The following is a 72,089-nucleotide window of genomic DNA, read 5'->3' on the forward strand; positions in this document are numbered from 1 at the left end:
AGATTTGGTTCTTATTTAGGGGATGTCATTTTACTTTGACAGGCCATGCTACAGGAAACACTAGTGAGTACTTTTGAGTGTGAAGGAAACTATTTTTGGAGATATGATTTTATTTTGTCACAGCTAATGACACTTGCGCTAAGAACTAGTAGATTAGACTAATTGCGTTATGTATGACAGTCTGACTCTGGCTCGGTCGCGACTCCGCCACAGTTTCATTATCCTCCTGAAACATGTCACAAGCGGAGCATCTGTTCCTCAGCAGCCACATATTAGTGCGGTTTTGCCAACTTTTTTTAATCTTTTTTTCCGTAGTTCACAAGCATAAAATAAACATTTTCAGGTCACTTCAATGGCGGTGACATATTTAGTAACAGATGCTTCCGTTGCTTCTAACCTTGTCTGTCATCATCTCACGGCACAGCTGCTGTCATTTACCTGTGTTCATTTTGTCTGACAATGTTGTGATAATAACCAAATGGTTAAGTAGAAGCATGCGAAATAATTAGTGCAGAAGTAGTGGCACAAGGTAAGGCAAAAACAAGGACACAGGAGTAAAAAGAAACATAAACATGCTGCCTCGCGAGAAGAGCGAACAATGAGAACATGTTGATATTGTTGCAAACGCCTCCTGAGTGACTTTGTTCCGCGAAAACATTGCGAAACCAACAAGGCAGACAAGTTGTTTGGCAGCTAATTGAGGAGATCTGAGCTCGTGCCAGAGTTGCGTTGAGGAGCTCGTTCTGATTTTTAATTAATACCAGTGGACCTCCGAAGGCCTAGGAGGGAAAAACCACGGAAGCGAGGCGCTCGCTCAACCATAAAGGTACAGAGGTCTGCACACACCAGATAATTGTATTGATGTTTTGGTGGACTACACAGTACTGCGTTTGTTGCTTGTGGAGTTTTTTTTCCAAGCGCTGTCCTCTGTCAAACACTTGTTTGTTATCTTCTGATAAATTGCATAAAGGAACACTCTTATTTCAGTAATTACTGCTGAGTCCAAACCGTTTAGCGGTAGAACTCGGCCTTTGGTCCTTGTTGGATCCACGCGGTTTCTTAACTGAAAAAATGTGCTGTCCCCAGCACGTTGCAGTAGCCCACTGTTAGATTAATGTCGCTGTGATTGTTGTTACCTGCGTGGAGGGGCGGTCGGGACAGCAATGGTGGAATTTACTGCGGGGAGGCGTCGCGAGACCGGGACTATCCACTTGTTCAGTGACCGTTGACCCGGACCGTCCGTCTTTCGACAATCAAGCCAGGGTTTCTGCATTTCTACGTCTCTGGAAAACCCAGTGGCAGAAGAAATCATTAGTTTGATTGCTCCTTTGTGTCCAGCTGTGCAATATAGTCTTGGCTGACTTCAGCCGGATCAGTCGGCTTTGCTGCAGGGAAATGTTGGAGAGTCGGTGTAATGACTGATCGGTCTTTTTCTTTTTCTCTCCCTCTACAGTCGGACACCCATTTCGGACTTCTAATTAGAAATTTTTTTTCAGTGACTGATTAGAAACAAGATAATTTAATTGCCACTATGTTAGAAAGCTGCCTTCTGCTGCTCTATACAAGGAGAGCGATGTATTAGATTCTTGCAAGTTACTCATTAAATTTCCTGTTTTTCAAACTTTCTTGCTGAAACCACATATACCCGAGCCGAGCAGAGATCGCGGATAGATCGCTATTCTCAGTTTACAGAGAGCTGTGAGGCCCACGGGGGGGGGGGGGGGGGGGGGTGGTGAGCCTTAATAGATGGTTAGTGATATACATCATATTTCGGTTTTGACAGCAAATCTGTTCTTAAGTTGCCGTGACAGCCACTCAAATTCATGCCAGAGAGCTATCAAATGGAATGGATTATTCCCCCACGTTGCCTGTCTACAAACCAAACTGAGCGGGGCATGACACAGTTCCTCTGGCAAAGGTTTGTGTGGTGGCATGCTGCCAAGGAACAAAGGCCCCAGCTTGGCAGGGCCGCGCGACGGAACAACGAGGAACATCTTCATAGCCCCTGCTCAACTTTTCAGAATCGCGCAGGTGAAGAAAAAAAACAAAAAACAGAAAAAACCCAGCTGCGCACAGTCGCAGCCGGGCGAGGATGTTGGTCTCACTCCGATTTGGAAACACAGCTGCTTATTCTGCACGGCGCCGGGGTGAATCACACCAATTAATGCCCCTCATCTTCCTTCCTATTTGGATGAATGCTTCTCTATCTTTCTCTCTCTCTCTCAGAATCACTTGCAGTACATCTCCGATTATCATCGTATCAACATCCGCAGCAAAAGACCACGTGTGATCACTAAGAGGCTCTTAGCTTCATGCACTATTTAGATGTCCCCCTAAGAGCCCTCTGCTCTTCCTTATCACTCATTGAGATAAACATCCAATTCATACTGTTGTGCTTTTCCGTGCTCATCGCCTGTACAAGACGGTTTCATAAACATATGGCTAAGACTTCTATTCAATTCATTTTAAAAGGTAATTGCCTGCAGAGAAAAATCTAGTTTGCAGACATTTACAGCACACATGAGCAGAAATAACACAGCATAAAAACCCAACTTAAATAATATAAAGAACGAACCAAATGTGATTCGGCAACATTAACCAAAAATACTTGTTCATCACTCATTGATGTGAAATGCCACATACACAGGAAACCACATCCCTGCATGTTAAAATGAGGCGGTGTGCAAGATTCTTTTAGACCCTCGTTAACTCCTAAATTGGCATCCAGGGGCTGTCGAGGCAGGAGAGAATAGCATTAGCTTTCCTCACCACCGCTGCGCTCCAAGACTCACTCACACCAGTAAACAGAAATGTCTGTTTTCACCCAAGTTTCCTGATCTGTTTATTAGCGCCTCCAAGAGAAAAAGCAGCTAAGACAGAAGACTCCGCTCCTTGGCAAATACAGATGACACTTAGATACCACCGTTTCTCTCCTGCAAAAGGGTGTAGAAATGGCAACATTAGCCCCAAATGCGATAACATGTCTTATCTGAATATTAATATATGCAAGCATGGGGAAAGAGCATAACCCAGGGGAGAGGCAGTAGATAAAACGAGCCACTGCGAGAGGACTCCACTGACCCAGATATGGTGAAATGTGGCAGTACAGAACCCCAATATCCTGTCCGTAATGACCATATCTAACTTGACACGTAGCTAATCTGATTTATAAAGATGCACACCGTCTGGTTCCAGCCGATTGGCCGATCGCTCTCACATCTTTTGATTGTTTTGCACTCGCATTTACGCACATGTACCAAATGGTAGCTTTCACGTCGGCACACACTTCACAGCCACACACACTTCCGCAACATGTTGTCGGTGTGGAAGTTCTTCAGCGTGAGTGAAGAAGATATAGCGCTCGCAAAAAAGGCCTTTTTCACAGCAGACATTTTGAAGCGTCACTGCAGGGTAAACACAGATGTAATTGATAACATTAATATCGGAGGCCTGTTCCATTTAGGCCCCGATACTGTGCATGCTGGCTCACTGGAATGACTGTGACACTAAGTATGAAGGGACCATAATTAATGTGATTAATTTCACCTGCGTTTGCCCTGCAATGGACAGGGCCAACTTCTCAAGGGCCAAAGAAGATGTGGAGGAACAACCTTAAAACAACAGAAAGAACTTACTTAATCATTTATTACGTTGCCATTCATTCCCATGCTGCTCAGAGTAATGGCAGCGACCGGCAGCAAGCTCTTTCCCTGTAGCGCTGTCCTGCTTGTAGCGAAGCTAACAGCTATAACCTTAACGGAGGTTGCATTATGAAGGCGTTAAGCTCTGTTTAGGGTCAGGGAGTATTGGGCAAAGGTATGATAACTTTATCATGTGTTCAAATGTAATCTTGTAGAATTTTTAGTTTTTGGCAAGAACCTTAAATTAATAAAGTTGGTAAAGGAGATTTTTTCATAGCAAACAATTATGAAAGTTTAACTTCCTAACACTAGCTCCAAGCATCTTATGATACATAATTAAAACTACTGATGCCAAGATGTTGTTTTAAAAAGCATAACATTTAGAATTTCTAACTGATTATTACACTGACTTCTGGGTGGTTTTTTCGGGGCGATGGTGAAAAAAGTAAGTCTTGAGCCAAAGGCAATTGCAATCCGTGCAATTTTTTATTTGAAAGAGCGTGGCCAACATCTGATTTCATAGGCTACTGTAACTTTAAACTTTTTATTTTTGTCCCTTCTCTCAGCTCTGCATAAACTCTTGTAAATCCCCCAACACCAAGTAAAAAGCTCGTTTTCCAACTGTTTTCTCTCTGCATTCCATCTTCACAATCTCCCTTACTCTATTTCCAGTGTCTGCCTGCAGTGAATTAGTTTGTCGAGGGCTGCTTGGAGATGTATAATGGCTAATGTTTTCCAGACAGTCTAATTTGTTCGCATTTTATCTCTTTATGCCTCTCTAACCTCCCAGCTCCGTCCTTTTTACTTTTTGCTCTTTTTGCACTTAATAAGGATGCGGCGTTTGATCGGCATCACTCTGCAGCACTGCATTAGTTCAGTGGTCGTAAAATGTCACTGACGTTCATGTTCAGGTCAGTGAAAGCAGCAATATTACTGAATCAGAGTTGGACATATTTTAGCCTGGAGCTTTAGTTTCAGAAAACACCCAGCTTATTGCCTCTGCAGTAGCGGCTAAGCACGACTGTAGTTGGAGCAGCTTTTGACAGAAATGTGAATAACATGAGTGTGAGTCGCTTCTGCTTCCCTACGAAGGAAAAGTGCAGAAACATATTTGATCAGATTAAAATAACCCCAGAATCTTAACTTTTTGATTTCTGGTGACCAGATTTCTGAAATGAAAACCGGGGACACTGCCAGTTTGGCGGTCAATATATCATCATCATTATTATCTATGATCTAAAATAGGGGGACGTTTCTGGTTTCACTTATTTTGAACATGGTAACTGTAATAAACTATGGTGCACGTCGACTGATAAAATTGGGTACTAAGTAACTTTCTAAACCATATCAGAAAATCAAAGTTACCAAGAGGAGTGAAGCTATGGTAAACTATGGAACTCACAATAAAGAAAAAGGTCAAACGACATCGGTTCATCACATTTTATTTTACAAGACAGGCAGACAAGCAACACTACTGAAACACTAACAAAGAGACAAATCAGACAGACAACACGGCGCCCCATTCACTTCAATTCATCAAGACTTCATTTCAATGATCCGTCGTTCACCGTGGAGGCATGCAAGTGTACTTGTTCTCCTTTGAACACAAGTCTACAGTGATATGGCCAAAATGCTTGTAGTATATTTGGGCAACTGTGGCTTAGTGGTTGTTGTAAATAACGACATTCTGACAAGGCCTTCTATTTGTTATGCAATTTGCCAGCCAATCCGAAAACGTGAACTATTTTTTTTCAATGGTTCTGTAGTTATTGCTACCTTTTCAGTGCGGTGTGTTAAAGCATTATTTATATGAAGAGTAAGATTTGCCCAAGTCAAATTTGTGGTTGCTACATGTAAGCCTTATATACAGTAATTTAAAAAAATAATGAGACTGTGTTCCTGCCTAGGGGCATCAAAAACCTGTGAATTAACAAGCTTCAAAATGGCCAATGACCCACTGCAGCCATCAGCATATACATGTATACGTTCCCTCGTTAGAAATTGTGTGATTCTGCCACATAGATTTTTTTTTATGGAGATGCCCAGAATTTCTAAAGATAACTTCTTGTATTGTACATGCAACTACATTAAATGTGCATGAGTTGGACGTGTACCAGCATTTATTGTGGGCAATTGTTGGCTTGGTGTTGAATAATTAATCACAATTAAGCTGTTTGTACAGCATAGTGTTATCTTTCACTTTGGTACAGCCTGTTATTATTTTTTTCAAAATGATGAAGATGAGGTTTCTTGCCCAACGGTTCCTTATGCTGCTTTGACTTGGTCATATTTTTAACAGAGGTCATAATGAGTATATAAATATAAATATATATAAAAATACCTGGCAATAATCTCGTGATCAGCTCTAGGGACTGTGGTGTCCCAGATATCCCAGTTGTTTCTATTTTAAAAGGCTGGTAGGTCATTTGCCTCTATCAAGGAATTTTTTAAGTCATGCAACAAAGAAAATTAAAGTTGGTTTTACGGCAGGTATTTAAGTCTTTGCTGGTTTCCTGGCAACCGCAAGGTGTCAACAAGACACACACACACACAAGTCGCTCTGCCAAGAGAAAAATAGCTGATCTCGTAAGTCCGCGTAAAAACCTCAAAATTGTTTTCACACAATTGTTTTATTTTTTATTGTGCGGATCAGGCAAACAGTGTGTGGATTAGTGAGCTGTTGCTGTGGGACTTCCTCAGGCTAAGCTGTAGGCTAATTGTCTGCTGGTTGTCGCTTCATATTTAGCATATGGAAATAAGTGTAGTGTCGTTCCCCTTAAAAATCTCAGATAGAAAGTAAATAAATGCATTTCTCAAAATGTTGCCTCCCAAGCCTTAGTGAATGTGATCTTCTATACCGGCTTGCTTTTGAAATTATATATCTAATCAGGCCTCGACCAAAATAGTTCTCTGGTGCATCCGACCAACACTTTCCACTTACACACTTAATAAATAATGTAACAATTTGCAGGGAAGCGGACGCGACTCACAGCCAGAAATAAAAAAGGTGTATACTCGAAGAACAAATAAATATGCAATAGTTCACGGAGAGCTAACAATGTTTAACAGAAAGTGGCACCAAACGGTATCTCAAGCACTAACTGCCACTGATTGTGTCATACAAAACACATTCATACAGTCACAGCTCCACAGAATTGGTACGTGAATATATTGTGTTTCCACATTCAGGCTATTGCAACACTAAATACTGGATTTTTTTACTAAAGGCAAAACCCAATAAGAGGAACTCCACATCACAACAATATATACTACTTCAGTAGATTTAGTACATTTTTTGTTGCTTTACAGTATATTGCATACAACTAAGAGTACATGTAGAGCAGACATCCTTTGAGCTCTTAACAGGCACCTATTCTCACCAATATGACTGACGATCGGTAGATGGGTGTTAATTGTAAAAATGTTATCTTCTTTCATTTTACCGAGCGCACCTTTCAATACCATGGAAAGAGCCTCAGCAGACAAAGTATTATGTTTTGTCTCCCAAAATCCAACAAAACATTGCAAGCGGCATCGCAACAGTCTTGACGATGCATTGATTGATTGATGTTTTATATTGGGTTAGTTAATAATAAGCAGGACAGAACACCATAAACATCTAAGCTGAAAACGAGTATAAAGCCCAATTTCCCTTTTTTTAAATCAAGCAGTAGCTACTCGTGTTAGCCAATGCAACAGTGAGCTTGTTATTAGCAGCCCTGAAAGTCCCGTGAAGTGCTCCGTCACCCATATCGGGATCATGTCAGGCCGTTTCACGCCATCATAGCTGTGCGGGGGTCAGCCCGCATAGCTGAAGCGAGGACGGAAGCTGCCCAGAGCGTGCGCGGCAGGACACGCCAGCCCTGGCGCAGCCTTGGGCCCCGCTGTCAGCTGTCAGAGATGGACCCATGGCGGGACTACAGAGTGCTGTTCAATGAGTACAATGTGCTGCTGCCCTGTGCTCACCCGGGACTGGATCCCGGTATGGGCGAAGGGCTGCTGGACGAGCAGCAGTTTACTGACAGGCTTCTAGTGACACTTCACACACACACACACACACACACACACACACACTAGGTTAACTCCCAGCCAGAGCCTGTAGTGATTGTTCATTGAGACATTTTGTTGGCAATTGTTGTATTGCTTAATTGTATGTTGAACATAAGAGAGCAGATTCAAGTCGCCAACTAGTGTAATAATAGTTATTGTATTTCTATTGCATTTTTCAAGCTTTCCAGATTCAAAGATTTCCAGATTTCTTTTATTTTTTTAAATCTAATTTCCACATTACCCAGCCGTTGGACTGACTAACAATATTAAGTCTGGCTGCAGCCTAAGGCGATCGAGCTGTGCACTTCTGTCTCTGTATTCACATACAAAAACATACATTGGGAAATGAATTAGTGCTCTTTCCCTAAAATGGGCGTTGCAGAAGTCTGTATCTTATTCAGCTTGGCAGCATTCTACAGAAAGCCTAACAACAGGATGGAAAAGTGCTCTATAATAACAGATTCCAATGCAGGTTGTCAGCACATTGACAAATGTTTATGTTAAGATGCCAAGACGCCGTCTTCGGTCTGAACAATGCCTGTCCACACAAAGAAAGAACAGATCAGGCATGCACACACTCAATCATTTCAAACCCACAGATGTCAAATCAACACAAGTGAATAATCAAAACGGTGCCAAAATGTTACACATCTTTCATACATTTTAGATATAATTCAACGTTCAAATCCCATTCAACTTTTAAAAATAATCAACCTTTATTGAAGCTTAGTAAACATACCCTTCTCAGAGTTTACATTAGTGTGTTTTGGCCGGAATGTCACAGCTAGAGTGGAGAAAAGTACAAAAATCTTTACTCTTCTCAAATATTCTCAGGTAAAGACGTCGTAAGATGTGTGCTCATTCACACATGGTGGCTTTAGAAGCAAAGGAACTCAACTGAGTTTTGTTTTATTGAGGATATCAAACGGCACTAGTTTCCTAAACGAATGACTCTTTCTACTGACTCAGGTGTAAAACTCGTTCACTGATTTGTCCATTCTACCTGCTGCTAGCTTTGCTGCTTCGGTGACTCAAGTGAACGTAAAATCTGGCTGAAATTAGTCCGTGACTGATACAACTCCATTCAGTAAAAGAAGTTTCTGAATGCTCACATTTTTTACATTGCAGTTACATCAATGTTTCACACAGTGTGAAAGGCATTGTATACATTTAGGTTTTCTTCTGTAGCGTTCTTTATATAGCATGGGAATGCAACAATAAGTTGGTTTCTATTTCTCAGTGTTTTTCCTTTTTCCCTACTTGTTCCACCTTTTGACAAGTTCACGGTCAGGTGTTATCCACATCTGTTGGCTTTTCTTTGCAGCACAGACTCAAAGTTCACCAATGAAATATAAAGTGTTATTCTCGCCAGTGAATGTTGTTATATCTCCAACTTTAGAGAACTGGCAGTAACAACAATGAAAGCAGTATTGTAAGCTGCCAAGCCCGGAGCTCAAAAGAAAACTCACCAGCATCTCAGTCAAAGCGGTATATCTCACTGGGAAGCACTGTGTACCTTCAGGTGAATTTCATCTTTCTGATCGCTTTCCACTTGTTTTCCTTTTCTAACTCCTCTCCTCATGCAGTGTCCTTTCAGAAAAACCAGTTCAATCCCAAGTATGAAAAGAGTGAGGACTAATAATGATTAGACATGTAACGTTTATTCTTCCATGTACTCTCTTTGCTCAAGCAGGAGACCAGTCAGCTGCACGCTTGATATTGCCCGTTAACGGCAGTGTTGTGTTGAAGTGCAGCGAGCTTGCCAGCCTTGTGACCTCTTTTTAAGATGTTTTTTTTTTAATCTAATTTGCATATGTTTATGCCCACATATGGCTTCTTAAAGAATCCCTCAATTTGGTGCAACAGCTCCTATCAACCCAAGATTTTGTTTGGGTGATGAAAACACACATGGAGTAGGTCTTGGCAAGGCACAGCAGAGGAACCAAAGTGATGCAATTTCCCTCAAAAATCTCACCCCTCCTTGCTAGAATCATATGTCAGTCAAACCAGAACACACATCATGCACAAGGAATCAGAGATTTTAGTGATTCCTGTTCAGGAATATCCAATTAACCAGATGATTGTAATACCGCCATTGATGCTGCTATATGGTACAATATGATTCATCATTAGGGTAGAAAATGGGCCCCTGGTATTTCCCACATTACCAACCCGTTCTCACTCCCAACTCGTCGAATACCGAGTAAATACCGGTGAAACAAACGGAGGACATTCACCAAGGAGACGGCTGTTCTACTCCCGTGTGAAACCATGTCAACCGTGACTTATTTCACCTCAGTTTTGATCATATGAATCTGAATTTATGCTGTGGGTGTGGGTATTAGGACATTTAAGAAGATCTTTAATATTGTTTCTTGCCTGCAGTAGGCAGATAATTAGTTCATAGGTGTGTTGCCCACAATCAGATACAAAAACATATACAGTGGGACTGTTGTGACAGTGGATTGTGCTGCAGGAGTCTGTTTAATCCTTGTTTGTGGAGTTTCAGTCAGCACCATCAGACCTGTAGAAAACACTGTCACTGCTGCTAGCTACAGTAAATGAGAAACTCGTTGTCTCATAATGGGCAAGTGTCAATTTGATCGCCCATAATTGTCATTACCGTGAATATTTGCTCTAGAGGCCCAAACCGTTTTTGTACCGGGCTGTAAACATGTTTATTTCTGCTGTAAATTTGGGCATTTTTACATGCGGCTCTATAGAGATTGACTCACTTTTGGAGCCAGCCTCAAGGGGTCATTCGAGGAACTGCAGTTTTTGGCACTCCCACGTTGGCTTCATGTCTCAGCATCAGAGATTTCCACTTGAGTGAATCCTGTTGAACCTCCTGTTTACATCTCCGAAAGCATAACGGAGAAAAACTAAAAACAAATTCATCCCAAATTGAAGTTTTCAGAAACACTGCACAGCAGTTAATCGTTTTTAGTTTTTTTTTACACTATCAAACATTTTGAACAGTATTTAGTCATGCAATGTCCTATCAACACAGTTCTCCCTGAAACACTGATATGTTCCTCTATCCACTCATATACAGAAACCTGCTGGGTTTAAAACCATGTGACGCCACAGGCAAAAAAGAGATTAATTTCACATTGTGTAATTGTGCTTCGTCTGAATATCTGAATATATTTTGTATCTACTATCGTAGAACATGTACAGTGTCAATGAGGTGCCAGATCATGGCATTTAGCCTCATCTATTCTGAAGATAAGAATACATGGCGTGCCTACGACTCATTCATTAATGCGTATGCCATAAGTCTGTAAATACAGGGAGTGAATACCAGGCAAAAACAATGTTCGGTTCAAAGGGTTAATAACAAGCCACACTCTTTTCTGCCTTCATCAAAAAGTGAAATCGGTTTCTGAAGATAGTTTTGGAGGCAAAACGTTGGCGTTCTGTAAAAATGTGGCAAGATTCTCTGACCAAATATTCATCTTTCAGACCTAATGAGTCTCAAAGTTGGTTTACTGAATATTCCTTTTGAAACGTACAGTGTCACCTCAACATTTAATTGTGAGAGAGACTTTTCTTTTGTCTGGAAAGAAGCTCTATATGACCTACAGCGTCTTTCTCCAGGAGACTTAAGCGGGACTTCTGCTCTCTGAAACGGATGCTTGTACGTGCAGAATTGCCTCATTACTCATTTCGCTGCCTTAGTTACCCGTGGGTGAAGGTAGATTATCTATGTGGCAGCCTCCCGTCTCTGCTGACCTTGAACTGTCATTTTTTTTCAAACACAACCCCCCCCTCCACACACACACACTCCTGCACACCTCTCCACAACCGATAAGATACCAAATGACCTTAATTAATGGCATTTCACCTCGTCTATATTTCCCATCAGTCTCTCTGAAAACCCCCTGGAGTTCTCCGGTGCACAGAAACATTAAATATTCATATCTTCATCATTTTAATATTTAAGTCAATCAAATGGATTGCAGCAGATAAAACTAACAGCAATTATCTATGCAGTGATAGGGAGATTTATTTAGTGTGATGAGTGACAGTCGGTGGAACATGAGGCTGCATGTCTGCCGCTCTCCCTCTTCTTTGCCTATTTTTCTTTCCCTCTTTTTGGGGGCGTCTTTCAAGGCTCCCCTTAAGTTGAAAGGGAATCGCTGGCACAGCTTATGAAGAGTTTTTGAAAAAAAGAGATATCCACTTTAAACGTAAAGTGACACGGACTCTTTCAGTGTGGCTGACAACTTAAGAATTACAAACTGTGGCGCCATCCAGAAGATTGTTGTGGATATGGCTACGAGAGCTAATGTGGTGGCTCTATTTGTATTGAGATTTAAAGGTGCAGTGTGTGAGATCTGGGCTAGACTTTTTGTTTTAAAAGATTCAAAAAATGAGGTAACATTATCAACAGAATGTGAATTGAAAAAAACAACATTTCCGTTTCTCTACCAGGAGACTACTTTTTGCATTTAGCAGATTCTTGCCGTGCTAGTTCTTCTTTGTAGTATGTGGGATTCCACCGTGACCCTAATTGATAACCAGCCTCACATGTTTGATTCCACTGCTGTTTTTGGCTACTTGGGGAAAAAAAGGCTGTGATGTCGCATTCCCCCTGAATTTCTCCACATGAATCAAAGTCGTAAATCAAAGCCATGCTTTTCAATCGTGTGTGCTTCTTCTCCTGTGAGGGGGTGTACGATATCTCCATTGGGACGAAATCTTGGTCAATTTTGTCCATTGACCCCGAAACGAATGGGCTCCATCAATTATTCAGTACAATGATGGATGATATTGGTTTTCAATATCGGATGTATTTCAGTATCTGTGTTGATGGCTAAAAAGTCTGCTTCACTTCTTTATGGTGATAAATCAGGGATACATACACACGACACATGGTGGATTAAATAAGGGACCTATTTTACATACCTACAACAATATATTTCCGGCCACTTGGGGCAGCAACACTGGCTGTATGTCAGTGTTGCTGCTGGAAACCAGACCGGTGAGCAGTGGTGTCGCAAAAATCTGGGCCCCGTACATGTACTGAATCATCAAGTAAACATTGATATTTAGCGGTGTGTCGGTCTTCATTACAAATAAGACAATGGTGGAAAGCCATCCTACTCTGCCACCTATACTGTACTCTGAGAAAGGGTTATGTTTCATAATAAAAGATAATCGAATAAGACTTCACTGGTATCATGTTTTATTCTATAGCCAATTGTGTCGCGACACAGAAGTAGCAGAATACAACTTGGAAACAGGCACAATCCCTGTATATCAACCCAGTCGCCAACATAAAATGTTGGCATTGTTTCTGCAAACCACATTGCGTCCAGATTTTCATTACATATCTTTTGATAAAATATAGTGTTTTGGATTAAAATAAGTCGGCTTCTTTTGGTTTCACACATGTGACACAAACACCACTCACCTTGGTAACTCAGGCCCTGTGTTTGTTTGACACATTCATCCACCCCGACCACCTCCCTGGAACGCACTTCCGTGGTCTTGGATTAACCATATTTCTGATACATCAAATACAAAGGTAATCCTGGAGAGAAAAAAAAAAGTTCCCTCGAAACATATAGTTGACAGTACAGTTTCTCTGCTTACTGAGTGGACCAAACAGTAAAAAAAATGAAAATATTGATAAGTGAAGCTTTAGAACAAACTCAAAAATTACCTTTTTTGTAGATGCATGATTAAGTCAGTTCGATTTAGATTAGTCTCCTGTGTCTGCGTGGTCCCACAATCAGACTTTTCAGTGCAGCAGTGCTTCTGAACACCCATCTCACATATATGGCTCTGGCTGCAGAATACGACACGTGGGCTAATTCTACTTCTAATAAAGACGAATCTTGACGTTTTTTATTCAATGCATGAAAAACCCTTTTGTGGGTCAGTTCTGAACCTTTCATCCTCTCCCACTTCCCTTCTTTTATCAGCAGAAGCTGAAATTCACAACATCTGCAGCACCATCCCTGCATCAGTTCACCACCCAAACACTATAAGACGTTGATTGAGATTAGACATGAGGACAGTTTGGTTATGATAAATGATCAATAGGCTACGTCCTCCCAGGGGGTTTCCTTTCTCCTTTTTCCACCTCATGATTCCCAGTAAATTATATCTCGATCTCAGCTCTTTATAACGACAAAAGATCCCCGAGATCAAACGTGCACCCACTCCAGCAGAGGAATGGCAGGTGCCCACAGGCTGGTGGCGCATTACTGTGCTGCGATGGGTGTTTTTTTTTTTTTTTTTCGTTTTTTTTCACGCGTCACCAGTGGGCGCTTCTTTCCTGCGTACAAAGAGAGCAGAGCCCGGGGATGCGCACAATGTGAAGTCTCTCTCCGCTCAGAGGCTGTCCGCTGTCCTCTCTGCTCGTTTCTTGGCAGCATCTCGCGGAGTGCAACACGAGGAAGGTCGGGGAGCATCCCTCGGTGCGGCGAAAGCGCGCATCGTCCTCACCCGGCAAAAAAAAAAACACCCCCAAAAAACTCACTGATTGTGGAATTTAAAGCTACCGAGAGTCGCCGTTAGTCGACCCCAACCCTTTTTTTTTTTTTTTTTTTTTTTTTTATTTAAGGACTGAGAGACGCACTTGAACGGAGCAGCGCAAAGTGCAGAGCGGCAAAACGCCGCGTGAGAACAGAGCGACCTTCTTCTTTTGGCTTCTGGAGAGGACAAGAGTTGCAGTGAGAAATGTCATCCGCTCACTAGAGCCACAAACAACGCGTCTATACTGGACACCGGAATTACAATCAATGCAGTTTAATGAAGAGGAAAAAAAGAAATCTGCATCCTAAAACAAGTAAGTATCCATCCAGGAAACCTCACTCCACTGCCTGCATTTCCCCCCCAATTTGTAATGTGCAAGGAAACTGTGTGTTGCTAAGTTCTTTTTTTTTTCTGCAGAAAAAAATGGTTGCACGAACAAGTTCATTTGAATTCAGAGCAAAATGAAATAACCCAGAAAAAAAGCCACATCCCTGTGGCGAGATGGCTTCATGTAGTGTTCTAAAAAAGAAGAAGAAAAAGGGGGCCGCTGCTGATCGTGGTCCCACTATGCATGGTGCTGATGATTGCGTTTCATAGACGAGTCTCAAATGATTCCAATGGTCCTTCTGGGATTTCCACCGCTGGGGCTCGTTTCCCTCATCTAGGACAAAGTCCATATGGTGCTGCTCTGCTCAGTCACACAGAGACACAGCATCAGGACGGGGAAAGCTCTCCCTCTAACTTGTTTAAACCAATTATCTCAGTCTCTGCAGAGGAAAACAGTCTGAGCTGTTTTTTCCCTTTTGTTTGTGATTTAGTTTGTCATCTAACAGCATAATATTCTGATATATTTCTGCAGAGAATTGATCTCAAAGATCTCACTGGATTATGATAGTTGCAGCCAACAGGGGAGTGTTATTAGAGACATTAATGCAAAAGCTCAGCTTGCATATTTTTTTTTTTCCTCTGGAAAAGCAAATATTTGGCCACCAGCAGTCTGCACACAAGTCTTCTTTTTTTTTCTTCTTCTCTCCACCCGCAAAAGGACAGACCCAACAGTGAGAGGAAAATGCTCAGCCTGCTCCATCTTCAAAGTATATATTTGTTTCATTATTATTAATATTAGGCAGGGATTGCAATCGTTCTCCCTTCATTTTATGTTTATTTATAGATCCTTTGCACATCATTTGAGCCGTAGCCAAACGAGAGGTGAAACATGTCTTTGAAGCCATGCAGCGAATTATTCCGTAACGCAGCATTTGCTTCGAAAACCCCCTTTTGATTGAACCAGAGTGGCAATTATTGGACAGCCAGCTTTTCTGAGAAAAGCAAAATAAAATGTAAAGAGCCTGTCTGAGTGTCTTCTGCGCCTCATCCTTGACCCCCCCCCCCCCCACAGTCATGTGTTTGTGGCTGTATTGGATGAGGATCTGGGGATGATGTGGCTGGCTGATGATGGGGTTGAGAAATGGATCGCTGCTCCCCTCTCTTTTAAGTGCACTTACTCTCCTGCCCCCTGCGTTAGGCAGCAGCTGAGGGATGCAGCCGTGTTTAACATGGGAGGGAGTCACTGGGGGCGTCCTGCTGTCCTTCCAGGGATTCAGTGATTTTTTTTTTTGATTTTTTCCGCATGAAAATACACAGCTGTCTAAGGTCTGCAGAGCCTCCTGCCCAGATGTTGCACTCGTGGTAAACAAATATGTTACATGAGCAACCACAAGTGAATTTGAAATGACGGTTTTTACGCACTTTGTGTGAAAACCTTCATATTGTCCCTGCTTTTAGGCTCGAGTGACATTTCACAAGCAGTCATACATATCAAGTGGCTACTATGTTGTTTTTCCCCCCAGCCTGCAGTCTTGAAATTAAACATCTCAAGAGTGAATATGCATTCAACCAACTCTTTCATGAATGCCAATTGTAACAGCTGTTGAGGCTGGGTCGCTTTTTTTTGTTTGCAACCTCAATAAAGAAACTCCCTCACCTGAGAGAAGGCAGAGTTGTGATGCAATCGGCGCCGAACAATTACCCAACTACTTGGCTGCGTCTTCTCACTTCACAAGTATTTCGCTGTGGACGTTAAGCTTCTGCCTTTTATTTGTGAGTCACTTCACTAATTCTTCATTTTTCCCTTGTAATCCTCCCCGGCTCATGCTAAAATAGACCTGTGCCAGGCCCCTTTGGACTAAATTAGGAGGCTTCAGTGCACGGTTGATCGTGGATTCTTCATTCATTGGCGAAAGCACAGAGCAGCTGTGTATTCAGATTGAGTCCGTTCCCCCCGGGGTGGCGGATCCTCGACTCCCAGGTTCTCCTGCAGAGTGATTTAATGGAGACAGTCATGAAGACGATAACTATGTGGAAATGAATGCATCGTGTACCGTAGTGAATTCATACCTATTGTGCCACTGGTGTTCAATTTTGACAGAGTTGAGTTTTTTTCTTTGCATGATCGGATATATCTTGATCTCCCAGCTCTGTGCACCGCTTGTGATCTGAATACAGACCTCGAGCGTGCACACCCCTGTGATAGAGAAACTCTCCCTTTTTTCCCTTCCTTTATTGGATTCTTTTCACAATGATGGGATGCATGCCTTTAACCACCTTTCCTATCAATTATTTGCCAAAACAACAGCCCCACTAACCAAGAAGCCATCTCATTTACTCTGGAATGTGTTCAGTCCAATGACTTCCATTAGGTTGAGCTTCTGCAGAGGTGAACGTGTGATGCCTCATTACATTTGGCAGAGCAATCTTTAGCTCATCATTTTCAGCTGAGAAAGAAAAAAACGCCCGCCTCACCTTCATCGCGTCGGAGACGAGTTCTTTTTTTTTTTTTTCAGTTTTCCCTGCGTCCAGAGTTCTCTTTCTTTTGGATTTGCTAAAGCTTTTCGCTTATATGCAGCTCAAGGTTTGACACTGGTGCAGCTTTTTGAAGGTCAAAAGTGATACAATTCTTTCTTCAATTTTTACAGCTTGGCTTTCGTCACGAGACACTTAAGCTCTCCACCGAGAGCCACTGCAAAGCTGTCGGCGGGTGACACACCCTTGTTACACAATATCTGGACAAACTGGCACATACGTTGCTGCAAGTGCAGAGGTTAATCAACCCATAATTCAGACAATCTTTTTCCCCAAAAATGAAAATTGTCCCTGTAGGTTTTAACAGACTGCAGAAATGAAGCTGTGCTCTGGGGCAAACATCCATCATATCAGCACAGAAGCTGTGCCATGAGCTGAGTAACACCCAACTTGCAAAGAAAGTCTTTTTCGAGGAGATTTTCTTCTCAGGATCTTGTAGGTTTTTGGACTGAGGGGTTGTGATGACGAGGTCGTATCCTCCGTATGCTGCACTCACACTGAAGAATGCAGTAGCCTCTTTTTTTTTTTTGCTCCAGTAGAATCTCCAACCATTTAATCCAATGTGATGTGTTTTTAAAGCAGCAAAACGCCCCCCAAATTTTTAAAGACACCAGGAAATCCACTCTGGAACTCGCTGTGCCTGCAATGACACCAGATGCGGAACTATTACTGGCACCAGGACAGTGCAGTTAAGCCAACGCTGGGCATTAAATTGTGATCAGGCAAATGCGATGAACCCTACCCCCCTCCATACAGTGATGTAGCCATGCTTTCCATGTCGGAGCCCAGCCACTATCCTGCAGTTACAAGTTGGTTTGAAACAAGTGATTGGTTAGTATGTTTCAAGAATTCCAAACATAGCCCTGGGTTAATCCGTGTAACAGGGTTGTGTTGTAAGGATGAGGGGCTGGGTTGAATTCTTAATCCTGGGAGGCGGATCAGTTTCCACTGAGTGTGATGTGGGTCAGGGCTTGAGCAAAGCACCTTCTGTGCCACCGATACTGCATTTACAGTCTCGGGGCTCTTGGTTCCACCTCCTCAAGAGAAAAGTTGAACGGCCATTGAGGCAATTGATCACTGGTCTAATGGGATATCTGATGCAGGTGTGTGTATAGGTGATGGGGGTGGGAGATACCTGTGAGGATAAAATCTTCCATCGCAATATATTGTATGTCAAGATATACTGTCTTTTAAAGACTGGACTATCTTTTTTTTGGCTAGTCCGTATTGAGGCGGATGTCCAATGCTACTTTAATGCAGTTCTACTGATTTATTCGTAACAAAGCACCTACTAAAACCAGAGATATTAAAGAGGCACTCCGGCAAATACGTATCATGTTCCGACAATGTTAGGGAACTCAGAAGAGTCAACTTTAAAAAAAGTGATCAAAATCAGAACCTCAGAGGCCGATGTATCCTGACTTTAATTGTACTCGTATGTGTCAAGCACCAAAAAACGCTGGATCCTCCGTTTCCCATAATGCAACAGTCTACCCCACACCAGCAGCATGTAAGACAGACTTTTTGTTTCAAGCAGCATTGGAGAAGTTATCAATCGATCATAAAAACTTAATTTCCTCAGCACCTTTACATACAGGTTAGTGCAGAATGAAGTGCTTCACAGATGACTCTCAAGCTGGACCTGTGGTTCTGTCTTATATCCTGTAAGTTTGGACCCTGAAAACAGAAAATACCAAAAACAATTCAGCAATTTGACAATTTAAGACCAATGCAATAAAATGATAAAAAACATAATAAAATGAATTAAAAGCTGTAATAGCAATAGTAGTAAAACAGCGTGAAATGAAAAATTAGAGGAATTAAATAACAATTAAATGCAATAAGACAACTAAAACGTAGAGTAAAACTGAAAAATAATCAAAGGCCTGGCTGATTGGTAGGTTTTAAGTTTATGATTAAATGTATTACTTAACTACATCACTTTACCTGTTACTCGACAAAAAAACAACAGAAAACAAAGCCTCCACATGCCCCGATACATTCTGCAGTTTGGTCCTACTGGGACAAGAAAGACCAGGTTGGAATAAATCCTAACCAACATATCATTGCTCGAATGAATTTGCTCCCAAAGTAGCTTAATAGCCCTGTTTTAGAATTGATGCCATTCCCTGTATTCACCGGGCCTCTGCTGCCTTACTGTGAGTGACAGTCTAACGTGGATGTATAAGGCAGCTGCACTCTACAGAATCAACAAACAGCCTTACCTTTACCCACTATTATTTATTGTCCCACCTGTAGTGTTGAATTCACAATGCTGCTGGTTAAACAGCAAAACAAGTCCACCCACAAACTTTCAAAGTAACAGCATTGCTGAGATTAGTAACTGCAGTGTGGCTACTGCATTTTAAAATGGTCACTGTATTCTTCTAATGACACCGTCAGCATCATTCTCTCAGACAGATGACATGCAACTGTTTTCACGCAGCTGAGCAGTAAACTCACCTTGATGTGTTAAACTGTCGGTGTGCCCCTTTAAATTGCTTGGTAGAAAAGGTATAGGCTGACAAATGACAGTATATATCGCTTACAGTGAGATGTACCATTCGTGTTGGTTTATATGCCGCTTTCTTTTATCCTCTGTCGATGCATTTATATACCAATAAAAGGAGTCGGTTTGCTTTGTTAATGCATGAAGGGTCATTTTGTGGATTGCTGGTACACAGTCTGCCAGCTCCTATTAATAGTCAAATGGGAAAAGAGAAGTATTCCTTTCGAGGTCAATCATTTCCTTCCCCACTCCTCTTTAAAGCTGCGTTGAGCTTGTTAGGCGGGATGACAACACAGCCATTTAGCAGCTGTTTCTTCTTCTGTGCCACCTGAAAAATCGCACCGCCGGCTTGTACCCTCAAGTTCTCTCTCTGCTGCTGCCCCCCCCCCCCCCCCCCCTTCTTTACTTTCTCTGCACTTACAGCATCTCCCGGATGAAACGAACCAATTATGTAACTTAGCAGAGCTATAATCATGTTTTGTGTTTTATTTTTGCTGATGAATGCTTGTCGTATCTGGCTCAAAATGTCATATTTTAATCACATGCATAATTACTTTCCCTTCAGATTAAAATTCCTGTATTCAAGGGAGAGCGTTCACAAGCAACTGGATGAGAGTCTTATTAGCCCTCGGCAACTAAAGATGATGTTACCGTGGAAACAAATTGTTCTGCTATCAATCGCTGGATGCCTTGCAGGTAAGACGTTCTTTTACACGTATTATGTTTGAGACTGCATTTGTTTATGTCATGGCAACATTTTTGCTAATAACCTTTGTGTTTTCCAATGCATATTCATTACGGGATGATGTTACAGACATGCTTTTCCGCTCACGGGCGGAAATGCATGTCTGTAAGGTTAGAAGTTATGAATAGCATTTCATTCTTAGGGAGCAGTGTTTGTATGGAATATGGAGTTTCATCCATTCGCGAGGAAGAGATAGAATCAGAACAGTTGTAAATAACCTCGGATAGAAAAAAAAAAAACCTTCTTCTCCACCAAAAAAAAGGTTACACTGATGAAGTTGCAGTCATTACATGCACACCGTACCCAGCACGATGCCCTTCACCGCACGCTTACAGCACACTGTCAGCCACAACCGGGAGTCTGATCCCCGTCCCTGTTTATGACCCGTCTAGATCATTATCGGGATCCACGCAATGAATCCAGCCCCCCCTCCACACACACATTTTTGCACAATCTACTTACCGCCGCGCCTCATTCTGCCCTTGTGTGGCCACCCGGGATTTGAGAAGCACAGACACTCCAGCAGAATGTCAACCCTTGTTCGAATGACATTGTAAATCCCAATGAATGTTATTCAAATTGGCTCATGGGTAATTCACGCCCCCAGTACTCAAGGGAGCCAGATCCAAGCATTCTCACCTTCCTAGCGGACAAGTGTTTTTTAACAGAGCCTCGGGATATAGGTGCTAGTTGTTATTCAGTGTTGTGATGGAAACCCCTTGACAAAATCACGACAGCTGATAACAATCATTATGACATCTGAAGTGACACGCTGTCTGGCTCTATATACTCACAAAACACTCCGACACCTCGGATGTTAGCCTGCACGGCATTTTACTCCAACTCGCATTAGGGAGAGCTTGTTAAACCAAGCTGTGAGGTGAATACATGGTGATGTGTGTGATGCTATAGGTGTTCAATCATTTATGAATGGGTCGTTCCACTCTGTTTTTGAAATGTGACAGTTTCAGATTCATCCCAAAGTTAAACTTTGCAGTAGTTTGGTTTGAATCTAATTCCAAGACGAGTTGCAGTGATTCGTTGTCACGTCTTGTTCCCTCCGTCTATCACGCGACGAACTATGTGTCGATTCCCTGACGTATTATTACCGGTTAAAACCACGTGTAGAGCAGCTATATGCTGCAATCTGTTAGCAGTAGGATATTAATCGGGCCTACTCCGGCCGTCTGTTGACTCTGCTTTCATTTAGTACCAGACTGTGTTCCACATCCTTTCCTTTTAAGCTGCTGGCAGATGAGTGCATCCTTATGGCCTCAATTAACCGGTGCAAGCGGAGTATGACATAGACGTTCTGAAAATAGACCACTCTGCTATATTTATCAACCCTGTCACTTGCAGGGAAACATTAATTATTGTGGAACTATATTAAAATATTAAAGCTTCCTACTCCGGTGGTCAAATATTGTCTCAACTGAAGTCCTCAGCTATTATTATTATGATGTTGTCACCTCAGGTTAGTTGTATCACTAACACTTGTCTATTTGAGCTCTGTGCAACTGCGTTAAACTCACCCAAACCCCCTAGCCAGCTAAATATTCACACAGTAATCATTTATATTTTATGACACGTTTGCTGTATTTGTATTTACTTGCATTTTTTTACACGGGAGTTTTGAAGCAGGGAGATTAATTATACTGGACAGTAGCAACAATGTGATGATTTAGCATGATAAAGGAATAGAAAACAGGTCCAGCATGCAAAATTGGAGTGAATACTCATAAGCGCCATGGTCAGTGTTTTTTTTTTTTTCGTCACTATTCCAAGTGTCAAATACTAAATGAGTCGGCAATAGCAGTTAATGCCCAACAAGGGTACGTGGGATTTGCTCTTCTTAACGCGAGATATAGAAAGGGCGCACACAACACTTCTCAAGGATTGTCCTAATGCATTTCTTTGCTTTTTATATATATGTGTACACAGTATATTGAAAAAGTCATGTACACTGAGTGTCAGAACATTGCTGTATTTCAGCAAGATTAACTATTTGTCCTCACAGGGTCTGAGCTTTGGCTGTGTTCTCCCAGTATTTTCTCTTAAGGTCAAAGAGACAATTTCTCTGGCTTGTACTATGATAGACTTTCTCCCCTTTCCCCTTCCCCAGCCTGTACAGAGGATGTCATATTTCAAGGGCCAAGATGGAGGACGGAGCCGAGTGACCTCATTTTACCGATCAACTCCCCGGACCAGCAGGCCACCATCACGTGCGAGGCAGAAGGGAGCCCTCCCCCGCAGTACAGGTAAACTACCACATCAAAGTTGCATTTCCCCACGAGCCTCCCTCGGCTCGGCCGTCCACGCGCGGCATCTCCGCATCGCACGCCGCAAACTCGTTGCTGCCTAATTGCTTGTGAATCTCCGTTTGCTCGCTTCCGCGGGAAATCAAAGAGGGTACCGATAGCGTTGATTGCTATTGATTCGTCAAAGAACAACGTTTTCTGGACATAAATGCTCGAGAGAGATTACGCACCATCCAACAAAAAGACAGGCTTCAAAGAGCTGCTGCTTAATTGAGCATCCATTTCTAATTGAAAAAAAGCTTATCTATCTGAGCCGAGGATATGATGTAGAGTCAGAGTCGAGGCCACTGTGGTTGATGAATATGCCAACACCCCAGATACGAGCGAGGTTAACTTTATTAATGATAAGATTTAAGCCACAGCACGGCTGATGATTTATGATATGGTGCACGGCTTAAGAAATCATCAGGAGAGAAAAGGAGATTCCAGCGACTCATTTGCACCTCGGATCCTTTGATATCTCCCCGGCTATTCCCTGGCAGTGAAGTGGAGCCTGCCCCGAAAAAACGGCAGCTGGTGGTGTTTTTTTTTGTTGTTGTTTTTTTTGTGGTGGATTGTGTTTCAGAGCTTGGTCAGCACCATGTAGATGCACAGCAAGCAGGGAAGAGAGGCAATAACCTTGTGAGTGACATTCTGTTAAATGCTTACATTTCCTATTATGTGTCTGCGCTGAAAACATGGTCCAGGCCCAGCAGCAGGGGCGGGGGGGGGGTGTGTATCATGGTTGTGCAACCGGATAGTCAGTCGAAATAGAAGTCGAGACCATCAAATGCATTATTTCACCCTTAAAGACTTCCGATGTTCACTTGTGTTGTGCGAGAGGTTTTCTGTGTTGGGTTCTTTGTGCAGGAGAGGGCAGAGTGTTTACGATACAGCTCTGATTAATGGACGTATTCCCTCCTCCTAAATCAGGTCTCTAAGGACAGAGGGTGTTGTATGCTGTACGGATGTTAAAGTCTCTTTTATACATTTCTGGTAGTGGCTCAAATTGCTTTGACTTAAATTAACCGTTGGGAGGATTTAGCAGTTAAGTGCCAAATATATTTAACAGGAGGAGGTGGAGACCAAAACAAAGCCAAAAGGATGGTTAATTACTAAACTTAGAATGGTCAGGTCCAAGGATGTCACAAGAACCGATACTTCGGTACCAAATCGATGCCAAAATTCAGTAAACTTGATTTTCTACAGTAGCCAATATATTAGCAAACTATTGCTTCCACATGCCACGAGCATATGCATTCATTTGGAGTGTTCCTGTAACCTGACTACTAAAAAACTAAAACAAGTGATCTGCCTCAAGTTTCTTGCCCAAAACTAAACCTTACAAGATGACATTTTTTTACTAAATAGAGCTTGATCATAATGTAACTCAATGCAACCTCCTTTCACGTTAGCTGTTAGCAAAGCAGGACTGTGCTACTGCTCATCGGCTGCTACCAGCTAACGTTAATTAGCTCTCCTCCTTATAAATTTCAACATAGATTTGACATTCACAATATAGTATTATCAGGAAAATGTTCCCTCGTCCCCGACGGCGGTACGCCGCTAGTCTCGAGCCCTGATCGCTGGGACCTATGGTACATCAACTTCACAAGGCGATGATTTGTCAAACGTGTGTTGTTTTTTCAGCTTGTCCCGGAGTTAACCCCAAGTGGTCAAAAACAGACAAACAAACAACGTGATGCAGCGTCAAGTTCTTTGATTTTAAATTTCAAATAATGTGAAGCAGTCCAGGCTGTTTATTACAACCTTTACATTTGTTTTTCGATTTAAGTTAAAACACACTACAAAATATACTCCATCCTTTCAAAGAGATCTGGTGCTGAGTATACATTTTATATTACTCTGATCTTATGTCAAGCTTTTGTTCCACTTCATCCTGCTTCTCTTGTGAACCTTGTGAGACTCTCCCCTCTTACTATGTCAATTTTTAATGTACCCTACCTGGAGTTCACTAACTTTCCACCATTTGGGAACACTCAGCTTCTGTTTGGTGCGCACATCTCGCTCTGGCGATATTCATCTAGGTCAGTAGATCCACTGTTTGGAGTCAGTTATGAATAAAAAAATAATAATATCTGAAACCAGGTTTAAAAGGAAGAATTGACGTCTCAGTGAGCCGAGTCACCACTGTGGATTGACAGTTCTGGTAATGCTTTTAAAGACACACGATTTCGCCCCTTAATCTTACTTTGAGGAGGGAGTCTTTTCTTTTTTTTGGAGCTTGATTTGGGTTGCATCATTTTTTCTGACGCTGATCGTCCTTGGCTTGTTTCCCTTCGGGCGGAGAGAGGACTTTCTTTTGTCCTGATGATAAAATAGAAAGCGTAAATTCTTGGCAATTTATTTCCCCAACACTGAAATTAGAACTTCTAAATGTTCCTGTGCAGACTGAAAACAAATGACTGCCTTCAGGAAGTGGTCACTCTCTGACTTTCACCAGAGACGGCAAACTATCGGCCTAAAACCCTGCAGATGAAAAGTATTTGTATAATTAGATATGCCAAGCGAGAGAGGATATTACATTCGGAGCTGCACACTTAATTTCCTCAGTTACTGCAGCTATTAAGAAAAATTCATCCATTTGGTTTAATAGCCATAGCAAAATAAATTAGGTCACACAATATTGAATTTGTCAGAGAAGAAGAAGATGTTAACCCTTTGTCAGGGAGCCACGGAGCATTGAAGGTATCAGTTCTCCCACAATAGGGTGTTTCAGCTTTCCTGCATATGCTCCAGTGATGAAATGTAGATGAAATATTGAAATTATCAGTCAGATATTATTTGAATCCAGTTGACAGTGGACAAATACACCAAATGTATTGGATTTCCAGCACAGCTGCAATGAACCATTGAATAGTGGTAATACCAGGAACAGTTGCAGAAGTTGTTTATTTATATTATGTATATAATATAGATCACCACACATTAACAGGCAGTATTTCTTTACACGTAAAGAGGAAAAAACAGAAATACATGTTTTTATTTTAATCCAAAATAAAGATATATATTAATAGAATAAATATAAAGAATAAGGCTGGGTTTATTCAGTCAATCATTTTAACAGAACATTAGTCTGCTGATTTCTCTTCCCTGTGTGGCTCTCACCTCCAAGCCCATTGGTTCCATCGAATTATTTTTTTTAAACCGCTCACAAATAGTTAGTTTAATTTGTTAATAAAAGAAAGGACTCAGAAATTTCCCCCAAAACAGCTTAGCATATCACAAACGGGAGTAAATAGTGCATTTGCTGGGGACTATTTTCAGCGGCGGATGGGTCGAGTCAAAATAAACTGCGGCACTCACGTTCAAAATAATGGAGGAACATGCCCTCCAGTGAAAGGGAGTGACTCACTGATGTGTGCTCTAACAACGAAGCTCGAGCGCAGAGCAATTTAGACACGCTCAAATGTGTCAACACAACAAATGACGTGTTAGTGGGATGAATTCATTGTTGAGCTTCTATTTTACAGATTGATCGACGGTAATAACAAAATGAAAACATTTAATACCACCAACCTTTAAATCATGACCAGTGACTGTGTCAGAGACAATCTAAAATGTAAACCAGAAAATGTCTCACATAACTGCTCCTGTGATATACTGACATTTAATATGCTGCTTGACAAGTTTGAAAATCCCGTCTCGTTGGTTTGAACGCCAGAGTAGAGAGAGCACGTACGATAGAAGTGAGAATACCAGGTTGTCGCTTGTGTTTAAGCTAATAGCTCTTGCTAGTGAGCTTTGTATGGTCCGATTGTGTTTCCATCACATCGACTCTCCCTTCCGCCTCGCCCTGCTCGCCAGCGCCATGAATATATGAACAGGGAGCCCTGACAGTTCTCCAGTTGACAAATAGTCCAGTGTAGCGCCAGAGCACACTCCAGGGCTGAGAGCGGTGCTTTATGAATACACCTGTCACTGTGTTTACTATGAATCTGCTGCAACACAGGATCAAGGGCACAGCAGTGATTGGAAAGGGGGAATAAAAAAGTGCTCTGGCTGGTGTCTGCCATCATGTAATGTGACTTCGGGCAGATGTATGACTCTACCTTTGTTTACGGGTCGGTTCAGGGTAACAGGAACATAAATAGAACTGGGAGGGTGATTAGAAGATGGTTTTGCAGCATAGAGCCAGATAACAGGGCCGGATCTAGAAATTGTTTCGGAGGGTATCGATTTTTATCTTTTGGAGGGTTGTCCTTTTAATCCTATGAACCCTCGGGCGTACGAGATTATTTAAAAACCAATGGCATCAATTGGATGAAGGCCGGCCTGTGGTCTTTAATAAGGACAGATATACGGACTTTGAGTTTGAGTTTGAGTCTCTGCTTGATGAATTTGCTTTTATTTGCTTATTTGACTTTTATCGAGGCTGTAAATTGTGATTGTAAATGGTATTGTATCTGCTGGTAAGGGTTTATGAATATGTGCATATGTGTGTGTGCACATGTACTATATTACTGTTAATATTTCAGTAACTCCATATGGCTTTTTTTAAGCTGATACACACAGACACACACACAAAAAACATTCACCTTGATACAGGGTGGTTCTCAAAGAATATTCATCTTGTTACATTTGGCTTGAAAGCCAAATGAACATCCATTTATTTTAAAAAGCAGCAGCAATAATCGACTCAACACAATGGCAGGGAGTACCCTGGTCTGCAGTTGACTTTCCATTATCAGCTCCAAGCTCTGCTCGTGCTCGTGCGCGTGTGCAAACAGTATGCGGTCTGTGTGGTCACTGCCGTCTCTGTGGGTGTCTGGCCTGGAGGAAAAGGCAGGTGAGCCAGTGCTGCAGCGCAATCCCCAGTCTATTTGATGAGTAGACCTCATGCAAAATTGATGTGAACCTCAAGGTCACAGGGAGTTCATTCAGAGCATGCTCAGATCAGCCAGCGCCCTGCAGCACACAGCACTGTTCTCCTGGAGTCCGTTGGACTTACTGTATAAGCTCCTCTGCACCTGACGTGGTGTTAGATTCAGCTCGGCGCTAACGCTAAGAGCTCTGCTCTGCCTGCCTCACCTCTCTGTGTAACCAATGCAGGTTTGAGAGGGAATTGTAAATGGAGGATACAAACAAAGGACAAATGTTGCTATGATGTCGTGCAACCCCTTTAAACAAAAAGTGTCGGTGATCATCACAGGTAATGGACTCAGTATGGACATTGTGAGAAGTTTGTTTCATTCACTTTTTGAGGACTGAAGAGCTGAAAATATACAGTATTTCAGAAGAAAATAGTATTTTCAAAAAACAGAAATGTCGTCTGGTCGTCGCGTTGCCGCCAGAGCTGGTTGCCGCACTCTTGACAATGCCTGTCATCCTACCAGACACGCCGCAGCACAGCCAAGAACGGTCTCTCACCAACCTGCTGGTTGCCAGTTTTTGAAAAATGCTCCTTAATTCATCAAAACTATTTTAAATGTTTTTATTAACAACTTAAATTAATTCACTACTGCACACTAGCGTAAGAAGCCTTCATGAATCACTTACTAACATCTATAGCTGTGGACTCGATGGTTTGTTGTTCCCCATTAATGGCTTATTATAATTAAAAATGACTCACCAACTTTAGCTGTTGGCTTATTACTAAAGTAGGTCTGCAGCAGAAATCCCAGTGCTGGGTTTTACAGCTGGTGGGGAAACATTGGAGGAGGCAGCTGCAAATATGCACCAAATTCAAACAGTCTGCCAACCAGAAGTGAAAGAGCGCTCCATTAAGAGAGGGTTGCGTTTCTCTTTAGTGTTTTCTGTTTCATCCCGTTGGTGTTAAAAGATAACAGCCCAGCTGGGTTTATAAAGATGCTGTGTTGTGCTGATGTTTCTTCACCTTTTTTCCGAGTGTGAACGCTCACATTTCTTTTTCACTTGCCTCTCACTGTCACCATGTGGAAAAAATGCAAGCGCCAGTTCATTATTTTGTTCACAACTGTCTCGTAGTGACAAAGCTGCGGTTGCAATGTCAGAATCGTATTTAAAATAGTCCAGTTACCCACGAAGGCCATCTGCTTTACCTCTCATTACTCCTCGATCTTTCTCTACACCTTTAAATCTGTCCGGTGTCTTCAAATAACAGAGCCTGTCTCAGGTGGTTTTTTTTCTGCAGCAAGAGTAGGTAGGTGGCGTACTGATTGTGTCTGCTACGCAGAGACACAACACCATCACACCCCACCAGCTGTCTGCTCCGGGGGTGTGTGTGATCTGTCCAGGCTACCCACCTTCCTCCCCCATTAGGTTCAATCATGCTGGGTGGCTGCAAGTCTAACTAGCTTCCCATCCTTTTCCATTTAACCTCCTCTTCCTCCTGCACACACAATAATCCTCCCATTGGCACGAACAAAGAAGGGAAAGGAGAATTCAAATGGAGAAACACCAGGACTTCATCAGGAAATCACTTAAAATGTAATCGTAAAGTGTTTTACAAACAGAACGTTCACAGTGCGTATCAGAGATTGTGTTTTCATATATACGGCATATTCTTAGAAACATGAGCTTTGCCATGACGAGTATTGTACATAAGTAATATCATTGTTGGAACAGTGATAAAATCAGTCAGATTAAGTGACTGGCTCAGACTGTTAGATGAATAATGCAGGCTACAAGATGAAAGACAGCTTCGTCTTTTGTAGTCTGTCAGGCGGGAGACTGGGGAGAGCCATGACTGGCTTTAAGACTGCATGCAGCATCATTCTAACAGCCCGTTAGTTTGCCTGGGAGGGGAAGAAAATGATATTGATTTATTTTTTTCTCTTCATTTGAATTGTCATTTCACAGTCTTGTCACAAAGGCGGACTTGTAATAATTCTTTGTTTCTCAAATTCTATAAGGATGTGGGAAAAGTCATTTTTCATCGGTGCTAATGTTCTGATATAAAGTCCTGTCACCCTCCGTGCTCCGATAGGTATCACTCAGTTTGCATCTCCGTCAAATATGAGGCTGTCACGCCCGGCAGACTGTAGATTTGGGTGAATAACGTCTGAGGCGTTTTCATTGTTCAGCAAGAACATTGTTCAGTGTTTTGTCTCTGTTGGTCGTGGTGATTAATAGCTGTCACTTCCTGAACTGAGTTTGCATGACAAAGTATCTCGTGACCTTTCTTTGGAGGGAATGGTCTGAAGACAATGCAATGTGAAGGTGTCAGAAAGCAATAAGTCAGAGACACAAAAGCACAAACATGAACTAATTAGAAAGCACTCAGAGAGCACATAACTCTGACAGGGCTGCACAGCCTTTCAGATTTCTAATGTCAAAAACACAAAAGTGTTAAGGCATTTTTAATCTGTATCAAAATGTGCAGAGAAATATACAATCATGCTCATGAATCATGGCATATTTTTTATTTCAGTAAGTGCAGGGATTCATGAATAAATAGTAACAAGTTTTCGAGTCTACAGCCATGCTAGCAGCGCTGTTAGGCTGTATTTTGGCACAGTGGCGCTTGAGCTAAATGCTAACGTCAGCATGCTAACATGCTCATAAGGAAAATGCTAATATGCTGATGTTTAGCAGGTGTAATGTTTGCCATGTTAACCATGTTAGTTTAGTGTGTTAGCTCCACCCCAGCCAGCTGAAACATTACTGCATCAATAATGATAATACTATAGTATAATATGTAATAATGGAACAGTGACAGAACACTTTCACCTACGTAATATTTTGAGTATTAATAAATTGTCATATTGTTCGTTTTTCCTGAATCTATTATCTGTGTGATCGCGGTAACTTTTGCTAATTGGCATTAAACACAAAATACAGCTGATGCTGACGGGAATGTCATTCGTTTTGCAGGTATTTCATGAACCAAAGTTGTTGGACAAAGTGAAATTTAGATTTGAAATGTCACGTGATCAACAAAGTTATCACAATTCATTCTCAGTTTGGTAGGAATGTGGTTATCAAATCCCATGTCAATCCATCCAATTATTGTCGAGAGATTACACTGAAAACCACAATTTTGAACCTCACGATGGCGTAAAAAGTCAGAGGATAAGCAAAGTCATTGGGATTCATCATCTGGACGGCATTAATATATGTGCCAACTTTAATGGCAATCCACCCAACAGTTGTTGTGATATTTCACTCTAAACCATCAACCTCATGGTAGCGCTCAGATAAAAGCCAGGGGATAACCGTAGGCATTAGGACACATCCTCTGAGGAACATGAATGTCAGCACAGAATATGTTTTGGTAATCCATTCAATATTTGTTGGGATATTTCACTCTAAACCATCAACCTCATGGCGCTCAAATACAATTCAAGGGATCACCATAGTTGTTCAGACGTTCTGTCAAAGTGTGAAGGACAAACAGATCTACAATGCGATTCCTCTAATGTGGCAAAAAACAGAAAAAAAAATGTAAAGTGCTCCCTCACATGCTATGATGCATCATTTTGGGTTTTCTTATACTTACATAAGCACATATGCCTTCAGCCATGATCTAAATTTCCACCAAATGTCAATAGAAATTTTAAACTTTTTTCAAATATTCTGCTAGCACATGTACAACCTGGACCTAGAACATAATCTCCTTGGAGGTAATTAAAACGGGAATGAAATAAAACCCACTTCACCGTGCAAGTGGGGGAAAAATCAATACTCGCCACAGAAGCTTTGCTCAGTTTTGGAATTTAGCCGACAAAATTAGAAAACAAAATGAATGTATGAAGTCAAACTGTTGAAAACTGGGACCCGTTGCTGTTCTCAAAATTAAGAATTGTTTTTCTTTCTTCCTAAATTGCAATAAGAGATATTTACAACATCCCAATTTATCTGCTAACAATACAGAATGCTACTCCTATTACTCACCTTTTATCTCCTCAGCATGATGCGACCGATCCAATCGATCTCTGTGATAAACACTGTGAGCGTGCATCTCCAGGGGGCTCAGCCACTGATTGTGTTTGCGTTTTTCCAGATGGTCACTAAACGGAACACTCATTGATCTGGGGAATGACTACCGGCGTCACATGTCTGGGGGCAGCCTGATCATTAGCAACCTGGACAAGGACCAAGACACCGGGGTATACCAGTGTACGGCCTTCAACACGTGGGGGTCCATCCTCGGCCGCAGAGCCAGCCTGCAATTTGCATGTAAGTGATCCTACGATTGCTAACACATTTTCTGGCGTGACTCTGACACAGTTATGACATCCTGGCATCGCTTTGTATCTGCTGTTTATCAGTCGGACGTGTGTAACATGGTTGTGGCCCAGGCCGCCTTCTTTTTTTTTTTCCTTCACTATGCCGATTTCTCATTTAGATTGCCTGAGAATAGATTTTTTCGAAAGGGGAGATGGTAATCGAATGAAACGTCAGATGCAACAAACACTCACAGTGGGTGAGGCAGCTTCTGACTTCCTCTGAACTCCATTGATTCTCATTAGCGTTTCCAACTCGTGACAGCATCTATGCTCAGTCCGAAATTGACGGGCCAGCCCCTGTGATCCAGACCTTAAAGGAGACGAACACAAATTATGCTTAAGAAGTGTTCGCATCTCTGTAATCACCAGCCACTTCCTTATGCATTATACATACAGCAGATTGCGAGTGGATCAGTGACAGGCTGTGTGCCGCTCTGTCAGGCTGCCGCTCAAAACACAAAAAAGGCCCGGGTTGGAAAGTGATGCTGTAGCGTGTGGTCCTACAGTACTTCCCAGACAGGCACCGTTGAGGCACCTCTCCTCTCTTGATCAAGCCTGCTGACTATTGATCATGTCCCAAGGATAGAGAGCATTTCACTTCCTCTCAGGAGATGGACTGCCATTATCCCTACAGCCAGCAATGAATCTTACTTGTGGGGACCGGGTGAAGAGCAGAGCTGCTTGACATTTATTGTCTTGCCTAATGTGCAGCAAGGGAGGTCTAGGAGATCAGCATGGCTGATACTGTGCTTTTCCGTGTAATGAAGCCACTGCCCTGAGATAGAAATGCCGTGCCTTCAAAATCAAGCGGCTTTAAGCTTGCATGTCCTCCCACAGCTCACAAGAAGAAACTACTGAAATAATGCATAGAATGAAACGCGTAATTGCAATCAACATCATCGGCATGCAAACTGTATAACTGATGGGTTTGTCTTTTTCACACTGCCTTGAAGACACATCTAGTTTCATTCAATCTGGGTTTTATTTTGGCGACATCGTACTCATCAAGTTGTTTGCTGAGATCTGGGAACGTTGGCCTAGCGCAAAAGAAGGTTATTGTTTCTTTACTCAGTCCAGACTAAACATATTGATTCTTTACATAAATGTCATGATTAAGAAAAAACAACCTTATAATTAAAAGAGGTAATAATTACCTTGTTAACGGTTGAGGGTTACTTCTCAACATCATATTTCATAGTGGCAGTTTCTTGCAAGCAGTACCATGATTAGCCACTGGGGCAAATTAACTTCAAGATTTTTGCCTTATTTCCAGTACATGGTTCGGCTCAACTCGACTCTACTTGATTAAGCTCATTTTTTAAGCTCACAGGTACTATTTCATTTTCCACTGCTAGTAGCCATTCAGTGTAGGCAGGATTCCAACATCATCTCCAAACAGTGGAACGTCTGCACTTTGTCAATTATGCGGCATCATTTTGTCGGCTGTCATTTTTTAAGGTCTGGGTCGATTGAATAATACAATTATGGTTGCCCATGATGGTAGCTTGACTATTTAAAAATGGGATTTGTGCAGGATGTCCCAGGTCCCACTTGTGAAATTCTGTCTGACCAATCATTGGTCTGCAGTGTTTTAACTACAACTTCTATTATTGGCGCAGGTCGCTTGGAACCGTGCAGGGTTATAGTCAGTGCAGGTCGTGCAGTTGCACTAACGCCTGTTGGGTGGGCAGGCCAGACAACAATGTGTTGGATGGATACCGGACCATTGCCATCTCAGAAATAGAAGAACTGACATTCATCTAAAAGTTGTGCCACTGGCTATAAATACCCTAAAAAAACAAGTTTTGTCATATCAGATATGCAGTGTTGATTGCTGAGTAATAAGTATGTTGATGTTGTCCAATGTCAAGTCTCTCTTTAATCATGAGACAAGGTGATACGGTAGCTAGTTTAGGCACCTCAGCTCTACGGAGCGCACACTGTCGGCTGTGTTCACTGCCTGCATCAGCGCTAGCGTTATCTACCAGCTGGTGAACATGGCGGAACATAGAAGCCCAAGAGCCAGATAACTCCTTGGAGAGTTGGTGGAGACCAAAAACAGAGATAAAAGAGAGTGAATATTGGACTTACATTTCATCACCGTAACACCATCGCAAACGCCTGATCAGCTTTTACAAGTTGACAATGTGTCGGTGTTGTGTTAACAGATGCTCATTAGTAGCCAAAAAAAGGAGTGAATACTGCTTTAAATAGCCGGTTGGTATGTGTACAACCTGTTGTTATCATCTCACTGCTCACTTGTGTTGTAATGATGTCGTCTCGTTCCCAATTCTCAGTAATTGCCTCACAGTGTTATCATAAGAGATGAAGACTGTAGGTAATGCTGCAAACAAATTAATAAACCAGATTTGTTTTGTTAAAAATAGCAAACACACATTATGACTGCTGCACCGTGTGGCCTCTGCAGCAGGTCAAAGCTTTGCTCAAGAACACTATTGTTCACAATATATATAACGTGGGATACGGGCGGCGCCATTGCCCAGACCAATCATCTTCGAGCTGTAGTGGTTGCTCTCTGTAATCTCCAAGCCAGCCAGCCATTCTTTTTTTTGTTTTGTTTCTGCTTACAAAAGGAATCACTGCAGCTACAGTGAGTTTGGCCTCCAGCTCTCAGAGTTACAGTGTGTGGTCAGTTCCCTCCAGTGAAGCCCATTATTCTTCTGCTCAGTGGCCGGGGAAAGACAGAAGTGTATCCCCTTCAGCAGCGAGCCCAGCTACATCTCCTCAACTCCTCTGTGCCATGTTGCACGATCTCGGTGAAGTAGTCATCCTCTCCTCGTCCGCTAAGTAGTTATTGTTAGCGCTCTGATTCACCATAAAAGCGCGGCTGTTAAAATGATCAACTGCTATTTTGCCGGAGCTTTTTTTAAATCAACGGGATATCGTGACTGTCTTTTAGAGATGGACAGCCTGATGAGATCAGAAGGAAGTTGCCCCCGTCTGTATTTTTGAAGTCAGCCGTCTCCTCCTGTGGCCTCCTCGGTGTCCTGCCGCGACTTGGCTCCGTTTGATTCCACTGCGGTCATCCGAGAGCTGCTCATTAATCTTACCAACACTCTGTCCCACTTCTCTCCATAATCTTCCTTCCCCTAATTTCCCTTATCGGTCACACTGACTTTCTTTTGTTTGTGTTTGGATGGCTTACTCTAGGCTGTTAGCCAGAGGGTGCAGACAGAGTACAGAGCGGACTGCGGCAGCTTCCCTCCATCAGTCATGAAGCCAGGGGTGGTTTATCATCCCAGGTTTGGGTTTTTTTTTTGTCTGCCACCGACTGCTCATTCATTTGCAAAGGGGACAGATTGTGCTGAGTATTGATGGGGAGGCTAATGTTTTTAAGTGCAAGATTACACCACATTTAATAATGATGTTACTTATTGCTGCTGGCACTGCAAACTGTCATTTGTCATGCACACATCCCCGTGTTTGCTCAGTCAGCGCTCAGCCCCCCCCTGCCCCCCTATTTTATCCCATTCAAGGCTATTCTTCTTCGCTGTGCTAAAGTGTGGTGTCGCAGGCTAGGCATCAACAAGTCAGGTCCATCTATTTCATCTGCACCCCAGATGACTTTGAAAGTGTCGGAGGCAGTCGGAAGGTGTCCCAGGGCAATCAATGGTGCCCTATTAAAGTGCCAATGCTCAAAATGTAACATCACAGACGTGCCTCAGAGAATCACTACAGTGAGTTTTGGAGTCTTCCACTATTCTTTTCAAAGAAAATTGAGAACATGGACTACATAAAAAACACACTTTCTGGCTGTCTGATACTGAGCTCAGTGCCGTTGATGATTTGACTTTTTCTTTCAGCTGCAGTCTAATTCGATTTCGATTTTATTTGACTCATTAGATCTTGATAACTTCAAAACTCAAACGGTGAGGAGCGCTGTCAACGTCCGTGAGGGCCAGGGAGTGGTTCTGTTATGTGGACCACCTGCACACTCTGGAGGTAAGCTTGCTCTATCTGGGAATGCCGCTTTTGTGCCTCTCATTTAAACATGACTCATAACAAGTCGTATAATTCCCTCTACCCGTTTTTACATGGCGACTTTTGATAAAGGATTACTCCCCTTACTTCCAACTTAATCTGTTTTTACACCCATTTATGTGTACAGTACACATGCTCTTAATAATAATCACCGTATGTGTTTCATACTGAATGCTTTTGCTACGCAAATCCCTACTTTGGTGTTCCTTTACTTATTCTGTCTGTTTTTTAAAATGTACTCCGCCAGGTGTAAGCCCGTGGGGAGATCATGCGTCTGGTTGTCTGCCCACAGCTAATCAGCCTTATATTTTTTTGTGCATATTCATGACTGTTTGCTCAAGGACCTGTCGTGGTTGCAGGGCTTCACAATTTCTGAAAAAAAAAAATATATATTTTCTGTTTTATCCCGTCATTGACTCATCTTAACCGTCAGGTAGGGCCACAAGGGATCAACAAGAGATGCTTCAGTAGCAAAAGGCATTTAGATCGAGAAGGTTAAAGACAAGCCCCGCCTAGTCCGTTGCAGGCCACATCGTGACATTTGTAGTGACTCAAAAACTGACATCCATAGAATAGTTTGGTCTCATTTTTAATTCCACACAATATATGTTATGATCCATGGGAGTTAATGGCAATACAACATGAATAAATCCCCGTTTTTGTTAACTGCGCCGCCATCTCGACTGTCAGGGAGCCGGGAGGGACAACTTATTGAGATTCAACTCTTCTTTATTTGGGAGGGGGACACACCTGGTCGAGATCTGCAATCTAATGAGTGCACTTTACTAGTTGCAGCAGTGCGTTTCCCAAAATTGGTCTCAAAGGAAAAGTTTGGCATTTTGGAATATACGCTTATTCGTTTTGTTAGATGAGAAGATTGATACCTCTCTCTAGCATAGCGTAGCACACCTCTAAAGTTCACTAATTGACACGTAATGTCTCTTTTGTTAAACCCGTACAAAAACAAAGTATTTGAACAATGTGGGTTGAGTGGGCCTTAAAAGTACAACTTGTTGCACTTTGTTATTTTTCATGGGTTAAACAAAAGATATGTCGACTAGTGAGTTTTAGAGGTACTGATAGAAGGATGTTGTTACCTTCGGACAGAGCCAGGCTGGTGATTCCAGTCTTCATGCTAAGCTGATCAGCTGCAGCCTCATAATAATGCACCACACATTCAAAACAAATGCTTTAATTGTTCAACTGAGAAATGTCGTCTTTAAATAAGAGGGGCCACAAGTAGGAGATAAAGAAGCAGACTGCTCAGCCCCACCTCTCTGAGGATATGGACAATGGCTGCTGCCTAGCTTGTCTCCCTCTTGATACAGTAGCTTGCACATTGGAACAACCAATTTCCTTCACAATGGAACAGTGAATTGTACAGCTGGTCTATGGGATAATGGGTCAGAGTACTCTGTGTGAAATATAGTTTGACAGCTTTCCTCTGACATAGGCCTGGGCTTATACGCGGTTGGCTGCTGTAACTGTGGCGCTATTGTGTTGTTTTTTTTTCTCACATTTTCAGAAGTGAATGAAAGTAAAGCAGTGAGAGTCTGCTGTCCCTTTCTTCCGTTCTCGCCCTACTGCTCCTTCTCTTCCTCTTTCCCTCACACCATTCTCTCCTTTCCTCCTCTTTTCTTTTTTTTTTTTTCTCTCTGAATTTTGAAAGCATCAATTTGCTTCATAACCTTGAACTTCATTGAACTTTATATAACACTTATAAACCCTCTCCGGCTCTCGTTTCACTTTGTCAACTTTAAATTCTGCAAAAGGCTTTTACCCCCGCCTCCACATTAATCATCACATCACCCAGATATGATAAATTAAAGATAAAATTGTCACATGTAATTGTTATTGTGCCACTATTGTGCTGCACCGTAGCCATTTGTTTACTCAATGGGCTTTTATAGTCACCTTCTCTGTTGCATTAAAGCCCTTATCTCTTGTATTTCTACTGTCCACTTGACTTAAAATTCTCACTGCTCATTACAGCCGCATAGTTCAGATGGAGGTTATGCTGACTCTGAACTTTGTGGCTCCTGCTTGCCTAATCAGAAGCAGCATCATATCTGCATCGCTGCTCCCAGCTTCGGACGCTCGACCCCATCCAAGGCCGTGAGGCCCGCTCCCCCGGGATCGGTTATGATTGACAATTGTCGCATGCACCTTTTGACTCCGAGCCCCTCAACTCCAAAGTGGTGGATTACACAGAGCATCTCCTCGCTCTCGCAAATCTGTGCAGCGCGCGCTTCTCGAAATGACACAGTAATTCACCATGGCAGGTTTCTCTTTTCGTATGGTCGAACTGCAGCTTGTGAATGGGGCTTCACAACATGTTCCCACTTCCAAACGTCAATCCATCCATCCCTACGTGCGTCCGTGCTCGCCCATGAACCCGCCAAGTCACTGAGGGACCCGGGGAATGGAGGCCATGTGTCAGGGGAGGGCCACTGACGCGCTGTAATCCATTTTGTTTCGCTCCCTTTCCCTGGGTCTCCCGTTGCTTCTGCACTGATAGCTATTACATTTGCCATGCCTTGGTATATCTTCCCAAGGAAACTGCGATAAGGGAAGGAAAATGAGGTTATATGCTAAAAGATTTAGGCCACAGTGAGGTATCTTCTCTTGGTTCAGCCGCCCCGGCTGTAGAGGTCGATGTTACTGACACAGTTCGTGTGGAATCAGTTTTGAGCGAGCGATGACGGCGGTTTAATTGTTTTTCCTTTCCATTCCAGAGCTGACATTTGCGTGGATCTTCAATGAGTACCCGTACTTTGTCCAACAGGACAATCGTCGATTCATCTCTCAGGAGACCGGCAGCCTGTACATCGCAAAAGTGGAGCGCTCAGATGTTGGAAACTACACCTGTGTGGTTAACAACACTGTGACGAGGGAGAAGGTGCTCAGCTCTCCCACACCACTGGTCCTCAGAAGTGACGGTAAATTCTTTAAACTATGGGGAACTGATGAGACTGATATTGGAAATAATCCATAGTTGTTACATCTTTATGTCAGCATGTTGCCATTTGTGGCTGTGAGAGGTCTTTGCCCAGTAGGCATCAATTTGATATTACATCTAGATTAAAACTGGGCTATTTTTGATTGAGCTTACTTGACAGTACTTAGTCATATTTAAATATACCACAATATAAGAAGTCACATCTGCCAATGCTTTGATATTGGACTGTTGACATCTAATCATACCGTCGACAGCTCTGCACTTAAGCTGCCTGATCTCACGTTAACGTTAGCTGAACATGCTGACAGGACAGGACTGCTTCCCAGCTATGAATGTTGGACTGGTCAATTTGAGCCACAGCATTTCATATCACCTTAAACAAGATGGTGTGGCCTGCTTCTCATATACAGTCACTTAAATTATGTGAAATATTTTTCGGCACTTTCTTACAAAACGTTACGTAACAAGCGTAACCACAAAGTGATAAGTCAACGTTTACTTTCGGTTTTACACGGGACACGAACAGTGGTCTCCTGGGTTAAAGTTTATTTTTAGTTTGACCCATCCTCCTCAACTCTCACCTGCCCTTAGTGGAGTATTTACACGCTGGGGGTGACATGCGAACACTTACTTTTCAGCGTCTTCAGTGACCTTTAGTCTGATAACATGCACAGGTCCCCAAATCAGCTCTTGCTTCCAGACTGTTTGTGCTTGGAAATCGCAAGGGGCATACTACCATCGCTGTGAAGACATCTTTGACTCGCTCCAGTGAATATAAATAAAGTCATAAATGAAGTCACATTGCCACAGGTGATGAATCTCTTCAAAGAGGGTCTTTTCCCTGATGTGTTCTCTGAATCTTTTATAAGCCACCTCCTCACCAATCCTTCAGCGGTCACTTTTGCTCTACATGCCGGCGTAGAGACTTTTTTAGTGAGCTTTGTCACTGCGTTACTGCTCTCTATTTGATCCAACACTTGTATAATAGGTGAACTGTTAATCATTGATGTAAAAAGCTTCTCATCCATTGTCTCACTTTCGCAGGAGTAATGGGCGAATATGAACCCAAAATAGAAGTTCATTTCACTGATTCAGTTCCAGCTCCGAAGGAATCGGTGGTGAAACTGGAATGTTTCGCTCTGGGAAAGTAAGTCCGCCTCATTGTGTGTGTGTGTGTGTGTGTGTGACATAATCCTTAGGCTCGTTCGTGCATGAATTAGTGCTACTCAAGATGATTTAGGGATGCACGAGCGTAACATTACTCACTCTTGGATTCATCAATCCATGGAGAGCAAGGGCCGCAACATGACAAGACAAGGGAATAGAATACAAAGTTCTTTTTAACAGCTTCTGAAATCAGGGCAATCACAGTTTGATTTGCAGGAAACAATAACTCACAAGGCTCTAGCTTCAACTGCTTCTCTTCTGTGCTTAATCAAACTTTGATCACTGGGAGTGACAGTCGCCACCACGGGAACTTTTCCGTGTCTGTCTTTCTGCAGCCCCGTCCCAGAAATAAGCTGGAGGAGAACCAGCGGCATCCCTTTCCCCAGCAAAGTGAAAATGAAGAATTCAAACGCCGTCCTTGAAATTCCCAACTTCCAGCAAGAAGACGCGGGGACGTACGAGTGTATGGCGGAGAATCGGCGCGGCAAAAATGCAGCGCGGGGTCGTCTTTCATTCCATGGTGAGTGAACCGTTTCAAATTGACGGGGGATGCAGGGAGACGACGCGGGAGCGAATGTGTCTCTGCATGTGCACAGGAAACATGCATGTGACCAGCTGCTTTAATCTCGTTCTTTTGACAGGAAGCCTATTTGTCTACAACGTGTGGGGAAACAATGTCACCATGAAATTAAAGTACAGGCTTTGGATCCATCCTTGAAAACGTAAAAAGTGAATGTTATTGTAAAGATGCCAAATTCCCAGTCGATATTCAAATCTCATTATGCTGATAATCCACTTTAAACTTTGATGATCTAATGCAACCCTGCTTCAACGGCCTCGGGATTTCTGATACCACCCTTTGCTAATCCTCCGCCTTTATAATTAAAACACATGTTTGAAGGTAATCCTCTCATTTATTCCAAGCTAAACCTCACTGGGTCCAGACAATGACGGACACGGCGCTGTCCATCGAGGATAACCTCTTCTGGGAGTGCAAGGCCAACGGAAAGACCAAACCGTCCTACAGCTGGCTGAAGAATGGGGAGCAGGTGACGGCTGAGGTATGGAGATGTGTTGGACTTTAGACAAACTAAAGGAAAACAGCGGAATAAATGCGTGCGGCAACGCAATAAAAGCAGATGTTTCCGGTCCGGTTGGTTACGCTGAATCAAAAATGTACAGAAACAGTTTAAAAGATGAATTGTGAACGTACCCTGCTCAGGACGAAAGCATTATCTGTATCAGAACTGGCTTTTGATGACGAGAATCAACCTCTCATCCATTTTCCACTTACTAGATAGAACTACCGTTCGTGAAATTCAAGGGGTGCTCCAGCGATTTAGTACTGTGCTTTCATAATGGGGCAGACAGGCACACCTGGTATCTGTGTCTAAATATATCATGTGGATAGCTACATCTGATCCAAGGGCCTTTGCATTTATACTTGATATTAACGAGCATTCACTAATTCATTTTTAAATCACTTTTTATGTTACCGAGGTGAAAATTCACTCTCTGTCTGAACAGAAAGTGTAATTAAGAAAATGGCCCTCATGGTTTTACCTAACTCCCAATCTCCCCTCGCACCCACCTATTTCACCCATCATGCCAAAGCCAAGCAAAATAATGTGGAATGTAATTATCAGTGGAAACATGCTACAAATAGATTCACAGTGACGGCTGGCATTGTTTATGTTATAAGGTGACTTTGTACCTCACTAATGTGTTCTATTTCACTGAGCTCCAGCTTTCCAAATGTGTCTGTAATTAAGATAGCACTGAGAGAAGCCCCTCCCCCTGCAGCCTTGAGGATGTCTGACTAGCTCATTGGGTTAAAAATCAATCCAAGTCATCATCCGAGCTGTCATCATAGTGTTTCCAGCTGAGCAACCGCGGCAAATAAATGACTTCTTGATATGCTCCTGGTGCTGTTGTCAACATTGCTTCTCTTCTGTGTATCTAAGACGCAGGTTAGCAGTTTCCACCGCTGCCTCCTCTTCGCTTCCCCCATTCCAATCTGAACATATGTAGAATGCCCCGGTGCTTTTTAAGCTTTGTCTCTCTCTCTCTCCCCCTCTCTCTCACTCTTCCTCCTCTCCTGCCGTCCTCCTCTCTTCATGGTGCACCAGTAATTGCTGCTGCGCTTGTGGACATAATAGGCTGGCCTTGCAATGGATATGCAGAACTGTTTCTCTCTCCTCCTCAGGGCCGGGTACAAATCGAAAACGGGGCCCTTTCCATAGCTGCGGTAAACCTGTCAGATTCCGGGGTGTATCAGTGTGTGGCTGAAAACAAACATGGCATTATTTATTCCAGTGCCCAACTAATGGTGTTAGGTAAGATTGCATCCCTCCCTCTGCTTTTATCCTGGTTATCTGTCTGTGCGTTTGATCATCTCCTGAGATAAAAACAAAACAGCAGCCTGCTACAGCTCTCCTCAGCAATCAGTCCGCAGACTCATTTGATGTCACTATGGGCACTGCCAGCAAAAAAAAAAAAAAGAATCGGATGGAGTGTCTCATTTTACTTTTGGTCCTTTCATCATATTGATTTGGCTACTACAAACGCGTTGCTCTGTGCCATTGTGCATGCTTTCGCATGTAGATGTGGTATTGATTTATTTGCAACACTTTGATGACTTCCATCCGACTTGCTCGATGAGAAATTCAATTCCGTCTTCATACATGTGATGACACTTTGAGCGACGGCTGACAAAATGCGAAAACCGCGCAGGCTGGAAGCTTTTCGAGGGGTGGATTATGTGTGGAGCATTGAAAGGGTGGGCTGGCAGCTGGGTCCGTACAGCCTTGAGCCCAATATGCATTTCTGCTGAGTTCATGCTGAGACTGCCCTCGCTGAAAGCTGAGGAGAGTTGATCTCGACGGCACGGCTGATCTGCAAAGGTACAGGTTGCCTGTATTTTCTTTTTACCTCATGCCTTCTTCTGCTCTTCAACGCTCAGCTTCACCTCCCAGTTTCTCCAGAAGTCCATTAAGGGCCTTGCTAAAAGCTCGCTCAGGCAGCGAAGTCACTCTTGAATGCAAGCCCCAGGCCTCGCCCCCAGCAATTAGCCTGTGGAAGAAAGGGAACGAGATCCTGCAGAGAACCGAAAGGTAGGATAAAAGTCCAAGTGCCTATTCCTAACAGCTTTTATTCGCATTCACCGCAAGCCCGACTTGTTTGAATAGTGTGTTTGGGATTTGTGTGGATGCATAGAAGGGAAGGCTAATGAGGAGAATGAGAGCAGGAAAACCCACCCACGAGGAAAATTGCACATGGCTATTACAGTATACTATACATGTGCAAATAGCTCGGTGTGAGCGATGAATTTGCCAGCTGGTCACATCAACACGGCACGCATGAAGTGTTTAAGACCATCAAAGATTAGCAAATGGAGTCGCTGCTGAAGATAAAGGCTTTTAGATGGAGGAAGTAAAACGGAAGCTGTTGCTCCTGTAATCATCCGAGGTAAATGTGCTCTTCTTCGTCATGACGTGCAAGCAGAGTTTGATTCACACAATCACCGGTGCCGCAAGGACAAAAAAGGCCTTGTCGTAGATTTGAGAGACATCTAACAAGACTAGAAACACACACAGACATTATGCAGACAATGAGCAAACTTAAGGTGCCACTTTAAGCTGCACAAAGTGGTAGTTTGTTGTCCTCCTCGGTCTCGCCGAGAGGATAATTATGGCAACTGCAAAGATTTCACACAATGCTAAAGGACCAATGAAAAGGTGGAGAAATTCAAAAGGGAAATCAGGGGCAAGAAATGACACATTGGTGACTAAAACCCCCTCCCGTCGCTGCAAGTCACCGTGCGCACATTTCGCAGCCCGCGCACAAACAAGCAGAGCAGACTGAATAAGAGCAACTGGAAAACAGCACGGTGAAGAAATGCTTCACTTTGTGTCGTTTGAATCTCGCCCATTGCTGCTTATTCAAAAGGAGTTCTGTAAGCGAACAATACGAGCAAAGAATCTTGTCAAACCAGCACTGAGGCTCCTTGGCTGGCTCCAGATGGGGAGCAGCATCCAAAGCTGCAGAAAATTGGTAAAATTCCCAAACTGAGTGACATTGAGCACACAGCATGTGAAGCCCACGTAGTCTTTCAAACACTAGATGTACTCCGACACTGGATGGGAGCAGTGTTTTCTCTTACATGCAGCCGTGCTGTAAATTGTAGCGCTGTTTAGAAAGATGTGTACACAACCCTATTAGCATTAAATTAACGGTACTTTCACCCAGATTATAATGCAATCCAGATGTTATTTGTGGCGTCTAGACATGCAGATCATTTTTGCTTAATTTACTCAGGTTTTACTCATCTTAAAAAATCTGTATTTTCCGTCATAAACTTCTTCACGATGAAAGAAATCAAATAATACAGAGATGTGGAATTTAAAGATAGATCGTGGCGAGTGAATGCTTGAAATTGGTCGCATAACAAATGATTTACAGAAGATGAGATGGTAATGGCTGTGCTCTCGGCAGCTAAACGATAGCTTCTTGCTAATGTCATTCATTCGTTAGCCCCGTTTGGGACTAGCGCTATCCATTGCACCCATTAAACTAATTCAGTTTTGTCCCAATTTGACCAATGAAGAGAATAATAAAAAGCATCGGACTCGGTGTAAAAGGTTTCTGTCCGATTTAAAAAAGCAATACAAAAAATGCGGACTTGGTGTGCAAATGCCTTTTTATCTTGACGATTTACCAAACGCACAGTCCGTTGTTTTTATCAGGACTATTTCTTTGGTCGAACGTAGCTCCAATAACACCAGTTTTCAGTGAGGTCTGTGATTTATCGCGTCATTGTGTTCAGGAAAGACATATTGCTGTTGAGCTTTTGTTGTTTTTTCCAATTCTTTGAGCACCTCAAACACAATTATTTTCACCTTCATTGCTTTTGGAAGTGTATAGCTACCATTTTTTTCCTTTAATCCAAAGCAAGACTATAAATCCTTTTGAAACACATCTTTCCTCTTACAAATAAAAAGTTTGCTTCATTGGCAATAAAACACACTCTTGCTAAATTCAATACACTCGGGGGTTTTACTGCTACAACCTTACTTGGTCGGGTATGACAAGTAGCTTATGGTGGCTAATGTTAGCAAAGTTGCTGTACTGTATAGCTGGCATTACTGAGTCAGTTCAATGACTGTGTGACTCGTCTCCATTTCAGCAGTTGTTACATTAGCATTTAGCATTTCCACACAGCCACTTGTGACAGCGGTAGCTGCTGCTTAGCAGATGTTACATCGTGTTGCTTTAGTTGAACCAACCAGAATCTGATGCCGTGTTCTGAAGGTGGCTATATCCAAGCTTACTATTACATTGTTAATGTATTTATCGAAATTACGAGTAGTGACGATACATTACATGGTATTTGTTAAAATTCTAATTCTATGTAGGAATTCTTAGAGGTTTTCTGGCACCTTGAAACACTACGACTTTTGTCCACAGGGACCGCCAAAATTAATTCAACTCTTTTTTCGTTTCTTTAATTGTAAGCGCTTTTTGCCGGTTATTATAAACCGTGCACTATTTTGTGTGGTAATACTTGTGCTCATATACAGTGTGCACTGTATTCCATCACATCATATCATACAGAGACTCGGGTTCCCAGTGTGATGCCGTCCTCGGTGACCTGAGCAACATAAAGCCTGTGAAGCACATTTTATTTATTCATTGAGTTATTCAGTGTTGCTGTTTGTAAAATATTTCCTCATTTAGTAATGTGTCCCAGAGTTTAGCCTACCACTGAGACAGGGTGATGGGTCACCCTTCCTGCTGCTTACCCGCCTCAAAGAATTTCATTTTCCTGGGATTTAGGGGAGAGCTTTAAAGCACCATGCGGGGAAAAGTGCTTCAGAGGCAGCTCCATTTTTACAAGAATACAGTAACTTCCAGTAGACTTACTACTTGAAGACTAAAATAAAATGGGTAAATGTTGAATATAAGCAAATAATAATGACTAAAGACAGATGCATAATGCTCATTACTTCAGTCTAACTGTGCAATGTCTACCTCGGTCAATACAGTAAAAAGCTGTTTTGCTTCCCACAGGATTACTTTGCTTCCCAATGGGACGTTAAAGATCGCCAATGTAACCAGACGGGATGCAGCCAGCTACACGTGCGTCGCTAAGAATCAGTTTGGGACGGCGAGCACAACTGGGAGGCTGCTGATCACCGGTGAGTCCTGCTCTCCTCCATCAACAGCTCACCCTTTATTGACCTACTGCTCTACAACCCGCCCTACTTTGTTCATGTTATTATGCTATGCTTATGTTGTGCTTTTCCAATCAAGCAATTGTACACAGTGACAGATGAGAGTGGCAGATTTGCCTCTCAAGAGTCCTGGTGACTTTAAAAACAACGGGTTCTAGATTTCAAACCAAAGAAGACAAAAGTAGCTTTTTGTTTCTAAATGGCAACCATTGAGCTTGACAGCTGAAATAACAGCTCTATTTAGTAGATTTTATTATCCGTAGCTAGCCTGACAAACATCAAATCTGAGAGTTGCTTCTCTGGCTGACTTCTCATTGTTTTCGAGGTGACTCATGTCGAATGAGCCTCTGAACACCCCCAATAGGTGTTTTCAGTTAATCCGGCTGATTACACCTCTGCCCAGGACTGTGTGGGCGTGTACAGACGCAATTGATTGACATCTCCCTGAGTCTCCTGTTAGCGTGGGAGAAATTACACCTTAATGATTGTTATTAGTAGACTAAGATTTGTGACCTAATAAATTCTGCCCAAAGCTACGCCATCTTCAACCTGAGCAGGGGTCTAAATCAGCCAGAGCAACTGGAAACACCTGAGTGGGTGTTCAGAGGGTTTAAAAAAAAGTTTGATGTCTTGCGAAATGTGCCTAAATACAGCTTCCAACACCCATGAGGCACACTCATTAAAACATCGTAGGAAAATGAAAGTGTAAAAATGACGAATGGCTGTTTAACAAGGGTTTATGTGTCAGACCATTGCTTTAACTGGTTAGTAACTTCCTGGAGTCTCTGCTGATTGCCAGGAAATGGGTCCCAACCAACAAATAGTCCAAGCGCAGATTTGTGGTTTGCCTTGTTGTTGGAGACAGGCTAGCTGTTTCCCCTGTTTCCAATCTTTGGGCTAAGCTAAGTTAGAGACAGTGGCATCAATCTTATAATCTTACTCTTGGCAAGAAAATGAATAAGCGTATTTCCAAAACGTTCCCAGACTTTTCCTTTTAGTATGCATTTGATGGCTACTAAAGCTTACAAGTTCAACATGTAGACGGCATGGAAGTAAAAGAGCAGCATTGTTTTTGTAACACAGGGAAAAGTCAGTCAGCTCTAATATTAGAGTAAAGTATAATGACAAAACAATCTAATCTAAAACATACACGACATAGTTCCAATGTTTACTGTTCTCTCTGGACTCTTTAGATGCCAGGTTTTGCTCTTTCTACAGCCCCAGCATACCGTCTTAGACATCCAAAGCTTTTAAAGTCTTGCTCTGCCCAGTTGTGGTCGCAATGCTGTGATTGGACATTTCCTATCAAGGGATGGATTCAGCTAATGGTCAATTTCCTTTCCTTTCAAAGTAAAGGTCAACCATTTCTTGTCAATTTATGGCTCGAGGGTACCTCTATTCATATTGAATGTTGTATTGCATGTTTAACGTTAACAACCAAAGTTATTGTCAAATTAATATGACTGGTATACGTTATGATAAAAACAGCAGTTAAATAAGTAACAAAAACATTATCCTTGATTTAGTCAAAGGTCATTATTTATGAAGGCAGTGACATAACACGTACATCAGTTTCATCTGTTGTGTGTGCATGGCCACCTGACCTATTTTTCTCATTAGCTTCTATTCTTCTCACACACTGGCAGCTGAACCATTTAATGTCAGAGAATTTAATTACTGTGACCTTTCCTCAACAAACTCCAATCCACCACAGCCACCAGTGGGAATGTGCTCCCATCTCTGTAATCCTGTTTCAAACATTTTCTCCCAAACTGATCCTAGAACATAAAGTGCGAACCTGATATGTCATTAAATGTTGCTAATGGACAGGCTTGGAATTTAAGTGCTTATTAAAATCAGGGATAGCAGACATCTAACTCAATGCCTTGATTCAGCCGTTGAACTGAAGTGAGATGGCAGGTGCCGGGGGTCACGACGGTGTCACAGGTTCCCGTGGCAGCAAAATTAACATGCGCACGCCGTCGTCTGTTGTCTGCCCAGAGCCCACCAGCATCACCGTGAGGCCCACTAACATGGAGATTATTGTTGGCGAGAGCATCGTGCTACCCTGCCAGATTGCCTGTGATCCAGCTCTGGATGTTTCTTTCTCGTGGGCATTCAACGGCCAGCTCATCGACTTCCAGCGAGACAGCGATCACTTCGAAAGAGTGGGCGGGGTGAGTCATCTCGATCATCGCGTTCAGCTACGTTCCGGGCTATTCCCGGATTAATTGGTACACGCTGTGTGATGTGTAAGGGTGGGCTCCACTGCCCTGCTGAGGTCTTCTTAGACACCAATAACACTTAAGCAGAGAAATGTATGCCAAGACCATTTGAGAGTTTCACAGTGGGTCCGTGGCGGATGGAATATCCAAAAGATAGCCTCAGTGAATGGCACTGTCATTGTCTGTAATTCGGGGTCCATACCTTTTTGAATTGTCGGTGTGATCTGCCCTGTGTTACACTTCTGAAGATATATTAGTGAAATGCCATTTCAGTCATAAAGAGGGTCTTCATTAATACGGTCTTTATACTTTTTCATCCCTTCAACTTCTGGCTCTCTTACCTCAAAGGAGAACATCTTATCGTCTCCCCCTGGCGTAATTTAATTCTGCATACCTATTTGTGAATCTTGAGCCCCGAAAAATAATTAAGTAATGAGTTAGCTGGCATGGCACCAGTAAATGTCCATTTGAAATCCTTATTCCCTCATATAATGATAAGTGAGGACTCTCTGTCGAGTATTTGTTCTTTTTGATGAAGGGCAAAGTCAATTGTTCAGCGCTTGTTAGTATGAAATTGCTTTACGTACGCCTTTTTTTTGCTTTTTATAGTGCCAGCCCGCGGTCAGCGGCCTGATCGCTGCCATTCACGTGTTAAAGGTTGACACGATATCTGAATGCCATCACAGTGTCACGGACACGCCAAATTCTTCATGAATGCAAATGGGAATTGCTAATGACATTGAACTGTGCAAAGGAATATAACGAGATATAGTTTTCACAGAATCTGTTTCCCCTGTCCAGAGAGATTACCGGCCCCCTTGCTCAACAGCTTCTGATGAATTAATTAACATAATTAAAGCAAATCTGCCTCATCACTGCCTCCATGCCAAGGAAGGACGTCTTGCTCTCTCGGGCACAAGATCCCAGGTTGGCCAGGTGGCGGCTGACATTAGAGAGAGAGAATCCGACATGGCAGAGCGGCGTGTGGAAAACTCTCACCCTGAGGGAGAGGGGGTAAAAGAGAAAATAGAGCGGGAGGGGTAGTCTCTTTAGCTCTGCGCTGCTTTGTCAGGTGCCTTAGAGAGGCGGAGATCCAAAGGCGTCGTTGCTGCGGAGGGGAGCTGTGATCACTTGCCGCTGGGGGGTGATGAAATCCGATACGAATGCACCGAGTCTTACCTGGCTCGCCCCCAGGTGACTCGCTTCTAAAAGCAACACACTTCCTCTCACCAGCTGACATGCTTTGTTACAGACTCTTCAAGAGGTGACTTTCAGAAGGAGGATTCCAGCGCACAGTCAAAACGAGAACAGAATAATGGTGTCTGGATACAACGTGTTATTACAATGTTGTAAATTACTTTTCGCCTTGGCATACATTTCGCCATTTTAAAAGGACAAAGCTTGTGATATTCTATAATTTTGTTGTTGTGTGCGACAATGAATTGATCGTACTGAACGCCCCTTTTTCACGACAGTGATATTGATATCACAGTGATATTAGAGGTTCAGTACATGTCACACTTTGCAAGATGGGTCTAGTATCTAATTTTGACACGCCAGTGCGTTAAGTTACTGATGAATTCTAACGCTAAAATGTCTCGTTCTTTGAAAATGCAGTCAAATTCAAGCTGTACTGCTGGCAATGCATACCCAAAACGTTACTCAAAAGTGACACCGTGTATGTGCCGACGTGTCCATGGCCACTTTCAATGTTGTTTTGATCGATGTTTCATTTAATGTCGCAATCTAATTAGCTGGTTTGTAGAAGTGAGTCGTAGAAACAGATATATTGTGAGAATTCAACACTTGATTTAAGATAAGATATTCCTTTATTAGTCCCACGGTGGGGGAATGTGCAGGATTACAGCAGCAACGTGGATAGTGCAAAAAGAGCAAGTAAAAAACAAAACAATAAAAAGTAAAGGTATAATAAATATGTAAATCGCAAAAGAAAAACAATAAAAGCTAAAAATACAATATAATACACATTATTGCACGTGTGAGTTAGGAAGTGTGAAGTGTTTGTATTGCATTTCAAGGAATTTTCTGCAAGCTGACAAAATTAGCTGTAAGTGGGCGTGTCTCACAGTGTGATCCAGGACCACCACTTTTGATTGACAGCCAAAGATTTTGCTACGTTTCTCTCACAACGTTTGTGTGGGACAACCCAAAATTGCACATGGGTCATAAGAAGTACTGTTCTGTAATCAAAGTTCGGTATAGCTTGTTCCTCTGTGCTGTTGAGCTCCACGGCTGTCTAAAAACCATTAAATGAGTCAAACTGGGTGACATGGGCACCGCAGTTGATTTTGAGTCGACCCCACCGAAACAGTCCTGCTGCTGTAGACATAAGAGAACCAAAAGTGTCTTCATCCACAGCGGAAAATTGCTTCCAACAAATTACCCATTTAGTATGAGTAGCGTTTGCTGAAAACTACAGTGCCCAGCTGTTATAAGACAGTATTCAGCCTTTTTTTAAAGGAAACTAAACACTGTTTTTTGTTTTTTTAAAATATGTATTTACATCTTTAACAGATGAGCTTGGTTCTGAGAAGCTCAAACGGTGTAAGGAAGACGTTAAGAATTGAGAGACGGACAAAGACATTGTTGGATTTTGCTCTTTAATGAGATTTGCTGACAAAAAGAAAAACATAGAAAACACCAGCCTTTTAAAAATGTCTTTCATGCATCCACTAATAATACAGATGTCAAACACAGATGAGAAAGATGACAATATTTGTGTTTTGCCGTGTTCCCTCACGGCCCCCCCCCCCCCCCCCCCCCATGCATCCAGCTTATATAAAATAATATTTGCTCTCCACACTGGGAGTTCTACTCATATCTTGCTTGAGCTTATGTAATTACAGAATAATTAGGATTGCCTTGCCAATTAACTCGACTGTTTGTTTGTGTGTCCTGTGTATAGCTGGTAGGGGGTTGGGGGGGTTGGCAGGGGGCTGGTTGGTCGGGTAGCGCCTGAAGGACGGCCAAAAGCATTATTTGTGCAGACTACATCTGCCATGTCTGTTGTTGGTGTTTGAAGAGATGCAAAAATCTGTGGCCGGGAGACAATGTGATTGTGCAAAGCATTATAAATGTTTCAAACATCCTCGAGCCAAAAGCTGAGTGATGAAATAACGCTACATCTCTTACTTACTCATGTTTTCCAACGATCATATCCCCCCCCCCCCCCCCCTTCCAGAGTATATCAGGGGATCTGATGGTTCGTAACATCCAGCTGAACCACGGGGGGAAATACGTCTGCGTTATTGACACTGATGTGGAGAGCCTGTCCACCTCTGCCATCTTGGTTGTCAAAGGTAAGAGAGCCAAAGGATTTGGAGAGCTTGTTTTCATATGCCAGTGCATGAACACCCTGGCACCTCTGCTGTGAAATAATGTGGCGTTGAAGCATCTGCACAAGTATTCAAAGAGAAAGATGTTTGACAGAGATGGATGTGAAAAATCCTTGAAGCTTCCTGTAAATATATACGGTGCTGCCCCAGTCAGAGTTATGTCAGCTTCTGTTTACATTATATATGTGTGTATACATTTTTTTAAAAGACAAACACACTCATACCAGCTCTGTTGATGTGTGCTCGGTGTATCTGGCTCGCTGAGCGGGCTTATCTCCAGTGATTTATATTGGTATTCATGCCTTAACAAACTGCAATAGTGGTCCCAGGTGCTTTGAGAAGGCAATGTTTATCACAGAAAATTACTATAATTGGCTCATTTACACATGGGCAAAATATCACGGAAAACATTTAAATAATTGAGCAGTTGAGCAAACAACAGCAACATGGTAACGCCTAACAGTCACGGGACGCTCACTCTCTTCTCCCTCTCTCAGTGTTGACTCTTCTTTCATCCTTCTTTCTAGTGTCTGCTCCCATCTAGCCCCTCTTTCCTTTTCTCATGAATGATCCCATCCCGTTCGGTAATCACTTCGTAGCCCTGCACACGAAACACGCAGTGACTGAAGAGTCCCTGCGTGCACAAGCCAAGGACGTAGCCCTTAATTGAAGGGAGCACGGTCGCCTTGATATGTAACGAGGTGCAAAAGTCGTAATGAGTTTGATGACGGGAGGCTTCTTGGGACCTCATTGTCTGATTGATTCAGGTCCGCCAGGTCCTCCGGACAGAGTAGCAGTGGAGGAGATCACAGACAGCACGGCCCAGCTTTCCTGGACTCCCGGAAGGGACAACGGCAGCCCCATCACCGGCTACATCATCCAGGGCCGCACGCCCTTTACTGTGGGCTGGCAGGCTGTTGAAACAGGTACCGTGGAACACTCCCACCGTCCCTTTGCAGTATTTATCTGGATTGTTCTCTTGAGTTTTTATTTATTCATCATTCAATTTGAGTCCAGTTGTGCGACAACCTGATTTTCTAAAGAACACGTTTCCAATTCACAGTGCCGGAGATGGTCAACGGTAACACGCTGACGGCGACAGTGGTGGGTCTGAACGCCTGGGTGGAGTACGAGTTCAGGGTGGTGGTCCGCAATATCGTAGGCCTGGGAGAGCCCAGTCCGGCCTCAGCCATGACCAGGACAGAGGATGCCAGTACGTCAAACTAAACACTTTTTTTACACAGATTTGCAGCGATTTAAAAGTAATTATTTACCAGGGAACTCTCTGGATTTCTCGTCATGAATTAAATATTTCAACCACAGTGCAGCTGTAAATAACCTGATTATTTTTTTAAATGTTCTGATGTTTTTACAACAATGCTTTTACGCTATCTTTGAGGTGGAAAAAAACACTGTCAAGTGTCCAATCGTCTGCTGAAAATAACAGCCGGGAATCTGAGTGTAATGGTTTACTAGTCTGGTGTAGATGAAGTTAGATACTGATCAATCCTTGCATTGCATTGTCTGGAGATTTCAATAATTAATGAAGTTGAAGAGGTTTCCAAAACCCTGGTTTATATCTAGTGACATGTGAAGAACAGTATCGGTAAGACCGCGTAATTGACACGTCAAGCTGTAATAAATTCCACTTACTTGGTGTCACATTTGAGAATGGACCGCACTTACGTTGAGTTTTTCCACCACAGTGAATTATTGTGATATTCAGAGAAAAGACTTTGAGACATTAATATCATGAATTTGATAGAAAACACTTGACGTTGTGCAAAACCATGGTACCACCAGCCACCGACTTAATTCTGTAAGTAGTAAAGTAGTGTTCTTAGTTTTCTTTCATGCTTTTTTTCGCTGTTCTTTTCTGAACATGAATAAATATTAATACAGTCATATTTTGCACTCGGCGGATTACATTATAGCAGTGTTTAACGGTGGCATCTGAGGTTGATCCAAAATTGTAAATTGGTTCCTTGACAAGAAGTCACACCATTTTTGCGAGTATTTTATCGAAAATGTACCAATGATCCCTTTAATCTAAGAGAATACCCGTGTTTGTTTTTGTCAACTTTTTCTCCGAATAATACCCCCCCTTCCAATTCCCCGGCTCCATAATTCTTTTATTTGGAAGCCCTAATATGCCGTTGTAGGAACGACTCTTAATAATAATAATATTCAGGCATTTTTCTCAGGATTCTGGAGCAGAATTCCGAGGAAGTATCGTGATCTCTGTCCCAACATTCAACCCTAACCCAACAAGGCATGAGCATCAGATATAAGTGCTGCGTCAACCATTTGCTGATATCACACATTAAATGCGATGCTCCACTTACTATACGATACTAAAAGGACGTTCATGAGTGCTCCTCCACCTACATTATCAGCTTTGCCATCACACTGCGGTGCACAAACAGCGTTTGAGTGGGAACAGGAGTGAAGTGGGTTGGAGCCGAGTGTCATTCGCAAAGCTACAGATCTTGGCTTGGTGTTTATGCACATTGACATTTGGGAAATATCGGTAATTCACTACTCTCTGTGTTTGCACAGTGAGGGATTTGCGGGCAGTAAAATAGAAGACGGCATCTGCAGCAGGCAGCCTTGTCATAAGGCTACAAGTATAGTTTGGGCTTGTCGTAGCTTTGTAAACTGTGTACTAATTGCTCCCCTCTGGGCTTTACCTCTCAGTTCCTGATACAGCTCCCACTGATGTCGGAGGTGGAGGCGGTACAAAGTCTGAATTAGTGATAACATGGGAGGTAAGTCATCTTTCAGATTTTAGTGTTCTATCCATCGCCGAGTAAGGCTTCTGCTTAATTGCGCAGAATTGAACGGAGCAATTTTATGGCCCACATTAGAGCAAGGCACCTCAGGCCCCAAGTGCCCTCTCTCCCTCCAAAAGCAGGGACGGAGAGCCCTCGTTCCGGATGGTTTTGCATTTTAGCCACAATCGCATAGCCACGCAGGAGGAAGAGATGAGGCAGAATGTGATTTAGGAGTGTTCTAGGGCGGCAACGGCAAAGAAAGGGGCCGCGTCTAATCGCAGGAGCCCTTATCGGAGGTACAGCGCAGAGACGGGCCTGTCCGTTTCTTCGTCTGTATGCGTTTTAATATCACTATAGTTTTGTGTTTCGCTCCCAGCCTGTCCCCGAGGAACTGCAGAACGGAGAGGGCTTCGGCTACATCATTGCCTTCCGGCCCGTGGGCACGGTCACGTGGACGCGTGCGGTCATCTCCACGCCCGGCGTGGCGCCCTACGTCTTCCGCAACGACACCATCCCGCCCTTCTCGCCCTTTGACGTGAAAGTGGGGGCGTACAACAACCGAGGGGAGGGGCCCTTCAGCTCCATCGCCACCGTGTACTCGGCGGAGGAGGGTAAGCACGGACTTCACAGCCCGGCAGCGGAGAGTGATGCTTAAATAAGCTCTAATGTCTCTGCTCACAACTATGACCTTGAATGGCAATGATGAAATTAGCTTTTTTTTTTTTTTTTCTTTTTTACCCCTGAGCTGTTATTTCACGCCCCTCTCAAGCTGGGAATGTCAACTTGATATTAGTTATCATGCTGGTAGATTACAGGAAATCCTAGCAGACACTTACCACACCGCGCTGTCAGGGAGGTATTCTCTTAATTGAATTTGCTGGGCAGATAGTCTTCCCTTATGTCAGTCACAGATCCCATTAAAAGAGAGTGGGGGAAATAGCTTTTCAGTGAAACTACAGGTCTATTCGGTGCCTTTCTTATTGCTATTAGCGTGTGTGTGTGATAGTATTGGATGAGTCGGTGGGATTCTCACCAGTAGCTCTATTTTCTGCAGTCCCCAGCGTGGCTCCTAAGAAGGTTTGGACTCGAAGTGTGTCTGCAGTACAAATTGAAGTGATCTGGGAAGCTCTCCCTGCCATCTCGGAACAAGATCCAAGAGTGCTTGGCTATGAGGTACGATGTGAATCACGACAAAATCATTCCTTCCTTTTTCTCCCCTCAAATGAGATGATAATTGAGCCCATGTGGCCTGTTTATCCGATCATAACCATCCTTTCATTGCTCTTAGAATTAGTTTTCCAACTTGTAATATTCTACAATATCTTCTCATGTAAGGATCTTGTTTTTAGTGTAATGGTATCATGAAATGATCCCAACACTGTGGTGCACCAACAGCAAACCCACACGAGGAAAATAAAAAACCCTTGTCCTTTCAAGAATGCAAAGAGGGCTTTGCTGGGGGTTTTTTTCCCCCCACCCTTCGGTGCTCTTTCAATATCTGTCACCTCTGCCCCTTAGCACAGAGCTCTCCAGTGGCCATGATGGTGGCCACATTGTCCTTTTAGAACAAAGCTCATTTCTCCAAACGCCGTCCTGAAGTGGATTTAAGCTGCCGAATCTCAATAGGCCACCAACAGCATGGATCCGGAGCCGCGTCACGGCGCATCCGTGACGCTCAGCCTTTAATTGGACGTTGTTAGGATTGCAAATCCAGTTTCAGTTCAATGCAATCACCGTTATCACTGCTCTAAAGATTACATTACTGTAAACCGAATCCTGCCGCTTACAACTTTACGTTGATAATACATTTGAAATACAATAATTCTACGCAATGGAATGGAGGCCGGACTTCACATTTCAATTGAATTATTTATTAACTTAACTCTTGTTGTCACCAGACGCATGAATATTGAAGATGACCCAAAGCAAGTCATCAATTAGTCCATTTAGCTTTATCAAATATTGCTTCACCTGCACCCTTAATTGGACACAAATAGCCTGGAGGAAAGCATCTTCAACAGGAGCATATACTGCTTTGCTGAAGAAAACTGTCTTTTGATACTGCAAAGCAATTTAAATATTTAGGCATTCATTTATCCATCACCTGTTTACTTTTAATATCCAGCTTTCTAAGACAAAAGTAAAAAGATGAGGCTGTTTTTATGGACAAAACAGGCAATTATCATGAATTTTCCTTCTTGGGTCAGTCATGTGATCAAACTCCCTCATTGTAATCCACATATTTCACAGATTTCATGACGGAATATAAATTTCAATAATGCGGTGAAATGCACCCCTAGAATCTGGCCGTTTGTGCCCATGATTGTGACTTTGTTTTGTTTGCACCCAATAGGTTGTGTACTGGGAAGACGACACCAAGCCTGACACTGTCGGCAAAGTGCGCATATCTGGGAAGTACACGCTGGTGAACATCACTGGGCTGAGAGCCAACACAGTCTACTACCTCTGTGTGGCCGCATTCAATACGGCTGGCCCCGGGCCACAGTCGGCGCCCATCAACGCCACCACAAAGAAACCACGTGAGTCCGTTCCCCGAGGGGCCATCGAAATCACTTCCAAATGGTGCTCGTCCGTATACCGTGAAAGGCCCCTCTCGGGTGACGTTTCACTGTCCTCTACATGACAGGCGTAGAGTTTCTTCGGCTTTGTTGGTTGTGCTCGTAAAATTCAATGTGACAAGGGAACTTTCCATTTACCTTGGGATGAAAACAAAATGTAATCAGTGGGTTGAGTGGTGCTACAGTGGCAGTTTAGCTATTCAAAATGTCTACACAAACATGTAGGGATTTAAGCCCTTACATATTCTGAGATGAGTGAAGAAATAACCATAGCATTCTTGTGTTTCATGACACCGGAATAGTAAATAGTAAGCCCTAAAAACTCATATGCAAAAAGTCCAAACACAAGCAAATGAAGACATGTTGAATAAAACATGTGCAGCACTGAGAAAAAAGTTGCCAAGTGAGAAATACAGAATACAGAAACACACTACAAATAGAGAAACGCAACCAAATAATGATTTTTTTTTCCTTCTGTTTTCTTTCTTGTTTTGAATGCTGTGTAGTCAGTTTGCTTTGCTTTGTGTATATGCATCTGTTTTCTAAGTTGCAGTGTGTTGGGCTTTCAGGGCCTTAATCAGTGGAGGTGCTCTGCTGCAGCCACGATTTATAATTGAGGGTTTTTGTAACACCTAAATGTTCCAAGTGGAGCCCACTGTGCTTTATGAAGCAGGACTATGTAAACTACATGCATGCATTGATATTGACACAGCATATATTACCATATCCTTTTCCAGCTCCAGATCGGGCTCCGCTCAACATACAATGGACCATGATTGGCTCCACACTCACGATGCACTGGGATGCGGTAGTAGCTACGGAGACGGAATCGAGGGTCACTGGATATTTGGTAGGTCCCGATTCACTGCATAGCTCTGATTTATCTTCAGAATCAGGGTCGACGGTTCTGGCCTCAGCTCATTTCTCCGCGTCACCTTCCCCTCCCTCAGGTGCTGCTGAAGAGACACCGCTACAACGACATCAACGCCATCCCGACCAACAAAACCACCGTTGAGCTCAGCCTCTCCGCCAACGACAACTATCTCATTCAGATCAAGGCCGTGAGTGAGGGCGGCGAAGGTGTGGGCAGCGAACCCATCCACATCCATAAATTAAGTGAGTTTACTCTCGTCTGTTCTCCTGCACGTCGTTCTCTTTCTGACCACTGATAAATTGGACGGTTCAATAATTCAGAGGGGACATTTAATTCGGCTTCATCGCATCCCTTTCCATCCGTGTGTAATAGACTTATTTCGAGTGCAAGAAAAGCGACCTTTTTAGAAATGCGTGCGCGGTGTCATCCATCTCTGCCATTGGGTTATTATTCCTTGTTGACTGGCTGCACAGCGCCGCAGCATATAAAGCAGTTCCCATCCCGCTGCTTTGCAAAAATTGTGAGGCGGCCCAGTTTGCCGTTCTCCACTTTGATATGATACGAACTTTATCTTCCCAGGATTCTTAAACAGCCTCTCCTGTTGGAAGCCAGTATTAATGTAGATATTAGAGAGAATAAAAAAAAAAAAAGAAAAAAAATCACAGTTGGCTTTTGATTTATGATGACTTGTCAGAAAATTAGGGGATAGCACTGCAGAGTGCAGGTTTTGTTCTTTTGATCTGAGGAGTATTTCTGAGTTCTTCACGAGCTGCTCTGCTGCTTTTTGGTTTTGCAGGCATGGGAGCGCGGGGCTCGGGAGCGATCCGCCTCAGTCCATTGTGCCTCTCTGCGGTCCTCATCGGCGCCCTGCTCGGCTCCGCCTGGTGATGTCTAATCGGAGCCTACAGAGCGCCCTCCCTACCCCTCCGTCCCTTCAGTCAGCCTGTCCACTGGACTGGCACGAGGCCCAGGCTTTCAGTGGCCAGGATTGGGAGAGACTGGAAAGGACCGGACTCCGCCGAACTCTTTAAAGGGACCACGCCACTTTTTTTTTTTTTTTCAAAGGGCCATCAGATAGAGACGTGACGATTTTTTTTGCATGCATGATATCTTTCAGTATTTCTTCCAGCGTCATAAGTGCCACCGTGCTCTAGGTTACTTTTTTTGTCTTAATGACTTATCTTCTTAGTATCTTTTGGAGATACTAATGCCTTAAAAAAAACATTCTACACATACAGTCCATACCAAAGTAGGTGACAGGCTGCTTGCTTTATGGTTTCTTTAATACTCACAAGAATTGATCTTCTCCAGATCGGCCTCTCAACAGGCGATTACCTACATTCATTGATTTAATGCATATTTTATCGTCTCAAAAATGAAGTTTAACTAAACCAGTTCCATTGACAGAATATCAACCAATGTCCTAATCACATTTTTCGCAGCTTTTGCCAAAAGAAACACCAATTGCATGCTTCAAAAAATCTTACCAGGCTTTGACAGATATACGAAAGATGCATAGCAAATTGATCAACTGTGCCTCAAACCCACTTATCTCCGCATACTGAAGTAATATTAGGTCTGTTGGAGAGCGACAGTCTCCTGAGCTTAAGGCCCTCTCTACAATACTCTGAAAGAGCTTGGCATTTTGCCATCTCTTGCTCCTCTAAATAATAAATGGCCATCACACTCTGCGTACTCAGTCTGGCTTAAAAAGCTGGGATTGCAGAAGAGATAGGCGTGTGGTGTCAGATCCCGTGTGTGCTGTTCCTCCCCCACATTTAGACAACCCCTGTTCTACATAGTATATTATCTCAAAGGAACATGTAACATGTACACACCCCATATGACCAGCTGGCCCAGTGCACAATACACTACAACATAACAGTGCCTTCACTAGAGCTCACTTAGTTCTCTTTCTTTCCTTTTCCAATAGCTTAGGGGAAAGATTCATGTTGCAGAAGAAGGCATTGTTTGCTTTTCTCTCTCCGAAGAAGTTTGTCAGGAAGGACAGGAAACTCAGAATGTAGAGGGAGCCCGTTATTGGAGAGGGTATGTTGATTAAATTTTCATCGGGACAAGCACCGGGTTTACCTTAGACTAAAAGGGTTGGAAGCTTTAGGAAAGCCGCAATGGATTGAGATATATGGCGGAAATTTCGGTCCCAGTATTTATGGCTTGTGGTTTTAATAAATGTATGACTCCATCCGAAGCATAATTTATGGGCTATTAAGGCATCAGAATAATTGATGCCAATACTGCGGTGAGAGTGCCCTGACTGGAAATGGAGCGAAAGGCACGGCTGTCATTTTACCCCCACCCCATCACCGCCCATTGGACACACACCAGACAGAACAGAAACAAAAGAGCGCTGCTACTCTGCTGAGGGGGGGCTACTTTTCACGCCCTTTTTTTATCATGTGGATGAGTCTGTCAAAAGCCAACCCAAGAAAGGCGTGATTACTGGGGTCCTGGCGATGTTCATTCGTGGACATGGAAGGATACAGTCAACTGAACTGCTACACATACTGTGCCTTTGCCGAACATGGGGCTGTGTACGATCATTAGCTCGCAGGCTGTCGTCGTCTGTATTTTGCACTCTCTATTACCCCACCACCACACCCCCGCTTCCCCAAAGTCGAATGAAAGCACAAGGAATTGATGCAAGGTGACTGGATGTCCTCACTTAGCCGTCTGAACAGGTGTGCAGTCCCCAGAGGCCTCGTAAAACGTCCAAGCGGCCGACATAATCAGGCTGTCCTATCTGCTTCTTCGCCAGTTTCATAAAGCTCTGTGCTCTTTGATTAGACCGCTGCAGAACCGTCAATGAGATATTGATTTTCTTGCCCCATTATTACAGCTGTCACAATTCAGCTGCTTGATTGACTCATGGCTGCGTTCTTATTGCACTCGTTCTGTTGTGTTACAGTACAGTCAATGATGTTTGAGAACTACTATACTCCCGAGTGGACAACTTCAAAAGGCATTCTTATTCTGTTGTGTTTCGGTTTGCTTTTTACTAGAAATCTCACTGTATTTGCGCAATTAGTTTCACAGATTTTTACAAGTATTTTGTTGTGTAGTGGTAGATTGTGATTTTTGCATTGGAGCAGTGACCTGAAAGTGATTGGCTGGTTGATTCGTTTGAGTCACACATCTAAGTAATTCTGTATCTTTCTTCCCAACAGCGTAAAAGCCCAGTCACACCAGCATTTCAAACAGTAGCCTAAACGGGGCGAAGTAAATCTGTGTAAATATCTTTGTGCCGTAACCATTAGCAAAGAGTCTTGACAAACCGGATAATCCAAAATGGAGGAAGCTAATATAGCGTATCAGTTTTTAGACAAGTTATGAGACAGTTTTTGATGGTACAAATATGTGGAATAAACTGTGAAAACCTTATGTCCTGTTATATAACAAGCTAATGAGCAATACTGAACAAGCTAGCTAGCTTGGGGAGTTTGTCTTTTTAATGATAGAGAACAAAAAGACTGACTAGCAGTAGCATGTTCCTGCTGTCTATGGTTTAGCCATTAGCTCGCTAGCTACGCTAGTAACGAGCCCTGCGATATTTCATGACGTTACCAAGCCTCTAACGATGCCTGTTTCACAAAGACGTGCGGTTGAAAATCGCTGTGCCAATTTCTGGTGTGACCGGGCCTCCAAAGCAGCTTGTGTGTGCAAATACCGAGTGGCGTTAATGTTTTCGTTTTTGTTTTTTTAATAAGGTAACCTCATCGCAAGGTGGCAGACTCATAGGTTATTAATTAATGTGTGGCAGTTTCTCAAAGCTTTCTTAATTTTTACATAGTTGTAATTTAGCCTAATGTTTCTTAGCTCTGCTCATAATTGCATAAGAAAACAAAACTATTGTTTCTGACCTTGTGCTTCAATAAATACAACAAAGTACAATCTAATAGAAGTGAAGGCAGTGATCAGAGCAATCAGCTGAAATGGTTGAAGTGTACTGATCACAGAACAGCAACATATCTATTTATATCCACAAGGTCTATTATGTTAGGTTGGTTTCCGTGGTTGTTGTTGCTAGACAAGGAGTGTACCTGGTGTGGTGTAAATAGCTTGCATATATTTTTTAAACATGGCCATCAAAGATAAACCTTACTGCTTTTTATATAGTGTTTTCTCCGACCTTAATACTGGTGTATTAATCAATGATCTCTGTGAGATACTGACATGTAGAGTGGCATTTTCATATTGAAAAGTAACTGTTTTGTCTTGTATACTAAAATTGTGCATGTTAATCATCGTTTGTGACTTTGTGTTGGATTTTTTTCTAAAACTATAACTTAATAAAAATGTTTATTCCAGCCATTGGACTGTTCGCTTGTGTCTGCCTAACTCATGGACCCACCGACTGCTTTCTACTCGATCCAAATCCCAGGGGATCTTCCAAGTCGCAAGATCAGTTGATTTATGTTTGAACTTATTAACTGCAGATGTGGTAGAGAATTTCCACCCAACATTTCAATATCAGTTAATGCAGTTACACATTATTAGCTGATCCTAAACTCTTGATTTGTACCTGAGCCCTGTGTCAAAATCTAGTTTTTGTTCTCACATAGGCTAGTGCATATTCGTAAATTAACTTGTAATAAGTCAAATTTACCACAAACATGGGGCCAGGAAGTACTATTCCAGCTAGGAGGGCTCAACAAGATCTTATTCCTGCTCGTCATAGTTTTTTGTGTAGTATCTTGACAGCGAAGGTTCGCACATGGTTAACGCAACACAATAATGTTGTGAAACGGTCGTGGTTAGGTTCAGGCAACAAAACTCCTTGGTTATGGTTAAAAGAGCTACATCTGTTATGTAACTTAAGCTACAGACGCCCTGAGACAGAGACGAGGCCGGAAGGCTGGTTAGTATCTGGATCTCCGGGCAAATGGTGAAGCTGCAGTTTGCGCTGTACTTGCAGGCAACAGGGCACATGCTGTTTGGAAAGAGAAGTTTGTCAAACGATGAAATCCTTACATTAAAGCAAAAACAATAACGCCATTTCATTGCTAATGGATTAATGGGGCGACTGTGGCTAAGTGGAGAGCAGGGCCGTCCTTCAATCAGAGGATCGGCGGTTCGATCCCCGGCTCCACTAGTCGCATGTCGATGTGTCCTTGAGCAAGACACTTAACCCCAAAATTGCTCCCGTAGCTGTGCCTATGATAGAATCTGAATTGTAAGTCGCTTTGGATAAAAGCGTCTGCTAAATGACTGTAATGTAATGGTAATTCTGAATTATCATCCAGACATAATCTGATGTCAAATCCCCAAGATTGAGCCAGAGAAGCTGGAAACCAGAGCAGGTCTGAAGGGTATTGAGGCTGAGACCAACTGGAGACTAAATTTGCTTACAAATCGTATTAAATGTAACAAGGATTAAGGGGTTTCTTAAGGATAAACGGTGACATAGGCTGTATTTAAAACGGCTTACTTCACACTACTGACGAAAGCAGTATGCAGTTTATACTGCTTACTCTTAAAAGAAGCCCTTAAAGCTCAGGGGGAAGAAACCATACTATATCATACCACTTAATGCAATATTATGGAAAAATGTATTGAACATTGTTTAGTTTTTTTTTGTTTATGACCAATGTTTGTTTTCTTTATAAGATGCTGCATTGTGTAGCTTCCCTCAACTTCTACAATTTACTCCAACAGCTCATGGTGAAATAAGACAATGACGGGAGTCAATATAAAACATAGCTCCACAAAATGTGCTTAAACTGCTTTTTCAGTTACAGCGACACAACAGTGGTGCGATATCCCTCCAGATAAAAATGTTATGTATTGCCTCCGAGGTAACACTAGCTAGCTAACGGTGGCAAAACACGTTTGTCGCTTCTTGATGATGCATCTTTATCGGCGTGGGGATATTCAAATGTAACTGGTCATTGAAATCATGGAATTATTATATTTTAATTGGACGTTTTTCTTTTATTCACGTGAATTATTGAGCACAATTCGATATATAAAATGAACAAACATTTAGATTTTTTATATAATTTAACCATTTTAGCAACACCTGGCGATCTGAAGTCCGCCACGGTATACGAGCTTACGCACGAGAACATACAGGTGTTACTACAAGTCAAAACTCTTACAGTGTTTATGGATCTGGGTAGAAATGACATCTAATATCAATAACTTCACCCATTTTAAAGCACTATACATGACATTTTAAAGTAGCATCTAGTGCATTAGAAGACCTATAGATCTATAGAGCCTGCCGTTGAATAACTCATAACAGTTAATTGCCAGGGCTTTAGAGATATCAAGTGAAATCCAATGGGCAAATTAGATGTTTTACATTTAAAGGTGCCACCTCCCATACTCCGAAGCAGGAACGTCAGAAAGCCGCTGCTTGTGTGATTCAAGAACCAGTGGCAAGCAAGATATGTTAGTCAGTGAGATCTAAACAGGCTTACTTTATGCCACAGCAGTCTGTAGAGCAAAGGAGTGTTTCAGAATATAATCACCCGATTCATCAAAGGACAGCTTTGCACTGCCTTTCCGCTGTGCATTTTACCCGTCATTAGCCCCACACAGACACGGTATCTGTGAAGAATGGATGTTTCTTTACTTCTGACCAGAGGTCGTCTCTAAGTAATACACAGGCCGTGTGATTCGAACTTGCTTTTATGTGTGAGAAAAGGTTGCTTATTTGCTTTCACCCCATGTTGGCCTCCTTGTACGCTTTTTTTTTTTGTTGTAGCTTTCTTTATAGGAGATGCATTCTATAATATATGCAAAATGATCCCCACTGAATGTCCTGTTGTAATGAGAGAGATATGAAAGCATTTCTTTAGAGTGCCACTGTCCATGCCCCTGTGGTCTGTTTTGAGAAGTGATATTTCCTTCAGTTTGGGGAAATTGTTTTCAAAATATGGTGGCGAGCCCAACAGGAGGGCTGTTTCATTAGTTCCACAAAACACTCACGTGAAAGGATTTAAAAACCAAAGTTCACTTTTGTTTTTCTCACAGAGTGTAAAGGCAGTAATTGCTCTGCAGTAGCATGATCTCCGTATGGTAAGTTGTTTACAGGGTACATTTATTACAGATGAGAAGATGTTTATGAATGTCTTCAGGTCACTTCATGCTCGCTTATGTATTGCAAATGTATGCATCAGGGTTTTTCGAATTGAATAATTATAATGTTGAAAGTTTTTTGGTCTTTTCACACAGAACCTCTAATGTGATTACAAAATATAAATGTGCATTTAGGTGAGAAAAAGACAGGTATTTCCACTTGCACGGTATCAGTTTATTTTCCACGGGAATGTTTAATCTTTCATAAAAATCAAAAGAGTTCGACCTTCCTCCGATGAAATTGCTGGTTCATTTAAACGGATTAGCAAGATTGATGAAAATGGAAAAATATCAAAGCAATCATGCCTTGACCCGAGCTGTCACCCTTCTTTTTAAAATTAGGGCTGGTAATGCTCTTCAAAAAACATTTTTGTCATATCTGCTGAAACATTCTCACAGCGATCAATAAATCAAATGCTCCGACAATAAAAAATGTGGTTTCTGTGGCTGTAATTAGAAGTCTTCCACAGGCTGCTAGGTATACGATTGTGAGTGATAGCCCAGTTCGTTGTTTACGTTCATATGATAATTTTGAAATAAGTGACTTTGGAGGGAGGTCTAAAGGGAAGTCAGTGTTGCCTACAGTGAAACTCTCACTAGATTTAACGACTTTTGAAACAATATACAAGCTACTTTCATTGGAAAAGAGTTGGCAACACCGGGATGGGGTTTTTGATTGGATAATTTAAAAATATCGACCGTAGTCTTGCTAGTTTCTCATACATTAATCACCCTATCTTTAAGTTGCTAGACGTTAAGTAGCAAAGTGACATTCATTCAAAAAACGTTATAATTTTAAAAAGTATTTATTCACCCTCTTGCCACGAGTTAGTTGATGCCCGATTATGAAATAAAAGACTACAGCCAGATGGGGTTAGCTTAGCATAAGCTTAGCATAAGCACTGGAAGCAAAAAGATATAATGTGTTAAAGCTCGGTGGCTTTACAGTTGCTCGTCTCCGGATTTTGTTACTTAAAGCCCTATATAAATTCAGTTCATTTACCATTCGCAGTCCATTTACTTTGGACAGAGCCAGGCTGCTTCCAGGCGTTATGCGAGACCAAGCTAACCATCTGCTGGCACTAGCTTCATGGCCTGTTTAATGGACAGACATGGGAGGGGTATTAATCTTATCTTCATATTCTCAACAAGAAACCGAATAAGGATATTAAATCTCTCACAATCTCGAACTATTCCTTTACGGTTGTTGCTCTTGTGTTCCTCCTCCCCTGTTTCCTGCTCTCCCCTGTCTGCCTCTCTTTCGTTGTGTGTGTGTGTGTGTGTTGGAATGGGTGTGGCTCCCCTCATCACACTCTCCCGCCTCCCTCCTGATTACGGCTCATTCCCCTCACCTGTCCAGTCTGCACGGCTGCCTTCCATCTACTCATCAACTTCACAGTCCATCCACTCCGGTTCTGCGTCGACTCATCGCCACATCATTTACTCAGCTGCAGTGGCGGCTCACATCCCAGGCCGCTTGAATTGTGCTTTCAAGTATATTTCTTGCGTGCTTTTTTTCTGACTCACTTCTAAACCTGCTTCTTTGTGCCACAGGTTCACTGCCTTCCTGCTTCCCCTATGCAACCCTCGTCCAGCATGTTCTGCCATTCACCCCTGTGCCTCATCCAGCCATCTTGTCCTCTCTAACCACCATTCCCTGTTGACCTGCAATTAAAACCCCTTAACCTTCACTAACCTCTAGTCTTTGGTTTGTGCCCATCTGCACCACACCACAGCAAAAAAACCCATACCTCACTGTGGTTTATTTCAAATACAATGAGAGTAGAGTAGCAAAACTATCTTTTCTGTCAGTGTAATGGAGTTTAAGTCATGAGTTTGCCAAAAATCCTAATAATGTAAAAAATTAAAATAAAGTACAAGCATTGTGATATGTTCCGTAAACTCAGCATAATGGTCATTGTGTATGAGGCTGACACAGTCCGTACCGAAGCCGCAACTCTCCACAGGAATTATACCTGCAGCTGTATTTAGCAGTGAGGATACCATCGAATGTGAACAGTGATTAAAATCAGGGTGTGTGTCGGTGATATTTTCACACACGGGGAATCTGCGTGTTTCTGAACCTCAGTCTTGGGATCGGGTCATTCTTGTCACATCAAATGTTGCATCATTAAGGAAGTGAATGCCACTGACTATTTCACTAATTAAAAAATGTCAACTTCATCACACATTGTTGGTGTCACCTTTCCAACAGCTAATTATGATATATAAGCAGTATGACTAGTGTATTTTTAATGTTTTGCAACCTGAAGGTGTCAAAAGGCCATTAAAATGTAAAACTCTGAGGAGTAAATCATATGTATACCTTCAGGCAACATCCACCAGACTGGAGGTACAGATGAAGGGCTCTGCCACAGTGAGTTGGCTATTCATAGATTTCTTTTCAACAGCATCACTGCTCCTTAGCTTTGTCCCTTGGGCTTTATAGATGCTCTATCAGTGTTCACTAATTAGGAGGGCGCCTTTTTATTTTTTCTCTCTCCTTACAGACGACAAGGGAGGGGACACAAAAGGCAGATTTGGAAATGAATCATTGAGGTTTATTAATGAGGGGTATCTGCCCTGTGTGGCCAGAGAACAATATGAGAAGGAGCGGCCTGACGCGAGCTCCATCCATCACTGTGGAGACTGCGTGGAGAGACCAGCGGAGCAAAGCTTTTAGAAGGGATCTTTAATACACGTGAAGAAAGGGAAAGTATCATCTCAAACAGCAAATGATAGATTTAGACCAGGTATGGACCTCAAAGACTTATTTGCTAACGTTGAAACTCTGCATATGTTGAATTTGAATGGACAAAAGGATGAATTTCTCTTCAAAGAGCTCCTGAGTGTCAACCGAGCCTCCTGGTGCTATTTCCTCCCCCACTGAGCATTCAGTATTTTAAAATCTTTCCTAAATAATTACGGCTGTAACGTGCAGACTTCATCAGCAGGGTCTAAACCTGCAGGAGCAACTACATCAAATAAAAATAAAAAAGAGTAATCGACGCTCAGTGTGTGAGGTAATACTCAGCACAACTGAGAGATGGTAAAAATAAAACTCACATATGGAATTTCTGCGATATTGTACAGTTCAGTTCAAAGTTTAAAAATGTCTCAATATTATAACAAGGCTAAGAGTCTACAGCCATGTTAGAAGCTCTGTGAGCCTGTGCTTTTCGCACATCTGTGCTTTGCGCTGAATGCTAACATCAGCATGCTTATCAGGACTTTGTGGACTGAGACGACCATGTCGCCTGCAGCGTTCACAGGCATTAGTTCACTTTCGCTGCTTGATGCTGAATATACTAAAGCTGCAACTAAACTCCTCTTCACTTCCCTGGAGTCAGCGGGCGATTAGCGGTTCTTGAGAGATTTCCGGTGGCCCGATTTGAACGAGCATGCGCTACAAACAACACAAGTGGTCACAATGACTATATTGACATGCTGATACTGACCTGCTGTTGGCATTAGATGGCGATCTGACGAGTGAACATCCCTACAAAATATCTGAAGAACCATCTAATACTTGTGAAGTCCGGACCAATGCGGTGGACCAACCAGACGAACACTTGTCAGAAAACGAAAGCATAAAGCAAAGTGTTGTGCAATACAAGGACATGCTTGTATACTATATGAAGAAAAACAGAAAATGAAATCAATCGGGATAAAAATAAGGGAAATTGTTAGTTGCGGTGATACATTGCACAAGGAGAGCAAGTATATTTGTTAGGTGTGGCGGCCATCTTTGTTTTATGCGATGGAATATGTGACATTTTGTATAACATCTACTTCAGTGCCATGGACTGATTATTCTTTGCACCAGAGAGCAGAGTAGTGTGGTATTATCTTTAATAAATACAGTAATAGCAGTCAAATTTGGAATTTTACTTACATTATCGAATACAAACAAGATATGAGAGGGACAGACTAGGACGAGGCCTTCCTTTCCACTCCGGTGAGGTCACCTCACATGGGAGCTTTGACTCACAGGGAGCAGCAGCCAAAACCACCGAACCCAGCTCCCCGGATCTCGCTGAGCTTTGGAGGATGAATTCAAGGCTCCCTTCCAGGAGGCGGCTGGTCAGGCGTGGAGAGCCAGGAGACGATGGCTGTGCGCCGGCGGTTTCTGCGGATGACTTCATAACTGCTGGCAAGTCCTGCAGAGGCACACAGGGCCACCTCGGCAAAGGACTTTGCTTTCTGTCTTTAAACCCAGTGACTTCAGACGACTGTTGGAAGTCGTACGGTATTGATGTGGGAAGGAGTTGACCGTAAAAGTGTAACAAATCTTTTAACATTTCCTTTTGCTCAGAGATCAAGATTGATTAAAGTGCACCAGAAAAAGACTGATACTCAATACTAGTCTTAGTCTTTGTTTCTATCTGTGAGGGTCAGGAAGGTTTCGAAGTAGCAGGTTTATACTTAAGATCCCAGGACTAGCAGGGGAAATCTAAGCAGGGGGATGTGAATGAGGAATGTTTTTTTCCCTCCCTCAACGACTACCATCGAACTGCCCTTGTTATAGGCACTTAACCCCCATTTGCCCTTGTGGCGCTGCTCTGTGGCCAGCAGCAGAGGACTGTGCTGGGCAGCTCCAAGCAGTAAATGTAACTGAGTGAGTGGGAAGCGTGGCATCTACCATCTCTGCACAGATAAGGGATAACAAATTAGAAAAACAAGGTTAGCGTCTGCCTCTGAATGCTAACAGCGTTTTATTTTCAAAGGGTGGCCTAGATCAGATAAATTGAGTTTTTCAAGCTCGGAATGTGACTACACAAGGACGGGATGGTAAAGGGATTAAAAAGATGTCTCTGCAACAGTCTTCTATGAATTTCTAAAAGGTACAGAAATTTTAAGAAAATTCCTTTCAAGCTGGATCTTCAGATTGAAAGGTCATCCTTGAATTGGATACAGCAGTTGGGAGAACTTTCTCACCACCTGGTCCACTCAGTTCCTGTTCTGAAGCCGTCTGTCCGATCAGAAATTCTAAAAACCCAACAGTTTAGTCAGATTGTGCCAATTTTACACATCACATGTTTACATACAGCTGTTGGGGATTTCTACTGCATGCGTGAAAGAAGCTGCATGAAGCTTTTTGCGACATATCAAAAGAAGTGGGCTTACCAGACGTCTGTAGGCAGATCATCATAGCTGCTTAAGGGGCTAGAGCAGGGGTCGGGAACCTATGGCTCGCGAGCCAGGTGTGGCTCTTTTGATGATTGCATCTGGCTCGCAGATTTCGGCTTTTCAGATAAAACATAAAATATTATCACTTGTTTTAATCCATCCATCGATTTTCCACTGCTCATGTCCTGTTCAGGGCTGCAGTTGGCTGCAGGAGCAATTGTCCATTATTTTTATTGGATGATAATAGCTGACGTTGGCCGTTGCTGGGTAAACAGGTAAACGCCCCCTTTTGACTCAGTGTTCTCGGTCGTTAGCTCAAAGCTAACCCTTCGACGAAGAAGATGGCGAAAAGAAAAAAGGATGAGGAGTATCGTACATTTCAGGACGAATGGACTGAAGAATTTGCCTTTGTGGAGAGAGCAGGTTCTGCGGTGTGCTTAATTTGCAATGACAAAATTGCATCGATGAAACGGTCGAATGTAAAGCGGCAGAAGTCGCATTAATTGTGAGTATTACAACAACATTATTTAAAACAATAAATTCAGAGGCTTATTATACTCACATTTAGTTGAATTCAGTCTTAAAATATATTATATGGCTCTCACTGAAATAAATTTCCAAATATTTTGCTTTCATGGCTCTCTGAGTCAAAAAGGTTCCCGACCCCTGGGCTAGAGGCTGGAGGCTACATACATCGCTTCTATCATAACACATCTAAGTAGAGTGGTGCAGGAATTAGTCCCAAAACTGAGGAATTAGCATTTTTGCACTTCCGGTTCTCTTGTTACAAAGCCAATGGATTTTTCGATTAGATGCCTAAATAAGGTCTATGGTTAACACAAGCTTTAGAGATTTTAATGTTTTTTTCTAGGAAATAAAATACGTCAGTAAATGCCCCACTCGTGAATTTTTAATCTTTTGCATGGTTGCTAACAAGTGGCCATTTGAGACTACTAAACGTAATCACTCTTATAAGATATAGGACTAAAAGTAAATGCACCTGAAATGTTTCAATGTCCGTAGTACAGAACGTCTGTCTGTCTGTGTGTGTGTTGTGAGTATGGAAGGCCAGTACAGTAGGGCGTCATCTGTAAACTGTGATGGATGTTTACAACAGACAGTGTTAGGTCGGCCTAATTTGTGTTTCTTAACAAATAGATTTAGTGTGATTGCCTTCTAAAGTGATCCATTTGAGTGATCTGACTTCCCTATTATATAGTCGGGGTATAAAATGTCATTCAATGTATTTGTGGTTTGCAGAAATGTACAATCCCAACACAGTTTTCCTGGCGACTGGGCTGTGTATTAGTCGTCTCAAATGGTATATGGTCAACACTTCAGCAAATATGTGCCTGAAGAAGTATTTACTTTAAAAGGATGAAACGAGAAAAAGCCGTTGATTTCATCAAACATCATCAGAGGAAAAAAAAAAGATATGCTCAGTATAACAGAGGAGTGAAGGTGTGGCCAACCACCTCCAAACCTCCTCCACTATAACGACATCGCACCACTTGTACGCCGACAAGAGATCCTTGTTTTGACAACGTAAATACCATTAGCTCCGTCTTTTCTAAAATGACCTACTTCAGCCGCTCTTGATATCGCTTGTCTCTCCCCGATCCATTTGAATGGCGTCCTTGTCCTTTTCTCCCTTTTGTGTGACAGGTGTTCTTGAGCATTGCCTCTTGTGTGTGTAAATGTCACCTGTCGTCTTTCCAGGTCTTCGTCATAGAGAGGACGCTGTGCGTCTCCACGACTTCTCTGAGCCATATTCTTGACTTATGTTTGCATTTGACCTGATATTGTCATCATGTTTGTCCCTATTCTGCTCTGTATTTACAGACATGTATTTCAAGTCTATCTTCTTGAGTTCTCTCCTTTTTTGCCGTTATTGGTGTTGTTTTTTTATCTGAACCAAGAGTCTAA

The 72,089-nt window shown here is 42.6% G+C and overlaps 1 protein-coding gene across 1 annotated transcript; it reads left to right on the forward strand.

Moving 5' to 3' along the window:
* Window positions 1-20,192: 20,192 nt before the first annotated feature.
* On the forward strand, window positions 20,193-58,820 carry cntn3b (contactin 3b). The gene is made up of 22 exons (XM_076096263.1): window positions 20,193-20,247; window positions 22,419-22,554; window positions 31,538-31,713; window positions 35,628-35,726; window positions 38,501-38,704; window positions 39,769-39,871; window positions 40,227-40,411; window positions 40,816-40,952; window positions 42,098-42,227; window positions 42,854-43,004; window positions 45,961-46,088; window positions 48,126-48,301; window positions 51,552-51,669; window positions 52,473-52,631; window positions 52,769-52,918; window positions 54,403-54,473; window positions 54,856-55,090; window positions 55,534-55,652; window positions 56,833-57,019; window positions 57,796-57,908; window positions 58,009-58,174; window positions 58,729-58,820. The coding sequence occupies exons 1-22, from the start codon at window positions 20,193-20,195 to the stop codon at window positions 58,818-58,820; spliced, it is 3,090 nt and encodes a 1,029-aa protein (XP_075952378.1).
* The last annotated feature ends 13,269 nt before the right edge of the window (window positions 58,821-72,089 follow it).

This window comes from Anarhichas minor, unplaced genomic scaffold, assembly GCF_050575085.1.
Source record: "Anarhichas minor isolate MPS153535 unplaced genomic scaffold, ASM5057508v1 ptg000021l, whole genome shotgun sequence".
Lineage (NCBI taxonomy): Eukaryota > Metazoa > Chordata > Actinopteri > Perciformes > Anarhichadidae > Anarhichas > Anarhichas minor.

Coding starts and splice junctions, on each gene's coding strand:
- cntn3b (XM_076096263.1), top strand. CDS start 20,193: ATGATGTTACCGTGGAAACAAATTGTTCTGCTATCAATCGCTGGATGC. Junction 35,727..38,500: donor ACCACCTGCACACTCTGGAG/GTAAGCTTGCTC, acceptor TTTCCATTCCAG/AGCTGACATTTGCGTGGATC. Junction 52,632..52,768: donor CTGGCAGGCTGTTGAAACAG/GTACCGTGGAAC, acceptor TCCAATTCACAG/TGCCGGAGATGGTCAACGGT.